General features: G+C 36.0%; 1 protein-coding gene, 1 long non-coding RNA gene and 1 other non-coding gene across 3 annotated transcripts; 1 reads left to right on the forward strand and 2 right to left on the reverse strand.

Annotated features, from left to right (window-relative positions):
- Positions 1-11613: 11613 nt before the first annotated feature.
- On the reverse strand, positions 11614-19438 carry LOC112034528 (uncharacterized). The gene is made up of 3 exons (XR_010632905.1): positions 19164-19438; positions 13623-14343; positions 11614-12661 (listed from the first exon to the last, which is right to left on the reverse strand). It is a non-coding gene; the product is annotated as an uncharacterized LOC112034528 (transcript).
- Positions 19439-32423: 12985 nt separating this feature from the next.
- On the forward strand, positions 32424-34530 carry LOC112034530 (uncharacterized). The gene is made up of 4 exons (XR_002885377.2): positions 32424-32729; positions 32932-33172; positions 33948-34203; positions 34298-34530. It is a non-coding gene; the product is annotated as an uncharacterized LOC112034530 (long non-coding RNA).
- A 2274-nt stretch (positions 34531-36804) lies between these two features.
- On the reverse strand, positions 36805-38419 carry LOC112034531 (disease resistance protein RPV1). The gene is made up of 2 exons (XM_024067345.2): positions 37909-38419; positions 36805-37525 (listed from the first exon to the last, which is right to left on the reverse strand). The coding sequence occupies exons 1-2, from the start codon at positions 38337-38339 to the stop codon at positions 37291-37293; spliced, it is 666 nt and encodes a 221-aa protein (XP_023923113.2). The 5' UTR covers positions 38340-38419; the 3' UTR covers positions 36805-37290.
- Between the last annotated feature and the right edge of the window lie 33670 nt (positions 38420-72089).

Consider the following 72089-nt stretch of genomic DNA (forward strand, 5'->3'; position numbering starts at 1 on the left):
AATTATGTAGACTTGTCATTGAATGTTTTAAATCAACCTTTTGCATGCAATAGGCATTTGGAACCATGTCTTAATGTGGTATTTGATAAGCTTGATGATGCTAAAGCATGTTATAATGTGTATGCAAGGCAAAAGGGGTTTGGCATATGAGTAAATCATACTCGAAAGACTAAAAAAGATAGAATATTGGTTGGTATTGAATATGTTTGTTCAAAGGAAGGGTTTCACGTAAAAGTGATGAAGACACAGAAAGAATAGGTCCAGAGTGTGCAGAAACAAGAGTAGGATGCAAAACAATGATAGGTTTAAAGAAATTGAAGATACATGGGTTGTGTGTAAGTTTGTGGAGAATCATAATTATGAGCTTCTTACTCCTAAAAGTACAAGCATGCTTTGTGGGCATAGAGTGATAACAAATGCCCAAAGGAATCTTATAGATACACTTAATGAGACAGGTATACCTCCAAAATTATAATGTTGGATGTATTCTGATCAATATTCAAAATTATTTAGGTAATAAAAGAAGAAAGTCGCTTCAAGATGGAGATGCTTAAGATATGTACAAATATTTTATTGAGCAGCAATGTAAATATCCAGGTTTTGTTTATGCAGTTAAAGTTGATGAAAATGGGTGCATGGGTAATTGCATTTGGGAAAATGCTAAGTCAAGAATCACATACCAATATTTTGGAGATGTCGTTATTTTTGATGCTACATACCAAACAAATACTTATAAGATGCCTTTTGTTCCTCTCACAGGGGTTAACCACCATCATCAATCTATGATGTTTGGATGTGCTTCGCTTGTGAATAAAATAGTTGAATCTTATATATGGTTGTTGAAGACTTAGCTTAATGCAATGCTTGGAAATCCTCCTTCTACAATTATCACAAATGATAAGCATGAATAAATTTTTTAAAGATTATGTTCGTTCAACTACAAAGATAAGTGACTTTGTGTATCAATATGAGAAAGTTTTGAATGCACGTTATCTTAAAAAGAAAGAACAGGATGTAAAGACAAAAAATTTAGTGCCAATTTTGAAAACATGTTACAAGATGGAAGTAGAGGCAACAAAAGTTTATACAAGAAAGATATTTATGAAATTTCAAAAAGAGTTATTTTGTAGTAAAAAATACAAGGCATCCAAATATTTTGAAGGAGTGAAGATTATATATAAGGTGATAGCTCATGGGAAAGAAAGTCCATTTTATGAAGTGTCATTGGATATTGTTGAGACAAAAACTATTTATACATGCCATATGATTGAGTTTGTTGGAATTATTTGTAGGCATATTCTTGCAGTTTTTGGAAAGAAATCTCTTGTGCACTTTTTTCCATCACATTATATTTTAGAGAGATGGACAATAAATGCCAAAAAGCACATTGTACATGAAATATCTGGAGATGACGTATAGGTTGAGCCACAAATTTCTTCTACCTTGATGAGAAATAGTTTGATACTTCAATTTTTGGAAGTTGTAGAAGCAGGGTCACAATCAGAGAAGAAATATAAGCATATTGGACAAACTTTACAAAAGGTTCATGAGGAGCTTCTAGCCATGCAAGATGTTTGTGATGTTGATGATTCAGGAAGTCCTGATAATACTACATTAAACAATCAAGTATTATCAAATCTTCCAATTACTTTGCGAGATTGTCCACATGTTCCTTCAAAGGAAGGCCTAAAGATTTGAGACAAAAGCATCCAAGAGGAAAACAATTGATGAAGAAGAGAAAGTGTAGCATTTGCAAAGAAACAGGCCATGTGAGAAGCAATTGTATGTCACATAAGCATTGCGGGTAATTATATAAACCTAGTCGCAAACCCACGCGATGCGTGGGAATATATAAATATTATGTAATAGGGTGTAATTTATAAAAAGTAACAATTACTTCAAGTATTATCTATTTGAAATAAAAAAAAAAGATTTCTACTAGTATTTTTTATCTCTACAAATATATCATAATATTATTTTTTGTATGTTTGATTAATATTTTTTTTAAGGTGAATCATATTCTTCTAACTTCTGTTGTAGTGTGTTATATTTGCCTAATATACAACTAAACTTTATAAGTTTTAAATTTATTATTTAAATTTCTCATCTCTTAAAGAATAAGGTAATTATCAATATAATAAAAACTTATCACAAAATTACAATTTATGTTAACCAATGTGGGGTCAAAGAATTTGGCAACCCCGGCCCACTTTATACTAAGCCCAAGGCCTATGCCGAGGAGGAAGAAATGTCCAAGGACGAACGAAGAAAGTTCAAATTGTCAAGAAACATCTCCGAGAACAATCCTGTTCTCGGGGAACCGAGATCATAAAAGGGAAGAGCGGCAGGCCATCAAAGGCAACTTCCCAGAACATCGCAAGGAAAAGGACAAGTACAATGGGCAGCCATGGGAGCATGGTGGAGTAGCAATTCAAGGAGGAATTGTCACCTCCGCATTAAATACCCATAACTAACGTTCTGGCCGCATTAATGAGGAAATGACCCCTAAACAGTGCTGTCTTGGATGCTGTAACTCACAGAAGGTTTGGGAAAGCGGCTGATGGGACAAGCACTCGAGTAGTGACTTGTATGATCAACAAATGGAGGGCCAAGATCAATGTAAATGGGATATATAATGTAAGAAATCCTCCAGGAGGAGGGGATGGGAGAAATGGGGATCATTTTTTGAAACCTTTGTAACCAAGCACTGAAGAAATAAGAAGAACAATAAGCTCCTCAGATGAAGGCCGATGACAGAATTTCACACTTTAGTTCATGTCCTTGTTATTCAATCCACTCATAACCATGTCTAATTGTTGTAATCCTCATTAAGGCCTAGTTCTTAAACTCATTCTCTATAAATTTATTGTATTGGGCTAGTTGAGCCTGAGTTCACTCATCTTCAGAAGAAGTGTCCAAACCCAGTCCCTACAACCAAAATTAAAATGAAATCAAAGGAATAAAAGATAGACTTTATAATAATTTATTACTCAAATAAATGGTAGGCATATTCAAATTTATAGCTATGTAGATTGTGTTTTTATATAAACTCAAATTCCTATTTCCAAAAAAATTAAGTATTAAACCCAAACCAAAATTCAACCAAACCTACAAAAGAAAGAGAGGACTTTGTGATGGGAAATTAAAAAAAACACAATACCATAATACATATTAAAAAAAAAAAAACCATCAACCTTAATCAAAATTATAAGAAAGAACAAATATATATATATATATAGAGAGAGAGAGAGACAGAGAGAGAGAGAGTACACACAGTTTTTTTGTGGGAAAAATATGGATTGAATGGGAGATATGATATTGAATTTATACAAAAATAAAATGAGGAGAAAAAGAGTAAAAATTTAAGAAAGAAAAAATGATGAAAGAAGTGTAACGGTAAAATAAAGAGTAGTGGGGAGATAAAGAAGCAAAAAGGGAGGGGAAATGTTGGAGGAAGTGTAATAGTAAATGTGAACTAACAAAGAGAATAAGAGCCTTTTTTTTTTTTTTTCAAGAATAGGGAGAATAAAAAAAAGTTAAAAAAAAAGGAGGTATAAAATAAGTTGATGTGACCACTAATATGGCTCAACAGAAGCATAGCAATAATAAATGCTACACTTCAGCTTACACACACACACACACACACACACACACATATAGGAGATTTTACTATTCAAGCTAATTGATGCAACCTAAAGAGTATTATATTATGTTGATTTTTTTCCCCATACATGGCACAATGTATGCTTAGTGAAAAATAAAATGAAGGAACTACAACAAATCTTATTTAGTTGTGTACCAGTTTGGATAAACTTGTAAAGGACAAAAGTTCATCACCAAGTAGAAAAGTTCATCACCACAAACTTAAATTATATTCTAATTACATGTTACATTTTGATAGTAGAATTGATGTCAAGATACTTCAACTTCCAAATTTATAATTTGTGGTAGACAGTCTTAAATCTTAGGTCACAAGTCGCACTAAAGATCTGCACTCCTTTACTCAAGTCAAAACATTTTGGAATAAACCCAATTAAATCATTGAGGCACTTCATACAGTTTAAGCTTGAAAGGTCTCTAGGGCATTGAACTGACCCGTGGAGTTTGTAATTGTCTCCAACATCGAAGTCTCCAGTTGAAAATATTTGTGCATTCACAGAAGCTTGCCCTGCGAGTTGGGCCAACCACTCTCCTTTATTTTGTCTAATCAATTGGTTAGTATTCATGTTTTCTGGGGTATTTGTGAAGAACAATGTGTCGCGGTCAATTTGGCCAAAGAAATCCAAATTATGATACTTCAATGTGCAGTAATAGTACCATATTATTGCACCTTTATTATTGGGACAATGTAACCGAATTTCGTTGGTTGCATTAACAATACAACTCTTGCAATCTTTCTCTAAGATATCACCACAACAAATGGCAAGCCCATAAATTGTGTCTGCGCCTTGACCCTTTGTGCCTATTGCAAAACTAGAGGAAGGAATTTCGTAGGAAAGATAAGGTAAAATCTCATTCAAATTTGTATAATAATGGTCACTGATTGTGGAATTTAGCAAACCTAAACAGTCATAAAGGTCACTAATTAATTTTTTTATTTTCTTTTAGGTGAATCATCTTCTTCTAATTTCTATTGTAGTGTTATATTTTCCTAATATGCAACTAAACTTTATAAGTTTCAAATTTATTACTCAAAAAATTATTAGGTATATTCAAACTCATAGCCATGTAGATTGTTTTTATATAAATGTAAATTCTTATTTCCAAAAAAACTAAGCATTAACCCAAACCAAAATTCAACCAAAGCTACAAAAGAGAGAGAGAAGACTTTGTGATGTAAAATTTAAAAAATACAATATCAAAACATATATTAAAAAAAAAAAAAAACCATCAACCTTAATCAGAGTTATAAGAAAGAACAAAGATCCATTGAGAGAGAGAGAGAGAGAGCACTCACAGTTATTTCGTAGGAAAAATATGGATTGAATGAGAGAAATGATATCGAATTTATACAAAAATAAAATGGGGGAGAAAAAGTGTCTAAATATAAGAAAAAAATGATGAAGTGTAACGATAAAGTAGAGAGTAGTGGGGAGATGAAGAAGCAAAAAAGGAAGGGAATGGTTGGAGGAAGTGAAAAGGTTAGGGAAAGTGTAACAGTAAATGTGGACTAATAGGAAGAAGAAAATGTGCTTTTTTAATTATTTTTTATTTTTAAGAATAGGGAGAATAAAAGTTTTAAAAGAGAAAAAAATAAATAGAAAATAAGTGAATGATGTGGCTGCTGATATGGTTCAACGAGAGCGTAGTAACAACAATTGCTACACTTCAACTTTTAGATATATATATATATATATGTTGGAAATAAAGGAGGGATAATACCTGAATTTTCCTTGGAAATTACACAATTTGATTTTACCAAAAAGAGGTGGCAGAGATGAGGCGTGGACCAAGTCACTATCTTGAGACAAATCGTGCCGTCTACGGTATATCCGATGTAGTTAGACAAATAGTTTCTGCACATTATCCCCATGATACAACAGCCCAGCCACCTTTGCTAATTACTCTTGCGAGCCTACACTGCTCATAAGATATAAGCTCTCTATAGTACTTTCTTTTCCCAGAAAATTTTGTAAAAAATAAAATATTTTTGTGAGTAGTAAGAACAATAGATGGTAAGTGTTTAAGACAAAAAATTGTTTTTGAAAAGTCTGTAGCTTTCTAAAAATAAAAATGTGTGTCTTAAACTTTTATTTCTTTTCATATATATAGAGCCAGACATGTTGCTTGTCCTTACCCAAAAAATAAAAACGTTTGCTATCTTTAAAACTTTAAATAGTCATTAAAATCATTGAAATCAATGTGTGATCAATAGCTTTCTTTATATATATATATATATAAAATATAATATAATATAAACCGGAAATCAAATATTGTCTTTGCCAAAATCTCAATCTGTACATTGGGAACAAAGAAAATGTCATAATGCTATGAAATTAATGCCCCATAGATTACGTTGCTATACATTATTACAATTTCCTTTTGAAAGTTTCTGAATATATATTACAATAAATTGCTAGCTATTTTGACCACTTCCCATTAAACCAAATAGTAAATACTTGTATATCTATGGTAACTTATTATAACATAAAATAATTCAGCAATAGCTGTACATTTAAGTGTTGAAATTCTTCCATATATGACGTTATTATGTCATATTCAAATAAGAACGTTTGAATACAAAACGTTTAGAGTGGAAAATATATATTTGTAATAAAATCAAATATGCTGGCAATTATGGTATTAATATCACGTTAATGTTCATAAGTTTCCTAATTAAAACCATTGACAAAAGCTATTCAAATTTTGAATTATATTTGAATTTCAAAATTTAGCAATCAACGTATCTGATATTAAGGGATAATTAATACATATAAATGAGTATTAAAATAAATATAAAAATTTTTATAAAAATATTCAACAATATATATTATCGATTTTTGTATTAATTTATTATTTAAATTTTTGGTTTATAAAATTTCTTCTTGTAAGGATATTGCAAATACAAGCTTGACACGACACTGGGAATCAATGCATCAACAAAGTCAAACTGAGGTTGTTTAATTATAATATATTCAATTTCACAATAATACATATCTTTAATGATATTTTCCAAAATGAACTTTTAATTTTTTGAATTAGGAATCTTCGATAGCAAGGTTGAACCCGTTAGTCATAGCAAATACGTTGTACTCTACAAGTTTTGTACAGGTATATGATGTTTTTGATTTTTTTTACTTGGTATAAAATGTTCTGTAATGGATGGTTTTCTTATTTATTCTAATTTGTATTTGTCAATCATCTTTAGGATTCTTTGCCAGTCGTGGCGTATCCTTCTACATCATAATCATCATCTACTATGCATGTACATCCTAACCAGTCATCATTTACAATATGACCACTTATTGTGTAATTAGAATATATTGAATTTTTTTTAACTATGCTCATTCTTTTTTTCTTTTTTTTTTCTTTTTTGTATTTGGTTGTCCGTTCTTTTATGTAGGATCTATTACAACAATTCCTAGAAATTTGATATGCAAACAAGTTTTGTGACCAAGAGAATGCATTAGGAAGCAAATATTTTTTGCTATATAATATTTTAATTGTGGTGAATAGAACCATCGTCTTGTAGTTTGAATTGAGACAAGTTTCATTTTAAGATTGTATCTTCAGTCTTATAATTCTCTTTTTTGTATTCTGAATCATGACATGTTTTATTTCAGGTGAATGTATTGTCAATTAGAAACTTTAAAAAAAAAAAAAAAAATTGTGACAGGTTTTATTTCAAATGTAATTGTAATCCTATGATTATCTTTTTATATTCTAAATCATGACATGTTTTATTTCAAGTGAATGTATTATCAATTAGAAACTTTTATAAAAAATTGTGACAGTTTTTATTTCAAATGTATTTGTAATTTTATGATTCTCTTTTTGTATTCTCAATCATGACAAGTTTTATTTCAGGCGAATCTATTGTCAATTAGAAACTTCTCTAAAAAACTGTGATGGGTTTTATTTTAGATGTATTTGTAATCTTATGATTCTCTTTTTGTAATTTGAATCATGACAAATTTTATTTCAGGTGAATGTATTGTCAATTAGAAACTTTTATAAAAAATTGTGATAGTTTTTATTTCAAATGTATTTGTAATTTTATGATTCTCTTTTTGTATTCTCAATCATGACAAGTTTTATTCCAGGTGAATCTATTGTCAATTAGAAACTTCTATAAAAAAAACTGTGATGGGTTTTATTTTAGATGTATTTGTAATCTTATGATTCTCTTTTTGTAATTTGAATCATGACAAATTTTATTTTAGGTGAATGTATTGTCAATTAGAAACTTAAAAAAAAAAAAAAAATTGTGACAGATTTTATTTTAGATGTATTTGTAATCTTATGATTCTCTTTTTGTATTTTAAATCATGACAAATTTTATTTTAGATGAATGTATAGTCAATTAGAAACTTAAAAACCAATTTGAAAATTTTAAAACTATTCATTTAAATTCTAAGTGATACTAATGCAAAAAAAAAAAAATTATGTTTTGCTAATTAACATTATGAACAAGAAAATTTCATAAAAGAATTTTTTTTTTTAAGTCAAATATTATAATAGCCACGTACAAAGGGGTTTTATCAAGTTTCATAATGGATGGTGGCCTTCTTGCTAAATTAGAACAAGATACTAAAACTTATGTGCAAGGAATGCTAGTGGAGCTTTAGTTGGCTAAATTATCACAATTATCTAAAATATCCAAGCTAATGTATTACTTTGATCTAGGTTGCTATTTCTATCAAGAGAAAAAAGTAGCCAGGGATTTTATATGACTGAGAATTTCTTATAGATAAAGATGATATTTGATAATCAATTATAGAAAAGATAGAAAAGAGTTTAGCAATTTTGAGTTTAACAATTTTTCTGTTGCTTATTATTCCTCTAGTGTTTAAATACAAATAATCTAATCATAAGCAATTCATTATCAAATATTTGATAATCAAATACAACTATATCTAATCATCAACAATTCAAATATGGATATACATGCAACAACTATCCTTATATGCAAAGCATCTAGTGTAATCTCCTTGGCTAATCCACTCCACCCTCCACACAAGTTGTTCACACCTTCAAACAAAGCAATATATAACAGTTTCATCTCTTGCATCTTTCATTTTGATCACTCAAGTGCTTTGTAGTACTAAAGTTTCATTTCTTGGATAGGAGTAGCATTCAATAGAAGATATAGACCAAAATCTGAGACATTATGGCACATTTGTGATATTCATCACTTCCATCTGCCAAGTAACTTTCAAGCAGCCTAATTGTGCATGTTGTGTGACACGTAAGTTGACTACTTCTAAAACGTAGGAACCAGATTGGTAGTGACACAAAAATAGTATTTTAGTATTTGAGTTTTGTATGTAGGGAAAAATATGAGTTTTAATTTATTTGTGGCTACACCTAAATATTACATTTAGGTTTTCTATGAGGAAAAAAAAAATTCCATATAGCCTTGGTGGGGTCAAGCCAATTCTTAGTTCATAAGTTAAGGTTTTGTTAATTTGTATTTAATTAAAGTCCTCAAAAAAAAAAAAAAAAAATTGTCCACTTCCAAGGACTCTCTTAATTAAATGGACATTTATGTCAAATGTTTGGTATTTGACTAAGTTTTGACTTAATTTTATTTTTGGGTGAAATAATTTATTTAAGAGAAAAATTAACGGATTCTCTAAAGTTATTAGTTTAGGAAAACTTTTTATGGAAAAAAGCAATTTTTTTTTAGTTTCTTTACATATTTTTGTATTTCTATGATATTAGTATTGAAACTTTCCTAAATTACAAAATGCCTTAAGGATACTTGTTAACAAGACCCTTTAGTTAATCTCAAGGATGAGCCAAAGACCCATATTTTTCACAAAATTTCTCTCTAAACTAGTTTGAAGAGAAATCATTCAAACTCCCCATATATCTTTATAGTGAGTGTAAATTTGATATGTATGTTAAGAACACAATCAACATGAAATTCAACAGTTAGATTTTTAAAAATTCACATACAAAAAAAGAGATATATGAGAAGTTTGAAAAATTTCTCACCAAACTAATTTGGAGAAAGACTTTGTTCCATATATATATATATATATATATTGTGAAAATTGAGCCAGAAGCTCTCTTTTTGATAAATTAAATGTCCAAGCAAATTTATTTTCATTCTTTTGCTTCTTTGTTGGAACTTTAACAAATAATAATATTTTTATTTTTAGAAATTGGAGGTTCCAAATTTAACAGAGGAATTGGAAATTCCTTTGATCTAACTTGTGGGACCCTCTTACCGATCCTAATTCTAACAACCATGCGTGGATCCCGAGCTCAAGCCCAACCTAAAAACAAAACTCATTTGGAAAACCCCATACGCCCCATAGACAACTAGACACGAGCCAGGCAAACAACCTAAAAAGTAAAACCTCAGATCCAAAGGCCACGTGCTACTAAAACAAAGCCCACAGACCCTCCTTTTATTGGGTTAAAGCTTCAACCCGATCTTATACCTATAATTACCAACCCAACTTCAAACCCAAAGTCCATTGTCCAAATCCTTCCAAATAAGATATGCCCACAACCCATCCACTATCTAAAACACATACCCACCACTCATATAAATCCAAACTTTCAACCTATGAATCCAAAACCTGAAACTTCCAATTAGTAGAAAACTACCAAAAACCTAACCCTAATGAAACCCCGATTGGGTTAGCCTTGAATTCCTTAGCTTCTAGTTTCCCTGGCCATTATAGCCTCGTTATGGGCCTAGAAAGTAAAGCGTTGGTCCAACTTCCTTGTGTTCACAAAAGTTATACTAGGTATAACTTAAGCTAACTTAAGCTTGTCTCTCTCTGGCCATTATAGCCTCGTTATGGGCCTAGAAAGTAAAGCGTTGGGCCAACTTCCTTGTGTTCACAAAAGTTATACTAGGTATAACTTAAGCCTCTCTCTCTCTCTCTCTCTCTCACATATAAAGAGGGGTTTTGCCCAAACAAAAGGAAAAAAAAAAAAAAAAAACAAATAAAAGTCTAAAAGACAGTAACATAATTTTGAGCATAATTTTTATAGTTGCATAACAATTTTCTCATAATAAGCTCAATTTCAAATTTGATGGCATAAATAGTTTTTGCAAATTGATCATAATTGTAGGATTTGAGAAAATTTAAGAATTGAATGGGCTAAACATATTGCCAACAAAAAGCAAGTCAAGTTATAATATATACATTTAATTCATCTCAAAATGGTTACATTTTGCCCGTATAGAAAAAAAGAAATCCTTTCTAAAGTTTGCTAATTTAACACCTCACATATGAAAACAAATCTCATACACAAGAAGTTGAATCCTAGGTTTCACAAATTGAAATGATAAAATAATATATATATATATATATAGAGAGAGAGAGAGAGAGAGAGAGAGAGAGAGAGAGCGTTTAGCATCGATTATTTTTGCCAACTTATTTTATTATTCAACTTATTTTTGCAACTATTCATGAATCCTACTGCAGTTTTTGGTACTATTCATGAGTTTTACTGTACTATTTTAGCTAATTTTTACCTTTTTCTACAGTACTTTCAGCAAAAAAAATTTAGTTTCAACAAAATAAGCAGATCCCAAATGAAAATGGACACATAATCTAGATCTCCTTCTTGTTGTGATAGATGCCCCAATTTGCTAATTTTGTAGAGACCTGAACTTGTTTTAAAAAGCTTTGTTTGAATGATTGATTAGAGTACCAACCACTAAGCAAGCACTCACTCCATCAACTGCATGAGCTATTTTTTCAACTTCTACTAAAGATTATAATAATGTAGCAATTAATTAATGTACAAAACGATGAAAGAAACAGAACTCTAAATAGCTTCCACATCTCCTTCCATATATATGGATCATGCAATGAGTCACGTGATAGAGATGATGATAACTATAAAATTGGTATTCCCAGTAAAGATCAAGTTAGCATATAGGAGGAAGTGTTGCATATTTTCTCAAAGGGAGGGAGGGAGGGGTGGATCCCAAAGAAGTACTTCTTAATAGCAGTAACAAAATAATAAGATGACAATTTCTCTAACCAACATATATAAATTATGCAATCATCATACTCAAACAGTGCATGTTCTTAATTTTAACAAATGTCAGACTAAAACAAACGATCCAACAAACTGTCTCTCTTGAGCTAATAAAAGAGAGTATAGATACTTGCTGTTGCATTGGATCCCCTGACTTAGAAACAATAACAATGGTCTTTCTAAAAAAAAAAAAAAAAAAGGGTTTACTGAAAGTGAGACAAATTAAGGACAGACGAAAAAACAGAGTAAGACAGAAATGTGTGAAGGAGAAGAAGAAGAAGAAGAAGAAGAAGAAATTTGGTAAATAGAACAGAAATCAAGATTCGGAAAAAGAGGATGACAATGAACAACGGCAATAAATAAAAGCAGGGAACGAAAGGAGGGAGAGGAATGAATCGACCGGACGAGAAGTTCCAGACCCGCCGCCGACCGCGAAAAGCCACCGGTCGAGTCGGATCGGGCTCGGGTGGGCGGCGGTCGGCTTTGATTTCGACCGAAATACAAAGATCAAACACTGAAGTTTGATTCCTCAAGAACAAAATCAACAGATCTACAAACCCAAAGAGAAGATCTACAAACCCAAAGAACAGATCAACGAAGAGCGAAGGTCGACGACGAAGAGCACAGATCGACGATGGAGAGGCAGAGATCGATGACGAGAAGGATCGGCGAAGAGCAGAGATCGTGAGACTGAGAGGAGAGAGTCAGAGGATGATTTTGGAAAGTGAGGACTGGAATGAGACTGCGTAATAGGATAGAGTGGACTGGAATGAGTTTCCAATTGAGTCTAATTTATAGCTTAGTTTTTTTTTTTGGAAAAAAAAAAAAGGTGGGTCCGCTCAGAAAGACCTTTTGCGGGATAATTAATGAAGAGTATTGGCCAGGAACATCGTTCTGACGCCAGGGTGGAATGGTACTGGTTGGTGATTCCACATATAGAATTTTCCAAATGGTTCCGACAATTTCTTCTATAAATTCTGGCTCTGGCCTGCAATTGCAAGAGCACCCACAATTATTTATTATTATTTTTTTTTTTATAAAAAGAATAGAAGTTAGTGATCATAAAATAAAAATAAATGAGCTACGAAAAATGGAATGAAATGCCAAAATACATTTTCTTTTTACATTAGGTAACAAATTAGTAAATTATCTATTGTCTCATTTATTATACTTTAATTGGTTTTCCCCTTTTTATTGAATATACATACACACATATATTATATATGATTTTAAAATTGATCATCAATTATAGAAATATCTTAATAAATCAAAGGCTAAAATATTCAAAATTATAATAACAACAGGGAAAAATGAACAAACGAGAGAGAGAGAGAGAGAGAGCTATAAAATGAACAGAAGCACCAACCAATAGTAAAAATCTTCTAATTGAAAAACCAAAACTAAGTATTATTGATTTATGGTCACATATTAACTAAATAGGTAAAAATGATCAATACAGGGCCAAGTACGTACTTAACAATACAAGGTAACACATTTCATAATCAATAGTAACTCCACCATCTGTTGAAATATATTTCAATCTCTGAATAAAAGGCACCAAAAGACTCCGTATTTTAAAAATTACACCTATGACAACAACTAAGTCACCATGTGATTGAAAACAAAAAATCATCATGCGATTGAATACTTCTATTGGCCATCTAGAATATGAAATATATTAAAGTTAATTTCTGTATTAATTACAATGGAATCAGCTCAGCTTTTATAATTAACAAACAAACACTTGAATATATGAGAAATCTTAGTTGACAATAACATTCAAATTCTTTTTCGAAGGACTCAAATATATGTGCCATTTAAAATTTTAAACACATTTCTAGAGATTAATCCATACACACAACACAAAGATCCTGATAACACATATCATAATCAATAGAATCAGCTTTTATAATTAACAAACAAACACCTGAATATATGAGAAATCTTACCGATATGGTTTCAAATGCAAGCCTGCTAAGTTTGCAACGTCCTTCAAAGTAGCCTTCCAAATGTTCACCTTGTCTTCAGGGCCATTCAGGATTGCTTCCGCAAGATTCCCCTTATGTTTTCGCACCTCGGATGGAGACACATCATAAAAAATGGGCAGCACTGTTTGATTTAACACCCTTTTGCATTCCATGATCTTCACCAGCTCATCCAGGCACCAATTGGAAGTAACATAGTTTTTTGAGAACACCACAACTGCAATCCTTGATGTCTTGATTGCCTTCATCAGTTCAGCCTGAATAAATTCCCCTCTATACGCATGAATCCTTTTACGTTCTAAAGCAGCAAAGAGATGGCTGGTAAATCTTGTGCGGGTATCTTCAGCATGAAAACTAATGAAGACCTCATTTTCATATGTCAATATTGGGGTTGATAAGGATGGAGCAAAGTTTTCTTGGCCCACAGAATGAGCCATGGTTGCAACACAGAGACCTAACTGAGGTAAGAGCAGTGTGCTGCCTAAACTCAAGAAGAGAAAAGGAGCAAGGACCGATAAGGGTGGAGCTAAGTAACGAGCCATGGTTGCAACACACAGTGGAGTAAAGGAGAAAGAACCAGATGTTTCTTTGGGATTTCTCTCTCTTCTTCTTTTTCTTCTTCTTCTTCTTACCCTTTTTTGTTTTTTAGCTTTCCATGTTCTCTCTCTTCCTCTTTTTTCTGTTTCTGCAAGAAATTAGTGTGAATTTAACTTTGTGTACGCTGTAGCAAATCATATAGCAATATGATTTTTATGATGAAGATACCAAGAAATTAGCATGAAACACAAAGGAGTCTAGTTTTCAAGTTTTGCACGGCCTTCTGTTTTGTTGTTCTGTACTTTTACAAAAAGCAACAAAAAGTATTCTAATCATTTATTTTGGAATGTTAAATTGAAGGATGTTGGATCTTATTTGACATAACAAGCCATGCAAATTTTAGATATTGACCAAATGTTGGTTCACCACTTGAGAGGAGTGGTAGAGAGAAGAGGATTGAGGTATTAATAGAAACTTGTGAAGGAAATTCCCCTTTTAACTGCAGTGCAGAAGCGGAAGTCAGCCTTGTAAAGAAATGTTTGCATAATATAAACTTCATTAAACATGCATTGAAGTTAGGAGACCCACTTGGTTGATTCACCAATTTTTTCAGTGTATATATATATATATAGAGAGAGAGAGAGAGAGAGAGAGAGAGAGAGTGGTCAAATGGTTAATGGTTTTCTCTATGTATACATTTGCCAAAGAAATTTATTAGAGTGAGCCTTATTGATTTGTTTTTGAGCTGATACCTAAGGACCAAGAATTAGTCCTGACTTAGAGTAATTTGGAATTTTCTAATACAAAATAAAAGTATAGAAAATGCGTGGGTTGGAATCATTTTGTACCTCCCAAAGAAATGCTTTACTAGGTTCTGACAGTAATGAAATTTAAGATTTACGTTTGTAAAATTACATCACGCAGGGTTATGTTACACTTGAATCTGTATTACTATGAAAAATATCATAGTAGCTTAAGTTATGGTTGACTCACTCTTGGTCAATTTGAAGCGCTTTCTATAACATCCTTAACAGAATGCCTTTATAGCTTACAAATTGAGCAATCTGAGTTTTCACCTTTCTGAAATCGCAATTGACAATCTGACATGTGAGTTAAAAGTGAAGCTCTTTTCTCAGTTATCTATTATGTGTTAAGAAATTTTTGTTAGATTTACTAGCTAAGAAGATTTGGTTCTGAATATTATTGCATTGTCTATGTCCTCCAAAATTAAATGTGAGGTATTAGATACTGTAGCTGAAAATACTTAGAAGTAAATCAACTAGATTATAGCTTTTTTGTTCAGATTACAGTTAATGAGTAATCCCCCAATTGAACAGATCACTGTCCTAGCTTTATCGTCCATGTCCTGATTTATGAGTATTGGGAGACCATGTGCATTCTGTATATATGATGCCTGAATACAAAACCTACAATCTTGTTATGTTGAATTCATGTAATGTCTCTGATATGCACTATTTGGAAAGCTGGCATTAACCTTCTCTAGATTAGGAATGCCAAGTGCAGCAGCAGGAAAAGAAAAAGGAGCTGCATAGAAGACATCAACAGGAAGAGGAAAAAATGAAAAGAAAGGTTGAAGAATATCGTCAGACTAGCGCACACTTGAAAGGGTATCCAGATGAAGATGTCAGAAAAGCACGGAGACTGGTTTCAACTTTCAAGCTTTCATCAGAGCAGCTGAAGAAGTGGTAGAGGTAATCAGAATGTACAATATCAAAGCCATTACCTCATAAATGGTTTAATCTGTCAAGAGATTAAGGCTTTAAATTTATGAGAATGTGTTTATTTCTAAATAGTGTTTCCTGCATACACAGTTTAATAGAAATCCTTCTGAAATTTCTTTTTTGGATGCTTTTCTTTTCATTACTAAGAAAATATTTTTGTCTTATATCTAAAACCATCCCATTTCATTGCCGTCGATTCTCATAAATCCTTTGAAGCATGTAGCATATTAGCCCTTGTGGTGAACTGAGTCAAACAGTTCAAGTAGCATAATTGTAAGTGTTGATTAATTTTCTTATATGCAGGAAATTTAGGAAGCCGCTGAGAAAGGAGGACTCAATGAACTTGTTCTAATATACATAATCACCTTGATCCAGCTAGACAGGATGTAAGTTGGTCTTTTGTTGTCTCTAAGTTTTGTGCTTTTCTTCTTATGCAATGTTGTTGTAGTGTAATGTTTTGCAAACAATTTTTTAGAATGTAAATGCTTGTAATCACTGATTACTGTGATGTTCAAATTTAATGGCTGCCGCAATAAATTTCTCTGTAGGTGTAGGAGTATTTATTGCTTTTCAGCGTCAGTTTCTCTAAGTCTCAAATATTTGTACTAAAGGCCTATACTACCACTTATTTTCAAAAACAAAACAAAACAAAAAAAACTTTTTTACACAAGACTTTGAAGAAAACATTATTTATGAATCTGGAATTTATAAGCATAAAACTCTCAACTAAATATTTCTCATGAAGCAAAAGCAAAAAAGGGAAGGAGTGCTACACAAGACAGGATAGTAATTGAGTCTTTCAAACTATAGAAGCTGGTAGGGGTAGCAATTCTGATGAGCAAGGCATCCTTATTGATTAGGGACTGTGATGACCAAAGTTAATCTCAATTGCATAATACTTTCGAATATTTTGAGAGAAAAAGAGAGTTAAAGGTTGTCTTCTAGGAGCTTTCTCTCCTTTAGAAAAAATAAGGTATCAAACAAAAAGAGAAATAAAACACTGTTGAACCTTCAATCTCAATCTAATATCCAGCATACCTGTAACTCCGGGAACTTCAAGTTCATATGGGTTAAGAATGGAAATTAAACTCTATGATATCTAGTCTCTCATTCCTCAGTAGCTTGGTGGTAGAGCAGTTGGCTGCTGGTCATAGGTTTTACTAGATATGTCTAACAAAATTTACTTAAGACCTCTTAGTTTGTAATTTAGTTTTAAAACAAGAATTGGGAGCTCCTTTGTCCTTTTCAGCACATGGCTTTCTCATGTCCTTTTATTTGTTTCTCATAAATCTTACTACTATAGCATGAGTTCAATAAAATTTGATGTAATGCATTCTCTTTATCTCTCTCTAGTGTTGATTCAGATTTTTCTATCATTTTTCCGGGATGAAAAGGATGCTGTAAGAAGTATTGATCTGTTACACAGAAGAGTTGGGGTATACACTACTGTCCATAACTTCATATATAAGTTCCTGGCTTAAAGTTGTTACTTGTTGGTTTCAATATGCATAGGGTTTGAACTTTCTAAACCGAATGGTGAGCTTTATTGAATTTTGTCTGAAATCAATCTGAAATCGTGCTGATATATCGTGGATTTCCTAATATAATTGTTCCAGCTTAGCACATCTTGCACCATAATTCCTTATATAATCATTTTAGCCTAGCACATCTTGCACCATAACTGCCAAGTGGGATACCAAATATAACTGTTGAAATACATCACTCAGTTCTATTTCCACAAATCACAGCATTTAATACATTCGGAAGGTAGAATCAGAGACTAGAATGCAGTTCGATCTCGGGAAGAATCATTCTAAAGATTCACGTGTGGTTCAACATAACTTCTGTTTCTAGATATTTACATTGATCAGCCTTCATCTTACTTCTTTTTAGGAAGGTCCTGTGCCTCGCCTAGATATGTGCTTGTTCATGTTATTGTGTATTTCGACACTTGTGGTTGCTAATATTGTTGTGGAAGAAGAATGTGAACTTATCGATGAAAGTGAACGCAGCCTTACCAATCAAAGGATAGGAAAACAGGTTCTAGGAAAGCATGGCAAGGAATCAATTACCAGCTTGCAGTATTGGGCAATTGTAATGGCTTGTTGACACCACCTCAGTTTGTTATTTCAGTAGGCTTTACTTGTTTCATGGGCTGTGTATCTGTCTTGGCGCTGGTTCTGTCCTGTCTATCTTTATTTATTTTAGTTTGTTAAAATTATAATCATTTGCAGGATCACACCAGACTGCTGTTGCCTCCAATTCCTGCAGATTACTCTTGGAATGATAGCCATTTGATCATCTATGCTCCGTTTTGAATGTCCTCGTTGGAATATTGAATGTGAATTGTGTTCAGATTTCTCCTTACAAGGCTTGGTGAGTTGCACTTTAAATCTGTCTACTGAGATATGCATGTGGAGTCAACACTAAATTAGTTATTGGAGTTGTGTTCTATAAGAGGACCATATTCTCCATGGACTTATGTGGTTAAAGGGGTGGGGTGGGACTAGGAACGGAACCAATATTCAAACCCAGGGGAGGGGGGCCAAGCTCAATGTAAGCTCGATGACTTTTATCGGTGGTATTTTTTCAAAAAAAAAATTGAGGATTTTTAGAAATTAGGACATGAACTCTAGAGGATGGCAACATTAAATCATCACCATTACCTTCAAAATTATTTGTATTTTTTCTTTTGAAAAAATCAAACATTGCAGGTGACAGGTGACTTCCCCATAATCTACAATTTTTTTTTTTTTTAAGTGTCTTTATTATTAATAACAATTCAAATAATTTCTTGACTTGTAAAGTCATGATACTTTATCCTACATAAAATTAATGTTCTAATTTTTCATTCCGTTTTTTTGTTGAGATTTCATTCCATTAATTATTTATTTAATTTTAAGATGCTTCATTATTTCCCTATCTTATAAATCTATTGTACCAAAAATTAGTTCCATACTTCCATATAATTTTTTTTTTTTATTAAACATTAAAACTTATGCTAATAATTCATTGCACAATAAGAACGTTATAATTTTTCTACTGATCGGTCAAGTGAAACATTTATTATTCAACATGAAAGCATTTATCATAATTCAATTCAAGAGAAAGAAGCGAGAGATCAGAGAAGGGAGATCTATGAAAGAAAAAAAAAAACGCCGAGCCTCTGTCACAACACATCGCAGAGAGAGATATCAGATTAGGGAAGGGGGATCTATGACCATACCTCAGCCGATATCGGATCGAGACGTGGAGAAGCCAAAGTGTTCGTGTGTAATTTGTGAAGCGGTCGGCAGCTGTGATCGAAGTCAGTGAAGCGGAGCGGTGGTCCGAAGAATCAGAGTTGGAGGTCCTGAGTTGACTGACTGAGAAATTTTGGGAAAAAATGGTCGGTGTTTTATGATTTGAGATTGTTTTGTTGGGATTAGGGTATTGCACTGGGTGCAATTCATCCACCCTTCACTCCCACTATTTTTTCACTTTTCGCTTTTTTTTACTTTAATTTTTTTAATTTTTCTAACTTTTTTCTTAATATTTTTTAATTAAACGGTTGATGTTAAAACTTGCTTTTTGCAACTATCAATCACAGTCATTCATAAACATTGCACCTGAATTTAATCCGTTTTGTTAGTAGACTTTGGTAACTTGGTATTTACGTTGAACGGATAAAAGTTGAGGTTTTATCCCAAAAAAAATAAAAAGCTTTAAACGCTGCTGTTACACCAAGTGGCTTCATCGTATTACACAAATTTTTTAAGTTTTAAAATATATATAATTTTTCTTCTCCTATAATTTATAAGTTGATAAAATATATCTTAAATTTCTTATCAAATTTTTTTTTTTGGGATAAAGTTGCAGTTTGATAAGGGGAAATCATAGCACACAGCACCATAGGCTTAGCCCGTCGGCTTCTACTCAGGCTGAAGGGTTAAGTCATGAAGGATGCTGACTTTGACGCTGACGAACAGGGACAGGCTGACGGGGAAGGAAATCCGCGAAGAGCTTAAGGGGCTGATTTCGTTCAAAGGCTGATGACCCTTCATGGCTGAAGGGAATGAGACAAGCTGACGGGTCAGAGGCCGACGGTTCTAATAAAACCATGACTTGTACTCCACGCTCAATGATAGAGTCTTATAAGGAAAGGATTCCGCAATCTACGCTCATAAGGATTCCTATATGAAAAAGACTTCTACTCCAAGAAAGAGAGGTCAACCCTCTACTACTATAAAAAGCCCCAATACTCTCACAAATCGAGGTACGCATAATTAACCCCTCTCTAGCACTCTAGAGTTGAAAGAAGTTCTAACTTGACCTTCGGAGGGTATTTGGCTGGCTCCACACCGGTGCTCTCTGTTAGGTCCTCTTTTCTTTATGCAGGTGTCGTTTCGAGGGTACGAGCATTATGCAACTCACTGTTGATATTTTCGGCATCATCAGTTGGCGTCGTCTGTGGGGAACTCATAATTAAGCCATACTATTGTTTCCCGAACCAAAGGGTTGCATGGTACTCACTCGCTCAATGGCGACTACTAATGACGTACAAGGAGAGGAACCACCCACGACTGCCCTCGAGAGACAAGTTCGGATCCTCAGTGCCGCCGTGGAGCGTCTCACCAAACAGAACCTCGACTTGGAAGAACAGCTGCGCCAGAAGGATGCAGCACTAAATGACCAACCAGAAGATCAGGAAGGGACTAGCGCTCCAAAGAGGAATCAGGAGAGACCTGAGGGCAGCCACGCCCCAAGCAGGCCGGATAGGCAGCACGTGAGCATGCCATCCCTTACGGATGCGACTCCACCACATATTGCTGACTACTAATGACGTACAAGGAGAGGAACCACCCACGACTGCCCTCGAGAGACAAGTTCGGATCCTCAGTGCCGCCGTGGAGCGTCTCACCAAACAGAACCTCGACTTGGAAGAACAGCTGCGCCAGAAGGATGCAGCACTAAATGACCAACCAGAAGATCAGGAAGGGACTAGCGCTCCAAAGAGGAATCAGGAGAGACCTGAGGGCAGCCACGCCCCAAGCAGGCCGGATAGGCAGCACGTGAGCATGCCATCCCTTACGGATGCGACTCCACCACATATTGCCGCCGAGATGCAGGCAATGAGGGAACAAATGGAGGTCATGATGAACGCCCTCAAAGGGCGAGTCTCCAATGATCTTGACGATCTAGTCAACCGTACCAACTCGCCCTTCACTGTGGCCGTGAACTCCTTCCCCCTACCCCACAAGTTTCGCATGCCGAATATAGATAACTATGATGAGGTGAAGGATCCTTTGGACCACCTGGAAACTTTCAAAACCCTGATGCATCTTCAGGGGGTGGCAGATGAGATTATGTGCAGGGCCTTCCCCACGACACTCAAAGGCCCCGCAAGGGTGTGGTTCAGCTGGCTGACGCCCAACTCTATCAGCACCTTCAAGGAGCTAAGCGCTCAATTCACTACGCACTTCATTGGGGGACATAGGTATAAGAAGTCCACGGCATGCCTGATGAGTATCAAGCAAAGAGAGGACGAGACGTTACGATCCTACATAACGCGCTTTAATAAGGAAGCGCTATCGGTTGACGAAGCCGACGACAAAATACTTGTAGCGGCCTTCACAAATGGGTTGCGAAAGGGCAAGTTTTTGTCCTCCCTATACAAAAATGACCCGAAGACCATGTCGGAAGTACTCTACAGGGCTACTAAGTATATGAATGTTGAGGACGCGTTGCAGGCCCGAGAAGAAAAGCCGAGAAAAAGGGAGAGGTAGGAAGATGCACGACCAGACCAAGGGAGAAAGAGGCCCAAAACAGAAGATCGAAGAGACGAAAGGCGTTCTAAACCTCCGGGAGGGAGATTCACAAGCTTCACCCTACTGACCGCCCCAATAGATCAAGTCCTAATGCAAATTAAGGACGAAGGGACTCTGACCTTCCCTAGAAAGCTGAAGGGAGATCCTAGCAGATGTTCCAGAGACAAGTACTGCCGCTTTCACCGAGACCACGGCCATGACATAGCCGACTGTTACGACTTGAAGCAACAAATCGAGGCCCTTATAAGGTAAGGGAAATTGCAAAAATTCGTAAGCAAGGAAAGAGCGGATCCAGCACCTCTAGAGCACCCTCCCCGGCGAGACAATGACCGTCCAAGACCTCTTGTTGGTGACATACGAATGATTGTAGGAGGGATGGCTACCAGGCCGTCCAAAAAGGCTCGAAAGACGTACCTCCGGATGGTCCAAAACGTCCAGTTGACGGGTCCAATGCAAAAGGTAGCCCGAAGGGAAAGCCCCGTTATCGAGTTCTCAGAAGAAGACGCGCGACGTCTTCACCACCCGCACGACGACGCGCTTGTTGTCAGCCTATAGGTTGGGGACTACAACATGCGTCGGGTGTTGGTCGACAATGGCAGCTCGGCAGACATCTTGTACTACCCGGCATGCCAGCAGATGAAAATCAGCAGAGAACAACTGGTTCCAACGAACACCCCACTTGTCGGTTTTGGAGGTGCAAAGGTGTTTCCGCTGGGCGCGGTCATGTTGGCTGTGACAGCAGGCGACTATCCCCAGCAAATCACAAAGGACGTAACGTTCCTCGTGGTCAACCATTCATCTGCCTATAATGCTATCCTAGAGTGACCCACCCTCAACGCATGGAAGGCGGCAACTTCAACTTATCATTTAATGATCAAGTTCCCAACAGAATACGGAGTCAGAGAACTACGTGGAAACCAGATTGCCGCCCGCGAATGCTACAGAGCCATAATGGAAATGGATGATCACCTCCAAACCATGAGCATAGAAGAGCACCGGAGCACGACGGAGCCAGTCGAGAAGCTTGAAGAAATACCCCTGGACGACTCCATACCTGACCAGACAACGAGGATTGGGACCCTTGCAAGTCCCGCAATCCGGCAAGCACTTAAAGCATTCCTCAAAGAGAATCAGGACGTATTCGCCTGGAGTCACGAGGACATGCCAGGAATAGACCCTTCCGTCATGGTGCATAGGCTGAACGTATCACCATCCTTTCCGCCCATCCGGCAGAAGAAGCGGGTCTTCGCCCCAGAACGGGATCAAGCCATAGCCGAAGAAGTCCGCAAGCTACGAGAGGCAAATTTCATTAGAGAAGTCTACTACCCCGACTGGCTAGCAAACGTAGTAATGGTCAAGAAAGCTTCCAGGAAATGGAGGATGTGTGTAGACTTCACCGATCTAAACAAGGCATGCCCTAAAGACAGCTACCCTCTCCCGAGAGTCGACACACTAGTAGACTCTACGGCTCAACACCAGCTGTTAAGCTTCATGGACGCTTTCTCTGGCTACAACCAAATCAAGATGCACGATGATGATCAAGAAAAAACTTCCTTCGTAACCAGCCAAGGCCTATTCTGCTACAAGGTAATGCCGTTTGGTCTCAAAAATGCAGGCGCAACATATCAAAGGCTTATGAACAAGATGTTCGCACGGCAGATCGGGAGAAAAGTCCAGGTGTATGTGGATGATATGCTGGTTAAAAGTCGAAGGGAAGAAAATCATTTAGAAGACCTCAGGGAAACGTTCAACACCCTTCGCTCTTACAACATGAAGCTTAATCCAAGGAAGTGTGACTTTGGGGTGACGGCAGGAAAATTCTTAGGATTCATGGTTTCCCAAAGAGGCATCGAGGCCAATCCTGACAAGATCCGGGCTATAATGGATATGGCACCACCAAAGAATGTGAAGGAAGTACAAAGCCTCAACAGCAAGATAGCAGCGCTAAACAGGTTCGTCTCCAGGGCAACAGACAAATGCTTACCCTTCTTTCGCACGCTAAAAAGGTCTTTCGAGTGGACCACTGAATGCCAACAGGCATTTGAGGAGTTGAAAGCTTACCTCTCTTCCCCACCACTACTGAGTCCCTCACAACCAGGAGAAGAACTCTTTCTCTATCTCGCTGTCTCTCCAGCCGCTGTCAGTGCCGCCTTGATCAGAGAAGAAGAGAAAGTACAGAAACCTGTGTATTACACTAGCCGGGCATTACGCAGAGCTGAAGAAAGATATCCACCTATGGAAAAACTTGCTTTCGCGCTGGTTACGGCAGCACGCAAACTGAAGCCGTACTTTTAAGCCCACACGATGATTGTCTTAACTGATAAGCCTTTGCGACGGGCAATGAGCAACCCAGAAGCTGCTGGGCGCTTGGCACTTTGGGCCATAGAATTAAGCAAGTTTGACATCCAATATCGCCCGCGGACCGCCGTTAAGGGGCAGGTCGTTGCAGATTTCATAGCAGAATTCACGAATGGTGAGGACAGGGGGGCAGAAGAATCCCCGCAATGGAGCATACATGTAGATGGATCCTCCAACAGGCAAGCTGGCGGAGCCGGCGTCGTACTACAGTCACCCGAAAGAGATACGGTAGAGTGTATGGTCCGCCTTGAATTCCCTACCACCAATAACGAGGCGGAGTACGAAGCTCTGATAGCATGGCTTGACCTCGTAAAAGCAACAAGAGCCGAAAAAGTGATCGTTTACTGTGACTCCCAAGTCGTAGTCAACCAGATAAGTGGGGAGTATGAATGCAAAGGCGAAAGAATGAAGAAGTATCTGGACCAAGCAAGAAGGAGGATGAACGAGCTGAAGGTCAAAATTATACAGATCCCCCGGGGAGAAAACGAACAAGCCGACCGCTTGGCCAAAGCCGCCTCAGCCGAACATATGGCCACTATCAGTAATACACTCTCCATCACACAGCTCTCTCCACTCATAAATGCTGTCGACGTACAGGAGCTTGGTCCCCAAAACGATTGGACCACACCGTTAACCTTTTTCTTGAAGAACAGCATATTGCCGAATGAGAAGGAAGCGGCAAGAAAACTGAAGGTTCAAGCAGCAAGGTTCGTGCTGATAAGAGATGTTTTGTATAAGAGAGGCTTCTCCCGCCCCTACCTACGATGTTTAGGTCCTGAAGAAGCAGATTACGTCATGAGAGAAGTGCACGAAGGAATCTGCGAAAACCACTCAGGATCAAGATCGCTAGTACATAAGCTAGTACGAACTGGGTACTTTTGGCCAACAATGCAGAAGGACGCCGAGGCTTATGTGAAGGCCTGCGACAAATGCCAAAGGTTCAGCAACGTCATCAGACAACCATCCAAAGAACTCACCCCGATGACGGCACCGTGGCCGTTCGCTCAGTGGGGGTTGGACATCATGGGGCCGTTCCCTACGGCAATACGACAACTGAAGTTTCTAATTGTTGGCATTGACTACTTTACGAAGTGGGTGGAAGCTGAAGCCTTGGCCACCATTACAGAAAAAAACGTACGGAGCTTTGTTTGGCGATGCATCATATGCAGGTTTGGCATTCCAAGAATCTTAGTCTCGGACAACGGGATGCAATTTGACAACGACTCCTTCAGGGACTTCTGCTCGCAGTTAGGGGTACGAAACCACTACTCCTCCCCCGCCCACCCCCAAGTCAATGGACAGGTCGAAGTTACAAACCGGTCCTTGCTAAAAATTATCAAGACCCGGCTCGAGAGGGCAAAGGGCATATGGGCTGAAGAGTTGCCAAGCATACTATGGGCCTACAGGACAACAGCAAGGACACCAACAGGAGAGACACCATTCCGACTAACGTACGGGAACGAAGCAGTCATCCCAGCCGAAGTCGGCCTTACAAGCTACATGGTGCATAACCATGACGAAAAGAGGAATGACGAGGCCATACGTCTGCAACTTGATCTAGTGGACGAAGTCAAGATGGCAGCAAAATAAAGGCTTGCACGGTACTAGGACCGCATGGCCAAGCATTACAACTCCCGGGTCAGACACAAAGACTTCCAGGTGGGAGACCTCGTTCTAAGAAAGGTTATGGGCGCAGCAAGGGACCCCACCCAAGGAAAGCTCGGCCCAAATTGGGAAGGACCTTACCGAGTTACGGCATGGCAAAGGAAGGGCACCTACCATCTAGAGACACTGGACGGACGGAAGCTACCACATCCATGGAATGCTGAACACTTACGGAAGTACTACCAGTAGGGGCGGCGACACGAAAAGCAACAACACCTTTTTTGAGCACACTAAGACTTACCGATTACCTTTTTTAAGTATTTGCTACAATAAGCCCAAAGGGCAGTTTTTTCCTACTTAAGTATTTGCTACAATAAGCCCAACAGGCAGTTTCTTCTACTCATGTTTTTGCTACAATAAGCCCAAAATGGGCAGATTTTGTTTTCAAACTACTTTTTATATAGATGCATGGCAATAAGAGGAATTTACTCAGAACTACTGAAGTTTCTACTTACAAATATGAGGTCATTAAAGACTGACAAATGGCCCATCCACAAAATGGACGGGCCAAAAAGCTGACAGTCTAAAAAATGACCGAGTCCGCAAAACGGACGAGTCAAATAACTGGCGGTCTAAGAAATGACCAAGTCCACAAAATGGACGAGCCAAAAAGCCGATGGTCTAAAAAATGAACGAGTCCGCAAAGCGGACGAGCCAAATAACCAGCAGTCTAAGAAACGACCAAGTCCACAAAATGGACGAGCCAAAAAAGCTGACGGTCTAAAAAATGACCGAGTCCGCAAAGCGGTCGAGCCAAATAACTGACGGTTTAAAAACTGTCCAAGTCCATAAAATGGACAAATCAATTAAACCGACGGTATAAAAATGACCGAGTCCACAGGATGGACAAAGCAACAAAAATTGACAGTCTAAGTAAAAGACTGACGGAGTGCGTAAACCAATACACTCAGCCACTAGACTGACGGTCTAAAAAAGGGCTGAATCTGTCAATCCACAAATGGACAAGTCTATAAGGCAGATGACCTTGTCACGAGATAATAGGACTTTGCCAAAAATTTCCACAATCATTAAAGCAAAATGATCAAAAAACTGACGGATTTATTAAGCAGACACTAGAAAGCTCAAAGTTTAAACCGACGGTTTAGTAAAACCGACGGTACACTAAACTAAAAGGGCCCACAATCCTGATTTCGTTCTTTCAAATCGAAACATACGAGTTAAACAGGCCAAGCAAAAGTAGCTACATACAAGTAATCAAGAGCGACGACGTTACAAACAAATCAAAACCCAAAAAGGCATTTAAAAAGCTGTTAAAATATTACACATTGGGGCCTAAGGGGCACTTAATAAAGCTGTTTGCTACATAAATTAAAGAGAAGGGAAAAACATGAGCTACAAAAATAAAAACCGTTACTTAAATAATTTTCTACTTAACAGAAGGGTCCTCTCCGTTAAGCAGCACCACAGGAGGAGTCGCGGCAGTTGTTGGAATGTTTGCAGCAGGTTGGGCCAAGACAACTCCACTACCTCCATGTGAGAGAGAATCAGTCAAGTCGTCAACACCAGCAGTAACGGCATCAGTAGCAGGCGTCATAGGCTGAGCGTCGTCCAGGGTAATTCCAGATAAGTCCAGTTCAGGGAAAGCTGACGCAACCTGTTTGAGACAGTCATCGAATCCCGTGCCATAATAGCCACCACAAGAATCGATGAAGGAGTCTGACGCTTTGAATTTCTCAACGGCGTCAGCCCCTGCCGTCTCTAACTGTCCACGAAGGGTCGATAGCTCTCCCTCTAGCTTGCCCTTCTGACGGCTCGCCTCTTCCAACTTCTCCTTTACCTCTTTCAGCTCGAGGTTAAGTGTGCGCACCGCCTGCTTATACTGAGCCTGCTGGTCTCGCATGTTAGCATTATGCTTGCTAACACGAGTGACGACCCCCTCCTTGGCCACGCACCGGTCTTGCAGCGCCTTCACACGAACCAAGGCCTAGAAAAAGATACAACCGTCAATTATCAAAAAAGAAAGATTAAGCACGTCAGTCAAAAAAACTGACGGCTTACCCGCGAGAGATCGAACAAAGCTGACGACCCCAGTTCTTCCGTCCCCAGCTGAGCGCAAGGATCTATATCCGTCGGTCTTATAAGGGCTTCAATTGTTTCAACGGCAAAATCCTTACGCGTCAGCAGGCTACGGGGTCCCTCCAAGACAGGACCAGAAGAGGTCATAACACCCTTCCCTACTCCATGGCCCGATTTTGGGGGTGACTTCCCAGGAGTGACGTTTGGCTTTTTCGACGGACGAATGACGACCTCGTCAGTTTTCCTCTTCTGGGAACCCTTAGTGACGGTTTGGGGGGCAGACGTAGACGTCGCCTCCCCCTTTGCCTTCCTTTCCTCCTTCTGACGGGCAGCGGCAGCCCTAATCCGTTCCTTAGCTACGTCCATTTCTGCAAAAAAACACATAAGGGAAGCTGACGACTAAAAGTACAAAGAGTGACGTAACGAATAGGTCAAGGAACTTACGGTGACGGGAAAACTCTTCCAATAGCTTCAAGCGTCGGTTCGGGACCCCCGCAGTACGCGTGAAGAGTGTCGAGGGTAATCAAGTCCCGGCACGATCGCTCTTCTATAGGTATCTCCAAAACCCGATGGATAAAATCTTCATGCTCGTCGGTTATTGATGGACGAGTGAAAGCTGAAAAAGAATAAATTGGCTACATTAGTACCTTTTCAAAAATAAATTAAAATAAGTAGCAAACTGACGAGGATAAAAGCTGACGGTTAAAACCTGACTCCCTAGCGAACCCCCAAGTATTGTCAAAACAACCAAAGGGTATCGTTTCCCACTCTTCCTGACGGCACACCCAGTCCGTCCCTTCCACAAAAAAGAACCTACTCTTCCAAGCTCTATTAGAATCTGGCATCTCAGACACCAGCCTCAACTCCTTCTCCCTGACGGCAAAATGATACATCCCCTTTGAGGAAGAAAGGTGTCGAGGTCTGTAGCAGTAGAAAAATTCATCCAAGGAAAGCTGACGGTGGCCTCTACTTAGACGACCCCACAGTACCTCAGCACTAATAAAGATTCTCCACGAGTTTGGAGCAATCTGATTGACGGATATACCAAGGAAATCAGCCAGCTGACGGTGTAAAACCGTCAGAGGCAGTCTCAACCCGGCGGCAAACATGGCATCATACATGCCAACATCTGCAGTTCTTCCCGTATAACATTTCTTACCCTCCCTAGGCAGACGGATAGGAATATGGTCGGGGATTTGGAAACGGGAGCGTAATTCGTTAAAAATTTTAAGTGTCATCTTTGGAAGGAACTTATTCACAGCCCAGTCCTTGGGAAGGATGAAGGGACGACTGCCTCCAGGACTTCCAGAAGTCCCTTCACAAGACTCCTCGTCACCTTCATCCCCGTCACTATTTCCCTCTCCTACAACTTCACCCTCCTCGCCTACTTCTTCCTCCTGGCCGCCGTTTCCCTGACTTCCTACTTCCTCGACGGGAGTATGGGCTGACGTCTCCCTCTCTGACGACCAGGAGAAACTCTCAGACTCACTACCTAAGCCTGAACCAAACACCTCGTCGTAGCCCGCTCCTTCGCGGACCGACGACTGGTCACTCGACGCGTCACTCGACATCTACCTACAAGTGACGGGTGTAAACTAAGCACCTAGGATGACGACCTCACTTTAAAGAAAATAATTGAAATAGTGTGCAAGGAAAGAAAGGAAACTTACAAGTTTTCCAAGAGTAACGGTTGAATAAGTGACGACAGAAATGTTGGCAGGGCTGACGGAATATAGGCGATGGATGTGCTCTTCAGAAATCAGTGAAAATGAAATAGGAAAAATGAGGAGAGGTGGACACTATATATAATAAGGAAAACACACGGAAAACGAAGCGACGCCCTCGTCTAGACGCGGAGCCAACCCGAGCGCGCCACGTGTCCGAGCATTTAATTTTGGCTGCTCGAGGTGTCAGCTTTTGAATATTTTCTCTCTCCTGGCCAAAGCAACAGATAGTGACGAATGAATACTCCATAACCCGTCAATTATAAATAACGGAGATATGGAGTAGGGGGCAACTGATAAGGGGAAATCATAGCACACAGCACCATAGGCTTAGCCCGTCGGCTTCTACTCAGGCTGAAGGGTTAAGCCATGAAGGATGCTGACTTTGACGCTGACGAACAGGGACAGGCTGACGGGGAAGGAAATCCGCGAAGAGCTTAAGGGGCTGATTTCGTTCAAAGGCTGATGACCCTTCATGGCTGAAGGGAATGAGACAAGCTGTCGGGTCAGAGGCCGACGGTTCTAATAAAACCATGACTTGTCCTCCACGCTCAATGATAGAGTCCTATAAGGAAAGGATTCCGCAATCTACGCTCATAAGGATTCCTATATGGAAAAGACTTCTACTCCAAGAAAGAGAGGCCAACCCTCTACTACTATAAAAGCCCCAATACTCTCACAAATCGAGGTACGCATAATTAACCCCTCTCTAGCACTCTAGAGTTGAAAGAAGTTCTAACTTGACCTTCGGAGGGTATTTGGCCGACTCCACACCGGTGCTCTCTGTTAGGTCCTCTTTTCTTTGTGCAGGTATCGTTTCGAGGGTACGAGCATTGTGCAACTCACTGTTGATATTTTCGGCATCATCACAGTTGTATATTCATATCAACTACTTTTATAATTCATGTAATTTTTTCTTTTTACTTGGAGTTATGAGAGATTTTAGAATTGGGAAAGATATAATTAAATACTTTAGATATAAAGTTGCTTCACCTGATACAAATCTTAATTGAAACAAAATTAGATTAACTTTAGACTTTTTGTCTAAGTTTGCAACGTAGTGTAATCCAAACACTTGCATCTATGGCTTGGGCTTTGAGATGTTTGTTTCCAAGAAAAACAATGAATAAGGTTTCAACTTGCAATTAAAGAGGTCTAATACATCTTAAATTGGAGCAATATTTATAATTTTTTTTTCTTATCTTCTACTTGATTAAAAAAAAAAAAAAAACAACATGATATATGATTTCTAAGAAAAGTTGAGTTGAACTAAAACTATTTAAGAATGCTAAAATCAATCAATAAAAAAAAAATACCAAATTACTACACGTAAAAAAAAAGATATAAATAAATAAATAAAAAACAAAACAGCACCGTGAGTTGAACTAAAACTCTCTAAGTTTACTCTACTCTACTATTTAAGAATGCTAAAATCAATCAATAAAAAAACCAAAATTAAGTGAAGAACTTTAGAAGGAAAGATTTTGGCTTTTTTGGTGAGAATAGCTTCTTTTTTTTTTTCTTTTTTTTCTTTTTTTTTTTCTATTATTGTAGTTCAATTATTACTTAAATTCTATATTTTTTTAAAACATTTTACATGTAATTCATCTCAATTATTAATGTATTTTTTGATTTGGTGTTCTTAATTGATTGTGTAGATTATTTCCTCACTTATGGCAATATCAAAATGGCTAGACAAGTAATTTATATGTAAACTTTTACATTTACATTGCAATACAATTTTTGTTTCTCTTTATGCATTTTTTTTTTCATTATCTATTTTTGAAATTATTTTGATTGTAGTACCCTAGAAGGTCTATATATATAATTTATAGAATTTTTATTTCAGTCAAAATTTTATCACTGAATTTCTTTGTTATGGAATTTTTATTTCAATCAAAATTTTATTACTGAATTTATTTGGGATGAAGCTCATCTACCATATGAAATTAGGAGATTTATGTGAGAAGAACTATCTTCATTTTTTTTTTTTATGAGTATCTATTTTTCTATTAACGCTGTTTAATTATTGGTTAAATTATATGATTTTTAAAAATTTTAGATAATGCAATTCATCTTGATTATTGATATTATTTTTCAATTTCATGTTCTTAATTGATTATGCAAATTATTTCCTCACTTATGGTAACATTAAAATGGCTATGACTAGTAATTTATAGGTAAATATTTACATTGCAGTCTAAATACTTACATTTTTGTAATCTATGGAATTTGTTTTTGGTCATATATACAAAAAATTTATATATCATTAGCACTTCTGCCACTATACATGTTAGCAAGTATAATGGAAAGATTTTTAAGTGCCCCACAGACACGTAAATATAATTAAATTACAATTTTACTTCTAAGAGCTTTTAGAAATTTAAGCCTTGCCATAATTTTAAAAAATATTTTATAATATCATTAAAAAATAATAAGTAAAAAACTTGCAACGTAACTTAATTTTTAAAAATATTTTTATTAGTTTATTTGTTATTAGATTTGATTATATTATCAAAAAATATATATTTAAAATTTTTTATATAATTTTTTAATTAAATTGTGCATCATACTGGCATAATACTAGTGACTTGATAAACTCCTACAAATAAATACGAGAAATGTTATGTTCACAATATTTTTATAACAAATTCTAAATAGGAGGTTGTTACTGATTGTTATTGTTACAGCAAAAAAGTAGTCTTAGATTCAAATTTGAACAAATAATAACTAACCACCTACAATTTGTTATAAAAATATTATAGACTTGTAGTTCTTCTAAATAAATAAAGGACAAAATTTCCTCCAAACAAGCTGCAGCAACTCCTACAAACAAGAACAGGTGTCATACAAATAAAGAAACACATATACAATGGTCATGCACATGACCCCTTTTAAGAGAAGAGCTGCTAACAACATTAGCCAGAACGCCTCTCTCCTCTCTCATCCTCCTCCACCTCTGTTTTTCTCAGCAACCTCCGACTGGCAAGAACATCACGGCCTCGTACTGACGGGAAGAAAATACTCTCTCTCTCTCTTTAAAACCCCATCAACGCCTCTCTCATCCTCATTCTTTGTTCTTCTCAGAAACTCCAACCACTGCCACATGCTCCGCCATTCCCATCCCCACCCACCTCTTCGCCGCCAAGGACCACCGATTCTACTACCCATCTTTTCAAGGCTCCAATTTTTTTTTTTCAGGTTTCTTACCAAATCCCTCTGTATTTGATATTATTTTGGTTTGTCTTATGTGATATATTTGGATGATTTAATTCTAGTTTTTTCTTCTGTGATAATGAGATTTCTTGTTTTTTATTTTTTTAAAATTACCATTTTGGCTAGCTTGAGTTCTTGCTGTGATATATTTGTAATTTTTTTTTTTTTTTTGGGAGTGGGTTTTAAGCAATCCAAGCTCCTCTGAAATTAACGAATGTGGCTTGGGAAAGATCCCTGAGGAGATGTTTGAAAGGACAATGGACATGTTTGAGAAGGCTGCATATACTCAACAGTGTGATTAGTTCGCATTTGAAGAAATAGAAGACCTTATGGATGGAGTTGGCCCCATGGATCTAATCAAAACCATTTATGAGCATTGGTGGCAAAAAAGGGAGAGGAAGGGAATGCCTTTAATCTGACATCTTCAGGTATCTTTTGAATCACTTTTCTATCGTTCTTGATATTACGTTTAGCACTATGATGTAAGCTACCTTAGTGGATGTAATCCCCTATGTAGAGAGTGCACTTTGAGTTATTAAAGGATTCAGCTTCTGCTGAAGCAATCTTAATTTAATTTAATTTTTACAAAGATGCTAATACGAATTTTAGATTAGTTAACAAAGCCACTATTACAAGTTTGAGAAAAAAAAATCGTAAAAGCTGAATTACCACTAAGATCAGCGGTAAACAAAGAAGGGAAATCTTTGGAATTAAAATGATATGAAGTAATATTATTCAGAGTTTTTAAACACTCTTGGAAATTGAGGGGCATGTGTTATGTGAGATGAGAGTGAAGTTTTCTGGAAGAATAAGAGAGGAATTTGGTTTGGACATCTACTGATGGAAGGAATATGTTTTCTAGATTTGAATTGATGTGCAAAATGAAAAAGAAATAATTTAACTTACTTTTTATTTCTTATTATTATATTGCCTTGTAGTCTGGTTTTCACCTATATAAATTACGTTAAATTTTACAAAATTCAGTGCTGATATATATTGTCAATTTTGGGGGAGTCATCTGCTTTTGTTAGTTCCTTTTTTTGGGACATGAAATTCATACAACTCCTGTTTATTTTGCTTGTGTGTGTGTGCATATTTATATATATTTTGATAGATATTTTGCCTGTGTATATTTAATTTGCTTGTTTGTTTGTATTTATATTTAAATGTATCTCAAGGCTCATTTTATTGTGCTTTATTCAGCCACCGCTGTGGGAAAGGTATCAACAACAAGTGAAGGAGTGGGAGCTAGCTTTGAACAAAAACAATACCAACATCCCTAATGGATGCCAGGAGAAGGCTGCACAAATTGAAAAGCTACCCATGTTTGCTTTCTGTTTGAAGCCACAAGGTTTGGAAGTTCCCAACAAGGGGTCAAAACAAAGGTCACGTAGGAAGTTTTCAGTTTCTGGGCAAAGCAATGCCATCTTGGGAGATCAGGATGGTTTCCATGCTTTTGGTATTTTTTTTACAATTCTACATATATACTATATAATTTAGACTCATTTTTCCTTGTAACCTTTTCCTTAATTTAGTTGTATCTGTTATTTCAGGAAGAAGATTGAATGGTTTTGCCTTTGCGGATGACAAGTTTGTATATCTGGGTCATAGTCATAGTTATGAATCCCATGAGTTCAGCCACTGAAAATATGTTCATGGCAACAAGGTTATAGATCCAGAAATGCTGCCTGAAGTGTATGCAAAGAAGCAAGTTGTTGCAACATTTCATATTGCACTAAATTGCATTGAACTTGATCATATAAATAAACCATCATTTTTATTTTTAGCAAGTTTTCATTTTTATTTTTTTTTAAATTGAGAAATAAGAAAATCATATAAATAAAACATCATTTTTATTGATATGATGAAATATACATTTCATTGAAAATAACTACGGCATTACATGAATTAGGCCCTAGATTAAAATCTAAGAAAAAGTTACAATCGAAATATATATTCCAATATTAAGAATTTAATATTATTTTCTTAGAATCTATATTGGGCAATTATTAGCACAGAGACAATTTCTTATGTTATGAACATAACATCTCTGATAGACAAATGCATTCTTAGAATAGAGAATTCCAGGGGCAACTATAGAGATCTCACCCGAGAAGCAGTATTGGGTTGGGTAAGGGCTGGTTGTGTGGTTGCGGTCGTACTAGGATATTTTTTTTTTTTTGGGTACTAGGCTGCTGAATGGAAGTTTCGGGTTGTGGGTTGAAAGTTCAGTTTGGTATGGGCAGTGGGATTTGGGTTAGATAGTGGATGGGTTGTGGGCTTAGGTTTATGAGATAGGATTTGGGCTATGGACTTTGGGTTTCAAGTTGTGTTGGTGCAATCGTGTTGGCCTTTTTTTACCTTGCTTACTTGTAGTTTAAAACTTAACACTTTGTCTACCTGTATTTAGCTCTGTTGGGTCTCGGTTACTCACCTTTGGGTTTTTCATTAAAAAACAACTTTTACCACCAGAACATAACATAACATGAATAAAAAGGTTAGAGTTTGAATTTTTTTCAAAAAACATAAATGAACATTACTTATAAGATTCCAAAACAATTACAAATCAAATTGTGTGAAAGAGCTTGGGCAGGGAAGTTGAATTTACCGTTTGGAAGATTTCCATGCCATAGTAGAAAACGGCATACTCGAAGATGTTGCAGAAGAAAAAAAAAGTGGGAAAGAAGGCTTAAAAAATGAAAGAAACAAAGACGGGAATGTCTTTAAAAACACTTGAAGTTACAATTCATTTGCAGGAGCAAATGACACAAAAATTTAAAGGGACTGCGGAATATTTTTTTGCTGTTTGTACGGGATACTTCTACAAATTGAAGCTCACATTACTAGTATAGTTCTATCTTGCTGCTATTTTTGTAAATTGCAACACTACTATATTTCTAGTAAACAATGGTTCAAACGAAGGGAAGGGGAGGAATAGTACATACGTTATGTTAATGTGTAGTTTTGAAAAATACGTTTTGATAGATGAAACATAAATAGATAACATGTAAACTTTGATAAATAATTGGATCTTAATGTGAAATGAGCTTGTTATTTTGAAGCTTAACACAAATAATTATGAACCTTGAATTTATCTATGAACAGGGGCATAGCCAGGTGGGGTAGGAGTTAGCAAAGTACATTTTTGGCCCTTACACTATGTTTGGTTGGAGTGAAAAGGAGAGGATGAAAACTGTCAAAAGGGCGAAGAAAAATGAAAGGAAAAGTAGGAGTTTTCCAATGTTTGGTTGAGGTGAGAATGGAATGGAAAGAAAATGGGAAGTAATTTCAGCTTAGAACTTCGTTATGCCAAATGGTCTAATGGTGAGCACCAATTGAAGAAGGTGCTCAGTTTTATCTTAAACCCATCTGATCGAATTCTTCTTCTTCTTCTTCTTCTTTTTTAATTTTTAATTTTTTTTTTTTATTTACATGCAAAATGATTGCCATCGGTCGAGTGTTGAGCACCTTGTATGGCTTACTTGTTTCATGGAAGAACATACTTATATATCTGTTTTGTTGCTTCATAATTCCCCTCCTCCCCTCCGACAGTGGGTTCTGCCTATCTTTATTTATTTTAGTCTGTTATGATTTTAATTGTTTGCCAGAGCACACCATTCTTTTTATTACCAGACTGCTATATTACCTCCAATTCCTGCAGAACACTCTAGAGCGAATGATAGCTATTTGATTATCTATGCTCCATTTTTTAATGTCCTTGTCGTAAGAATATCAAATGTGGATTGTGTTCAGATGTTCTCTTTACATGGTTTGAATGATTAATTAAGACTTAAAGAGTACCAAGCACACACTCCATCAAATGAGCTATTTTTCTAACTTTTACTAAAGATTATAATGTACTGTTAATAGCTTCCACATCTTTCACTTATTAGCGTGGAACGAGCCAATGTGATATGATAAATATAAAGCATAGACTATAGAGTAAAGAGAATAGCATATAGGCGGAAGTATTGCATAGTTTCATAAAAGGAGAGATGGGATGAATCCAAGAGTTATCTACTTCTAGATAGCAATGACAAAATAAGAAAAAATTCCTCTATTGAAACATCAATTATGCAATTATACGTTTTTTCAACAAATGGTACATATTCACGTTCAGAATTCAAATTTTCTTTAACCGTTGTAATTATTGAATTACATATATATAAAATAAAATACAAAAAAGAAAAGAAAAAAACAGCAACAACAAAAACATAAATGTAACAGCTAAAATGAGTAAAGCAGGGAAGGAGCCGAATGGGATAAATCGACTGGGGGAGGAGTAGGTTTCACTTGCAATCCTTACTTGGCAATGGAGTTGAAGGGAATATTCGGCTTGTACCTGTTGAAGACGAAGACTTCAGACTTGTGAGTTGTGACTCTTTTAAGTCTTACCGCACGCTGCGTTTGAGATTTTAAATTTTAAAAAATAAATAAATAAATAAAAAGTCTTTTAGTCAGATTCAAAAGTAACTTCAAAGGGCCCCGCTTCCGCCTAAAATAGTCTTTTGAGAGTGACTCAGGTTCTTTCTTAGAACCCAGGGGCTTAATAGGATAGCCTATATAAGGCTAACTGACACAAAAAAAAAAAAAAGAGAGAACGACTCCACTCGGCAATAACATTTTGAACAGATGAAGCATCATTTTGCGAGATGATTATTGAAGAGTCTTCACCGGCACCGGGATTATCAATCTGACGACGGGATTGAACGGTGGATGATTCCCCTTTTAGTCTTTTCCAAATGACTTCAACAATTTCCTCTATAAACTCTGGCTCTGGACTGCAATTAATTGAACCCACAAAATTATTCTTATTATTATTATTTTATAGAATTGAATTTTGTGATCATCAACTGATGTTGAATGAATAAAGAGAAACTGAGTTATCAAATAATGCCATAAACCCTACGTTGAAATTTTATTCTTTTACAGTCCATCAACGCACTACTTCAAAACTAACCAATTTGATTTTTCTTATCTAACATATTATCAAATTTAATATCCATACAACACCTAATCCTATGCTTTTAAATTTTTTGATCATCAAATTCTAGAGAAGGAACTCTTAATAATTCAAAATTATAATTTCAATAACATCATCAAAATATGGATCGATATCTACTATATACGGAACATTTTTTAAAATAAAAAATAAAAATCTTACCGATACGGTTTCAAATGCAAGCCTGCCAAGTTTGCAGCGTCCGTTAAAGCAACCTTCCAACTATTCACCTTATCTTCAGGGCCATTCAGCAACGCCTCCGACAAATTCCCCTTCTGTCTTCGCACCTCGGATGGAGACACATCATAGAAAACAGGGATCACGCTTTGATTGAACAGCCTTTTGCATTCCATGATCTTCACCAGCTCATCCAGGCACAAATGCGAAGTAGCATAGTTTTTGGAGAACACCACAACTGCAATATTTGATGTCTCAATGTCCTTCAATAACTCGGTTCCACCCTCTTCCCCTCTATACGCACGAATCTTTTTACGGTCAAAAGCGGCAAAGAGATGTCCGGCAAAGCTTGTGCGGGTATCTTCCTCACAAAAACTAACGAAGACATTGTATTCGGATTCAAAGGAACGAGCCATGGTTGCAAACACACAGACCGAATTGAGGTAATACCAAACCCGCTGCCCTAAACTCAAGAACAAAGGAGCAAGAACAGGTTCCTTAGTGAAAAGGGGAAAAATATTTCCTAAGCTCGAATAAACGGATCCATCATTTGCACGGGCCCACTGTGGACGGACCTGATGTGAATGGGCCGGACATGGACGGGGTGGATTATAGTGGGCTAGTTATCCATGGGCCTGCTGAGCCCCTAATGAGAGATATTTTGGCCCATTCTCGTAAGAGCCCAAATAGAGTCCTTGCGCTAGTAGGACTCCGGAAATCTTGTATACTTGGTAAAAAATCTTCCGCATAAGGAGGAGACTTATTCATCACGTTTAGGATTCTACAAGAAGAGTCCTATAAGGAAAAGACTTCCGCACCAAGGAAGGGATGTCAACCTCAAGCCACTATAAAAGCCCCAATACCTTCATAAGCCAAGGTACGCATAATTAACCCTCTCTAGCACTCTAGAGTTGTGAGCATACTTTCTAACTTGACCTTCGGAGGGTATTCGGCCGGCACCACACCGGTGCTCTCTGTTAGGTCCTCTTTTCTTTATGCAGGTGTCGTTTTGAGGGTACGAGCATTGTGCAACTCACTGTTGATATTTTTCGGCATCATCACTTAGGAATTTTTTTTTTTTTTTTTTTTTTTCGCTTTCCAATTTCTCTCTCTGTCTTTTTTCTCACTCTAGTGCAAATTTTCCAAAGCAGTGTGAACTCGACTTTGACTTTTTGGACGAAGGAAGATGCCAGGAAATTGCCATGAAAACGCAAGAGGATTGGGTATAGTTTTACCCTGCGTTTTCTTTTGTTTGGGTTATTAATTAGTGCCTCATTAGCATTTTTCTTTATTTATTTATGAACTACTGCCTTTTCTTTCGATGTTTCTTGCTTTTACAAAAATGAACATGCGGAAAAAGTTAGGGGTTACCTTTACTTAAAAATTAAAAATATGTGTGTAAAATACATATAAATGAAAAAGTATATAAAAATACGTATAAATAAAAAAATTTGTAAAAATACGTTTAATGTTGTTTAAAAATTGAAAATATGTTTTTGAACGGGTGTACCAAATGAGGCCTTAGTATTCTAATTATTTATTATAAATGTGAGATGAAGTTAGGTGACCGACTTGTTCATCACCAATTTTTTCTGAATTTATTAGATTACTGGGCCTTACCGATTTGTTTTTTATTTGAAACCTAAGGAACAATAGTTCTGCTAGAATTTAGTGATTTGGAATTTTCTAATACAATATAAACTATAGAGAATTTGTGGGTTGCATTCATTTTGTACCTCAGGAAGAAATGCTTTACTAGGTTCTGACAGTTATGCCATATTTGAAATTTATGTTTGTAAAATCACTCATAGGGCAAAGGAGCAAGAACAGGTTCCTTAGGTTTTTTTTTTTTTTTGGTCTTTCCAATTCTCTCTCTCTCCTTTTTTTTTTTTCCCTTCGTGTGCAAGTTTTCCAAAGTAGTGTGATTTTTGGCTTTGTGGGGGCATGCGCATCACGCGGTAGCAAGCACATGACAATTTGACTTTTTTGTTGAAGGAACACACCAGGAAATTCTCTCTCTACTCACCCTCTACTCACCAGCCCTCGAACCCAAGGCTTGGTACTTGTAATGAGTATACAAACCATTGAGCTACTATGAGAGCCGGTCAACACACCAGGAAATTGGCATAAAAACACAGAGCATTGTGTCCGACTAATTTTTTATTGTAATAGTGCTAGTTAGGGGACCGACTTGGTTGATTCACCAATTTTTTCTTTAAATATTTACACACTGAGAGAGAGTGGTCAAATGGTTGATGGTTTTCTTTATGCATGCATGCATTTTTTAAAGAAATTTTATTTGAGTGTGCCTTATTGATTTGTTTTCAAGCTGATTTGCTACAACTAGCTATTCCTTACTCATTTATGGGTTGGATTCATTTTTGTACCTCGCAAAGAAATGTTTTAATAGCTTCTGACAGTAATGACATAAATAAAATTTATGTTAGGAAAATTACATCATGCAGAGTTATGTTACAATTGAATCTCTGTTACCATGAAAAAAATCATAATAGCTTAAAACTTGAGCAATCTGAGTTTTCATGTTTCTAGAATTGCAGTTGACATGCAAGTTAAAAGATGAAGCTCTTTTCAGAGTCTCCTATACGCTATTACGGGTTTAAGAAAAAGTTCAAAAAATTTGTTATGAATATTATTGCATTGTCCATGTCCTCCAAAATTAAATTTGATGTATTAAATAGTTTAGCTGAAAATACTTAGAAGTAAATCAACTAGATTATACCTATTTTATTCAGATTATGATCAATCCCTCAAATGAATGGATTGGGTATTGGGACACCATGTCCTGATTTATGAGTATTGAGACTAGGGATGGCAATTTTTGCCCGATCCGTGGGTACCCGGCCCGGCCCGACCCTAATGGGCCGGATTTTACCCGGTCCGATTAGAAATAGGGCCGGGTATGGGTTTTTTTTTTAAAAAAAAACCCGAAACGGGTCCGGGTCGGGTCTGGGTTTTATAAAAAAACCCAAAACCCAACCCGGATATAACCCGGTAACTATAAATTACAAAAAACCCCTCCTATATATATATATAGCTATAACTAACCCTATCCCTCATTTTTTCCACAGCAGAGCTCACGCCTCCCTCAGTCTCTCCTCACCCTCACCCTCATTTCATTTCACCTTACAATCTCACTCACTCTATCTCAGCTCTCTCACTCACTGTCACTGTCTCACACAGCCGCCTCTCCCTCTTCATCTCTCAACTCTCTCACTCACACGGAGCGCACAAGCAGTCAAGCACAGGCTGTCAGGCATAGCTCTCAACTCCGTTTCGTCCTCGCCGTCGTTGATCTCACACTGAAACCCAGCCCTCTGCCCTTCTCATCTTCCTCGCCCATGGCCTCCGGTGTCGCTCCACCTCGATCTCCATTTTTTTCTTTTTTCTTTTTTCTTGGTTCAGTTCGTTTTTTCTTTTTTCTTTTTTCTTTTTTTCTGGGTTCAGTTCGTCTTAATGTGAGTTTGTGTTTGTGTTTGGTTTGTGATTTTGAAAGGGAAAATCACAGATCTAAATTTGTGTTTGGTTTGTGATTTTGAAAGGGAAAATCACAAATCTGATCGTGTTTGGTCTGTGTTTATGTTTATGTTTGTGATTTTGGGCCTAAAAATCATAAATGGAAGTTTTTGGTTCTGATTTTTGGCTTGGCTGAGCATGAGGGGACGGGGCCCGCGGGGCTCGCGGAGGCCCGACGGGGCGGGTTCGGGGTTAAGAAAAAAACCCGTTTAATAAACGGGCCGGGTCTGGGTTTCTAAGAAAGACCCGCGGGTCGGGTCCGGGCATGAAAAAACCCGGCCCGAACCCGACCCGTTGCCATTCTAATTTGGGACACCATGTACATTCTATATATGTTGCTGAATATAAATAAAATCTACAATCTTGTTGTGTTGAATTTGTGTAATATCAATGATATGCACAATTAGGAAAGCTGACAATGGGATTAACCTTCTCTAGGTTAGGAATGGCAAGTGTGGCAATGAGGAGCCGCATAGAAGACGTCAATAGTAAGAAGAAGAAGAAGAGGAAGGAAGGTTAATGAGTATCCTGAAATTGACACGCTTGAAAGGCTATCTCACAAAGAAGATGTCAAAAAAGCACAGAGACTGATTTCAAGCTTCATCAGAGCTACTGAAGAAGTGGTAGAGATAATTGGAATATATAATATCAAATCCATTACCTCATAAATGGCTTAATCATCAAGAAATTGAGGCTTTAAGATTATGAGAACTAGTTGGCATAGATTTTAAAGGATATCCATGCCATTCTATAATGCGCAACTCATTGGAAAGATAGTAAAGGCCTTGTGGAAGCTGTAGATTACCGATTTTAAGCAGTGTCATTTTTATCATCTTCGAGAAGACTTCAGCATTTAAATGTTCCTCTCTTTGATCAGATATTTTTAGCATTATGGCTTCAACTACCTCTGTTCCCTGATAATCAAGAATAAATGAAATTAGAATAGTTTACGAACATTTGAAGAATTTGTGTGTGTGCGTGTGTGATTCTCCAAGTTTAAGGTTAGATTTGTTAGCTTACAGTATTTTTCTTCAATACATGAAGGACGTCTTCATACATCCATAACCTACTACATCCACCAGGCTTTTTGGGAGATTCACGACGAACTATTTCATTGCCCGTTTCTTGTAGCAAATCATGCATCCACAATTTCCCTGATATAGCAATGGTTATGAGAGATTTTTCCACAAGGATATCAATATTGTAGTCTGGGTAGTAACCAAAACTTTCTAGTACATCTCTTATGCCATCTTTGTTCTCTCCTTTGAAGAAACATGCAATATCTAAAAATAGTTCTTTCTACATATTTGTTAACCCATCAAAATTTATTTGAAGTATATCCAAAATTTTGTTATTAAGTTTTGATTTTTGTTTATCTCGAGCTATTCTCCATGCATCAATTCTTCTACCAAATAGTGAAGAACCTAAAACTTTAAGAGCTAAAGGAAGGCCTTTAGCGTAATTCACAAAATCCATAGCTAAGTCCTTATAACTTTCTTCAAGATGGGTTTTCTTAAAAGCACCCCAACTAAAAAGCTCCAAAGCTTCATCATCATTCAACCCCTTAATTGTATATACATCATCCACTCCATTTCTTCTCAAGAAATTACTATCTCTACCTTTTAGAATAATTCTACTCCCTGGACCAAACCAATAATGCCTCCCTACTAATGCTTTTAGTTGTTCATCTCTATCCACATCATCAAGATCAATAGAAACGTTTTTATTATGTAGTGTATTTCCTATAACATTGATTCCCTCATGAAAATTCCATATATCTATTTCACTTTCAATAAGGATCTTAGATAGAAGCTGTTTTTGTAAAGAAAGTAGACCTTGATTTTTAGTTTCTTCTTTAACATTAGCAATAAAGTTGCAAGCTTCAAAATTGCTAGAAATTCTTTTAAAAATTTCTTGTGCAAGAGTTGTTTAGCCTATTCCACCCATCCCGCAAATCCCAACAAAGCAAACCTCAAACAGCCCTTCACCAAAATATAAATCTAACACTTCACAGGGGATTCTATTCCAACAAGGTCCTTGGTAATGGTACTTTGGAATACTAGATTCAATTTGCTAAATATCCTTTTAAGGATTTCTTGGATAGCTATTGATTCATGCCTACAAAGAAGATAGTAGAACAATAATTTTGTTAACTATACGATCATATCATATATAATATTTTAAAGTGGAAGCACAATCAAGAATCCAAATTAGATTCTAATTACACTATAATTTCATGTCCTATTATTTGATGCCAAGTGTGTTTAGAATGCAATCCAATTTTATGTCAAGTGACCTTACAATTATACTCTAACTGTGTGTCAATTATATTTACATGCAAATTCCAATACCTAAACTTAGAAAATATAAAAAGATTTAATTCAAATTTATTATACTTCTATGTAATACCATGAATTTGTTCAATGATACAATCTATTATATACATACATACGTACATATGTACATAACGTATGAATGGTATAGTATGTTACTTCTTAGAAAGGAATGTTGTGTGTGTGTGTGTGTGTATGTATGTGTGTATATATATATATAATTGTGATTGTGATGGTTCTTGATTGTACTTGTGCACATGCATGGATCATAAGCCAATATATAATAAATACAAGAGAGTGAGACACAAAACTTCGTTCAATAGCAAGCTTATGACATAGCAACGTAACTTAGATTTCATTCGTTTGGAACAACATGAGAACTTAAAAAAAAGGCTTGGTACATTATCTAGACTAAGTGAGAACCATGTGTTTCCATGTGACTATCTTAATCTAATGAGTTGATGCCTAGCTTTTGTTGTTGATAATTTTTTATAGCTGAAGGAAGGGAGATTTGAAGCCTAAATATTTTCTTTGGAAACAATAGGAAGTGTTAGTTGAGTTATAAAGCTCTCGGCTAGTGTGCCTAATTTTATTAAGTCACTAGCCGCGAACCTGCGCGTTGCGTGATAATTATTTTTATGGTAGTTTTATTATTATTATTATTATTATTTTATAATTTAAACTAATCTAATAATGAGTAATGTATTTCATAATTATATTTTTATTTATTATTGGAACAATCATAAATGTAATATAGGAACAATCCAAAACACCAAAAAAATGTAAACTAAAAAAATTAATAAAACTTAACAATGATTAATTGAACCAATATTAGGATAAAATTTTGTTTTTGATAATCTATTAAGGTTATTTTCTTTGTAGAAATTATAATTTCAGCCACCCAAAACATATTATCAAATAAAAAATTATTAGCAAAATCTAAGAATTAAATTTCTATAAATGCATTGTTATAAAATAATAATAATTAAAATAAAATTGCAAAAGTTAAAATTTGTCACCTATCCGATTATTTTTTTTTTTTGGTTAACCTTTACTTTTCTTTAAATGAATAGCATTATAGAGTACTTCTAATACAACTATTAAGAGTACTTTGTCAACCACAAAGGATTAGAAAATAAACAAAAATTTAGTAAAGTCTCATAGTTTAACATCTAAATTAAGCACTATAAAAAATCATGATATGTAACAGAATAAATAACAAATTATCCAAATCATGCTATGTAATAGAATAATATTATATTTTTATATGCTATATTTAATTCTTTAGAACACAATAAGATAACATTTAACAATCAAAGAGAATAAAAAAAATTAAAAAAAAAAAAAACAATAATAACAATTTAAAAACAAAACTAAATCGAATTAACCCAAAATAGAATTTTAAAGAATACAAAATAGAATTTTAAAGAATATAAAAATTATCAACCTAAAGTAGAGATGCAAGAAAAAAAAAAAATCTACCAAAAAATTTAGAGAGAGTGAGAGGGAGAGAGAAACTACCATTTTTTTTTTTTTTTTTTGGTGAGGGAAAACTATGCATAGAATAGAAGAGATAGTGACAATTTATAGTAAGAGGGTGTGAATAAGAAGAGACAAAAATAAAGGAAGATGAAGGAAATATGAAGAATGATATTAATGTAGAGGGTAATAGGGAGATGAAAATGTAAGGGAGGGAAACCCTAAAGCTTGAAAGGCTTCAATGTTGTTGTTGTTTTGTTTTTGTTAAAAGGCTCACACAAAATCCTAAAGCTGAACTGAAAATGCTTTGGATTGGGCTTGATAGTGGAACTAAATAAATAAGAGATGGGCTGGATTAATTATACAAATTTATTATAAGGTGATAGTGGAAGTAAATAAATAAGTAGTGGGCTGCATTTATAGGGTTAAAAATTGTAAAAACCATTTTAAAATTGTAGGATCAATTATATTTTTTTTTTATAAAAATGACATGGTAGCTGATATGACGTAACGTGAGAGCACTAGCATTAAACATTATGTTTCAACTTTTAATAATACTAGCCGCAGACCCACGCGATGCGTGGGAATATAAATATTACGTAATGATGTGTAATATATAAAAAGTAACAATTACTTCAAGTATTGTCTATCCCAAGCTAAATACTTGAATTGAATAGACCCATATAAGACCCACAACACAAAAGAGGTAGTAATAAAAGAGGGGAAAAAACCCAACAATCAAAAGAAACAATACTATTAATCTAATCCTTACATTGAATTATAAGTAATAGACATCAGTTGTGAATTTAAATTTGTGCCAAGAACTGCATAAATCAATAAAGACACATTCCACAAGTGCAAGTTATTAACAGTTTTGTACCAAGGAACTGCATAAATCAAATTCTTTGCATCAAGGGGCTTGTTGATTTTCTGTGTGTGTTTTTTTTCTAGCAACAAATTCCGAACCCGAAGAAGTACATTCTTGAAAGTGGGAAACTTTTACACTCACCTAATTAGGAGAGAATTGCAAAAGCCGAAAGGTCCATGGGACAATCGAGTGACATCCTAAAAAATCCACATACAATAACTATGAGACATGGTGGGAAATAGAAAACCCCCACCTTTGCCCAAACATGTCTTCAAAATTTCAATGATACACACAATATGTTCCTAAACCCAGGTATATGGACTATATGACACAGTGAAAAGATAAAACTTGCATCTTTTCTCAAAACATGTCTGAAAAAAATACAAAATTAATTGAATCACCCAAAACAGGAATTCAATCATATAAAGAGAGAAATAGGTACATAGCTAGCTGTATTCATATATGTTAATTATGTAGGAAAAAACTCACAAACTTCATACGGAGATGCAATAACAGATGATAGCAAATATAAGGCCCCCAACTATGTGCACAATACCTGTCAAGGGACACATCATAAGTAGACTTAGTATCACGTTTTCTGCCCATCCCATAACCGATTTTAATAGCATCTTCCAAGACAATTTGTCTACTTACAAATATTGGGGCCTACACAAAGCAAATTTTAAACTGATTATAGAAGCTTTAAAGAAACATTCATACATAACCAAGGAATGTTATTAGATCTGTTGAAGTCTCAAAGGACATCAAGAAGGATAAGGGGGTGGCATTGTTGTGCAGTCCCTGTCAGATTTCATGACACACACACACACACTATAATCTACACACACACACACACACACACACACACACACACTCAAACAATAGCCTATTAATTTTTTTTTTTAAAAAAACCCACCAATTGGAAACTCCATTCACATCAAGGTAACTTCAACTGTCTTGAACTCGAAAGTCTGAATTTTATTATTGTGCAAAATTGACTTGTACCAAATGCAATGCTAATCTGTGGAAAATATATACCTTGCATCTATTTGCCACATTTATTGCATTTGAGGGACGTGCATCCACACTTAGAATGTCATTTTTCCCAGACTGCAGATAACAAATGCCTTGATGTAACATAAAACTGAATTGAACATAATCAAGACATACTAATCGTAAATTTCTAACCACCTTGCTAAAATATAGTTTGGCAAAGTAAAGTATTAATGATTCTTTTTGTAATTCTCACCATAGTAACATGAAACCAAAGGGGAAAAGATGAAAGAGAAAACTTTAAAATAATTGAATAGATTTATACCCCAGTTTTCATATAAAAAAGGACTTAATAAAATAGATGTGCAGTAATATTAAGCCATAAATTGAGAGACATACACCCAGTCATATTCACACCTTGGACCTCATAAGTTCTTTTTCGATCAGCAAACTGACTGAAGTTTGCAATATTTGTTCTATTATCAAGATCCAGTGTTACATCGTGGAGCATATCAGCACTCCATCTTAACTGCCGAGGATGTCTGTTTCTATGAAATCTGCCCCCTCTTCAATAGCTCTCACCTAGTGTTGCGTTCAAGTTTTAAAGGCCTGAAGTGAATCATCAAATATACCGTTTTAGAAAGCCAAAGGTCTGAAGTTTTGAAACTATCAATGGAAGAGAGAGAGGTTGGCGTTAGCTAGCTGAAGGGCTGAAGTTTCGAAACCGTGGAACACAGGTAGAGCAAAGGAGGGGATACAGAAAGGGTTGGTGTTATAGAGTAAAGGCTATTAAGAATGGGTTTGGGCGTTACGATGGATAGCATTTTGGTAGTCCTTTGTTAGAATGTGGGGAAGGGAAAGGAACACGGTTTGTGTGAGAAATCTGCCATTAGAAGGTGGGGAAGGGGAAGGAACACGTTTTGCGTGAGAAACAAAAGGCAAGGAAATTCAAGAAGTTGTAACCGTGATTTTCAAAGGGTTTTCGGTTGAGAAGGCTTGGGTTTGGACTTTTATGTTAGAAATAAATTTAGAAGAAGTGGGCTGGTGAATTAGATTATAGGAAGTGGGCTTTACGGTAGAGATAGCCTGGAAATAATTTTAGTTTTATTAGTATTTTAAAATTGATAAAAACAATTTTAAAATTGTAGGATAAATTTAGGAAAGATGATGGAAATGACATGGCTGCTGACGTGGCTCAACGTGAGCGTAGCAATATTAAATACTACGTTTCAGCTTTTAGTAATATATAGATATAGATAGATGTGTTCATTTCTAAAAGAGTGTTTTCTGTGGACACGGGTTGATAGAAATCCTTCTAAAAAGTAAAAGCCCTCTCCTTTTTCTTTTTTGGCTGCTTTTTCATTTTATTAATAAGAAAATATTTTTGTCCTATATCTAAGGACATCCATTTCATTGCTGTCCATTCTCATAAATCTTTTGCAGCATGTAGGATGTCCCTTTTGGTGAATTGAGCCAAATTGTTCAAGTAGCTAATTTTAAGTGTTGATTAAGTTTCTTATATGCAGGAAATTTAGGAAGCTGCTGAGAAAGGAGAACTCAATGAACTTGTTCTAATGGTCAAATAGAATCACCTTGATCTCGCTAGACGTGATGTAAGTTGTTCTTTTGTTGTCTCTAAATTTAGTACTTCTTATCTTATGCAATGTTGTTATAGTGTAATGCTTTGGAAACATTTTTTTAGTGTGCCAATATAAATGCTTGCAATCACTGATTACTGTAATGTTTAAATTTGATGGCTGCCATTATAAAATTATCTGTAGGTGTAGGAGTGTTTGCTGCTTTTTTAGAATCAGTTTTGTAAGTCTCAAATATTTGTACTAAATACCTATACTACCACTTCTTCTTTTTTAAGTTCAAGTTTGTTTTACGCAAGAATTTGAAGAAACCAATATGTATGAATCTAGAATTTATAAGCATGAAATTCTCAACTAAATATTTATTATTTCTCATAAAGGAAAAGAGGACAGTAAAGAAGTGCTACAGAAGACAGAATAGTAATCAGTATTTTAGACTATAGAAGCTGGTAGGATTAGCTACTTCTAATGAGCAAGGCAGCCTCATTGATCAGGGACTGTGATGACCAAAGTTACTCTTAATTGCATAGTACTTATTATTATTTTGAGAAAGAGAGAGTCAATGGTCTTCTTCTAGGAAAGCATGCCAAGGAATTAGTTACCAGCTTGCAGTTATTGGGCGATTATGAGGGCTTGTTGACGCCACCTCAGTCTGTTATTTCAGTAGCCCAAAATATTGTATGGCTTACTTGTTACATGGAAGAACAAACTTATATATCTGTTTTGTTGCTTCATAATTCCCTCCCCCCCTCCACAATGGGTTCTGCCTATCTTTACTTATTTTAGTTTGTTATGATTTTAATTGTTTGCCAGAGCACACCATTCTTTTTATTACCAGACTACTATATTACCTCCAATTCCTGCAGAATACTCTGGAGTGAATGATAGCTATTTGATTATCCAGCGCATAATCCACTAGCATCGCAACCATACGTCCAGATTCTCCACCTTCCTGCCTTAATCCATGGACTGATAGAAACCAAGAAGGAAGAGTTTCTTTGATAAAAGATTGAACCAAACTTGATCCATCAGATATCCAAACTAATGATGCCCCAAGTGAAGCTGGAAGTTTGACATTTCTCCACTTTATCTTTAGGCAACCCACTTGCAATATCTCTAACAGCGAGAATTAGAATAGAGACACTTTCTTCTATCATGAACATAACATCTCTGATAGAGCGATACACTCAGAGATTAAAGTAGAGATTTCCAAGGGCAACTGGAGAGATCCCACCTAAGAAGTGGGAGCCAAAGCCAAAGCCATGGCCAAGGAGGTCACCTACGCCACCATTGCTATAAATATGGGAGGAACTTAGCTGGACCAAAACATCAATGTTATGGTGGAAAACAGTACTAAAAGATGAGAACACAAGGAAATCGCCGCAACGCTTTACCTTCTGGCCCATAACAAGGTTATGATAGCCATGTATGGCCTGGGGCAACGAGAAGCTAGAGAATTCAAGGCTACCCCAATAACAAGAGGGTCTGTGGACTTTGTGTTAGCAGCATGACCCAAGACAGGGGCCTTTGGATTCTAGGTCTTACTTTTTGGGTTGTTTTTCTGGCCCATGTCTGGTTGGCTGTGGGGCATATGGGGTTTCCAAATGAGTTTCGTTTTCAGGTTGGGCTTGACCCTGGGATCCATGCATGGTTGTTAGGATTGGTGAGAGGGTCTACAGATCAGATCAAAGGAATTTCCAAATAAACATGGTTCTTGACTCTTCCTAAAGATTAAATAAATTATCTCACCCAATATAAAATTAAGTCAAAACTTAGTCAAATACCAAGTATTAGACTTAAGTCCATCATTTGATTAAGAGAAAATCGTTAGGAGTAGGGAAAAAAAATTGAGGACTTAATTAAATCCAAATTAACAAAACCTTAACTGGGTTTTTTTTTTTTTTTTTTTTTAAAGAAAGAACAAAACCTTAAAATTAAGAATTAAGAATTGGTTTGATCCCAGGTTGGTTGATATTAATCTATTGTTAAACTTGATTAGCCATCCTAATCAAAAGTTATGTTAAAGTCATGGATTCAATCAATGATGAGTCAATTTTGGATGTAAAAAAACCGTACATATTTTCTTATTATTGGGTTAAGGGAAGATCAATTATTATGAACAAAATCTTGACTGTTTTTTTTTTCAACGGGGGCTGAACAAAATTTTCAAAAATTGTTTTGACATAATCATGATAGGAGTTTATATAGCTGTAACCAATGAGGCAATACCCCAGCCGCCATGGTTGACATTAATTGTATTGCCGACAAACAATTAACAATTTTTTATTCAATTATTATTATTATTTTATGAAATTCTTTATCAAGCCAAATGAGAAGCTCAATGAAAAATTCTTTCTGGAACTGAAAGAGCAAATATAGTATCAAATCCAATACATGACAGGCCCAATCACAGAATTTATGGGTTTGGTTTCAAGAAAAAAAAAAGGTTAGGTTCAAGTTTTATTTATTGTATAGCATAATTTTTTTTATCAAAGAGTATATTGTCAAGAGTAATTTTTAGATACTCTGCATAATGGTGCTCCTTCCTTTTGCATTTATTGTGAGGTCGGTCTATAAAAACTCTTGGTGAAATCTACGATAAGTATGAGTAGAGAGAGTATCATTTTTCCATTTTTCGGCCCTTCCAAGATTACCTAAAATGTTCATTGTAAATTAAGGATCCAAGTCTCTAACTATATTGCCTTGTACTCTTGTTATATTATTATTGCTTGCAAAATATCAAAAAATAATTAGAGACCAATAATTATCTTCTCATCTCATCATTGAATATTTTTAACTGTATGCAAAACATATTGAAAGTTCAAAATGGGTATGAAATACTCTTGAACGTTTAGACCCCAAATTACAAAAAAACCAATTCAAGCTTTATATCAAACAATTAATGTGCGGAACATGATAACAAGCTTATAACAGAATTGATAAACAATATAGGCCAAATATAAACACATCCACAGCAGTAAATATAAGGCAAAGATAAAGGGAAGGAAGATGTAAATATACGGACAACACACGATGTGTTATCGAAGAGGAAACCGAAGTTCTCGGCGTAAAACCTCTCCGCCGCCCTCCAAGCGGTCAATAATCCACTAGAAAATGTAGTTGGGATACATGAACAGTAATAGACCCTCCAAGCCTAATCTACCCAGGTACCTAAGCCCTCCAAGCTTCTTGCTCCAACGAGGTTGGGCCGAACATTTTTCTTCTCTAACTTACCGGATTCCGCTATAGCCCATAGCATCAACCAATATGAATTGGTCCCTTCCTAACTGCTTCCCAAAGCACCAAATAAACCTTCTCACAGATATGGATATGGTGAGAAAAGGATTTGGTCAATAGCCTCTAAAGGATTTATCAATGGAGAGGAAGAGAGTAGAGGAATTTGTAGAGACTCTAAGGTAAAGATTGGGGATGAGGCAATCTTGTTTTTCTCTAGGGTTTCGCTCACAAAAATTCTCTCTGGAAGCTCTCTCAATATGATGGGTATTAGGGTGTATATATAGTAGGGTGAGAAGGGAATGCAAAACGTCAGTTTTTGCCAAACAGGACAAGTTGGTGACTTGGTCTCGCGGCTTGTCCAAGTCGCGAGTTCAAGTCGCGACGTAACGGCCTGGCCAGACTGGAACTTTTGTCCTATAGCGTGACAGCTAGCGCGACCCTTCAGCTTCCCAGTGTGCCTCTCACGTGCCAGCCTTTGACGGCTTGCCAGTCGCGATCCACCCGCAAGCCCTAGCCGCGAGCCTCTGTTTTTCTTGCACACTCTTGAGCTTTTCTTCACATCTTCTTACATACTACCCTTACAATTTTTCCACCTAAATACAAGATTGCTAAGTGCTAAATTACAAGCAAATTAGTCGTGGAATAAAGCCAATTAAATGGTTGATTAAATTCAACCTTACACATATATACAAAAAATTTGATGTGAATAAAAAAACAAAGAAAATATATAATTACTGCTAAACTTTTCTCTCTTCATCTGGAGAGCACTACTGCGAAACCTTCTTGCCACAACTAGGTGGTGCAATCATTTCCCTCAACGAAGCTGCCTCTCTATTTTCAATTGTAACCCTTCTACCAATTCCTCAACAACGTTGTGTGACTAATTTTGCCTTTCCTTTTTAATATACCCTTCCTTTTCAATTTCCCCTTTTTGCTCAACCTAGGGTTTATAAACCTTAAGATTCTTAAAACATTTATTCCTCAAAATTAATTTCCTACGATCGGAGTAACTCAATTGATCGTTCATGCTCTGATTACATATCGTTACCTTTTGCAATCTATCTGGCAGTCTCTTATTCCCCTATTCCCTTTTTTAAAAAATCCCTAATTTCAAACTAAGTTCATTATCTTCGTTCTACAAATAGTCTAGAATCAAAGTTCACTTCTTCTATCTTCTGATCATTACCTTTCGCTTATAATTAATTTCCACCACTCTAGAATTCTCTCATGACATCACTTGTTCCCATTATCAAGCTTTAAACCGATCCCCTTCTTTGCCCTCCACTCTCATATTTTTTTTGCCTTTTGTTTTGATTTGCCAGAGCTTCTTTCCCCCATTAACCCAAAAAATTGAGTACTTTGAAACTGCAACCTGCTATTCCTTCAGGCTTCCCACGCAAGTATTCGTGGGGATCTGCACCATGCAAATCACTTTGTATAACTGGTAAATTTCATTTTCCATCTTCACCGTTTGTAGCTACCAATTAGAGGTAAAATGCAATCATTCCACTCCTTAGTTTATAAAGAGATAGGACGGGATAGTTCCTCTCAATATCATATGCCTCCATTTCCCATTCAGAACCCACCTCAATTTCTAGCTATACAAGACCACGGAAAAGCCTCCAAACCCAGCATCAAACCCATTCCCTTTAACACTATGGAACCTAGCCAAAATAATAGAGAAATTGGATGGAGTGATAGTAGTGATTCAGAGGCTTGGATAGATAATGAGGAAATGGGAGTTCATAATGTTCATGAAAACAATGTCATTTGTAGAAGGGGTCCAGTTATCCAACTGGATAGAGAGTCCTTGGAGCACAACAGAGTATTTTGGAGACAATGCATTGTGGGTTACCTACTTGACAGAAGGTGTTTCTCTGTACGAAGAATGCAATCTATACTAGCATCTGCCTAGAGACTTAGAGGAGGAATCAGAATAGTGGGCAGGCAAGGTAATTTTTATATAATACATTGTGAATTTCCATCTGATCAAAAGTATATTCTTCAAGAGGGACCCTGGTCTGTTGATGGAGCTTTACTAGTTGTGGAGAGATGGACACCTAACCTCACACTTAGCCAAACACATCTAACCTCTGCCACTCTGTGGGTACAGATACACAACCTTCCACTAGAGTATCATGATATTGATCTTGCACATTTTATTGGAAACTTGTTGGGAGAATTTGTGTCTATTGACTGACAGCCAAACTTTCCACACGAAACATTCGATTTATGCGAATTTGGGTTAAGCTTGACCCATGGTTTCCACTGATAGCTTGCTTCATTCTTAAAAGGGATGATGGGCAATATACTTGGGTGGAATGTAGATATAAAAGGGTCTTCAAGATTTACAAAAGATGTGGAATCATTGGTCATGCTCGCTCACAATGCCATATGGATATGTTTGATATTGAAGAACTTCTAAGAGATCAAGCTTATCGCATCCGAGTTCAATACCCTTTGGAATTTGCTCTTGATCTTATGGAAGTAATGTACACTAATGATATCAGAGCATTTCGTAGACATCCAAGCCATAGGATCACAAGGGTTAGGTATAATGCTGATTCTAATCCTAGTCCTAGAGGATGGACTAATGCAGATATTATTAGTATGGATTGGGAACCAGATGCACAATGCAACATGGATTATGATGATTATCAAAATTTCTGTGTAAAGCTACTTTAGTAGACAACCCAGAGGCCTATGAGGATTCAAGTGAGCCAAGGTGGCATGGACATTCCCATTTTCATGTGGGAGAGAGCAGCGGAACAGCAAATGATCTGAATGACATCCAAATCACAACTGGTATTCTTACTAGAAGGGAACAAGCTGGTCCACAGAAGAATACTTGGAATCAAGAGATTCCTAACTGGCAAACTACACATACCAGAATGCAGCATTTGGAATCAAAAGTTAGCAGGAGCATTGACAACCCATTTTTAATGGGAATAGAAATGATAGTATATCTATCTAATTCACAATCCCCTGGCTATATTCTTAATTTGGTTCAACTGCTTTCTCAGAACACTGTCCAATCAATGGGCCTTTTCTTTCAACAATTGGTCCCTAAGTAGCTGTACGACATCCATTCTACTCAACATTACCACGGCTTAAATCCTATGACAAACCCACTGCTTGGAAATCAAACAAGATTTGCAATTGAAGACACTACTCCAAGTAGGACTACATTAATGGAAGGATTCGTTCCTTTAGCTACACAAGCTGATATTAGTTCCAAACCTACCTCACCTAAGAGACAGTGTGATGAGGACGATGGAGAAACAAGGAGAGTTAATAGGAGAAGATTAAATCAAGAGCAGGGGATCTTATCCAACAATAATCATAACCTCAATGGAGAAGCTGATCCAATAACCACTTCACTACATAACATAAAGTTTGAGAATAATGAGTTTATTCTTAGACTTAGGATCACAGGTCAATCAGATCAGGTTCAAGAGACTGAAGTTATCTGGGGCAGACAGAATGCAGAAATTGAACATCAGCAGAATATAATTACTAATCTAATACAACTTTTGGCAAACATAAGGCTTTCAAAGGCTGCCTAACAAAGGCCTTAGTAGCAATCATGAAGACACTAGTATGGAACTACAGGGGTCTCGGCAATACCTCTGCAGTTCAGCTCATCTCAATAATTGTTGAAACTACTAACCCTTTCATCCTATTTCTAATGGAGACAAAGCAGAAGAAAGGAAGGGGAAAGTATTGGACCCCTAAATGGAATTTTGAAAACTTTTGTAAAGTAGAAAGAGTAGGATTATCTAGGGGGGCTTTTGTTGTGCTGGAAAAATATTAATTTGAATGTATTAGATGCTACAAAAAATTTCATCCATACTAGAATGAAACATCCTACTTTTGGTTTGCGTTATTTTACTTTTGTATATGGCCATCCAAAAACCAACAAAAGAAAGGAAGTATGGGACCAACTTGCTTCTTTCCAGGAAACTATAAATGGACCTTGGATATGGATTGGTGATTTTAACTAAGTGTTATCCAATGCAGACAAACAATCCTCAACCTCTCAAAATTGTCCAGGAGCTTCACATTTACATAATTGTCTACGAGACATAGAAATGATACGAGACAATCGACGGGAATCAAATACACATGGAAAAATAAAAGAGAAGGGGATGCTCTAGTCCTAGAAAAATTAGACAGAGCATTTATTAACGATGTATGGTTACATACTTTTGAATGTTGCACTCTTGAAGCCTGGCCTATCACGGTATCTGATCATGCACCACTAGCTCTAGACATCAACAACATCCTCATATACAGAAGAAGGCCGTTCAGATTCGAAGCTATGTGGTTATTGCACCCATAATGTAAACAAGTAATCCAAAAGGAATGGCAGAAAAAAATCTCGGGTTCCCCTGCTTAAATCCTTAAATCCAAACTATACAATGTCAAGTAGGCTCACATCAGTTGGAATAGAAATGAATTTGGAAATTTGCACCAGAAACTTTCCAAAATAAAGGACGAGCTTACATATATACAAAACAATAGTGATATTCCAAGAATTGCCCAGCAAGAACAACGAAAACAAAAAGAACTCCAACAACTTCTGAATATGGAGGAAGTGTTTTGGGCACAAAAAGCAAGGAAGGATTGGACAAAAAAGGATGACAGAAATACTAGATACTTCCATGCTATTGTTCGTAAGAGAAGAGCAACTAATCGCATCACAAGACTTAAGAACCACTCAGATCAATGGATAGATGAGGATCAAAAGTTAAGGGATCATATACAACAACATTTTCAAAGTATCTTCCAATCGGAATCAAGGGCAAGTACTACAACTATTATGGAGGTTTTGAATGCATACACACTACCAGGACTCTCACACCTACATTAACAAATATTGGATAGGGAGTTTAAAATAGAGGAGATTAAAAAGGCTACTTTCCAATTGGGGTCGTGGAAAGCTCCAGGCCCTGATGGTATTCCAACAATGCTTTTCCAAAAATGTTGGGATACAATGGGACAAACAGTAATACAGGCTACATTAAGCTTTCTTAGAACAGGCTACATTCTCAAGGAACTAAACAACACGTTTATCACTTTGGTTCCAAAAAGTCTCAATCCGGAGAAAATTAGTGAGTACAGACCTATCAGCTTATGCAATGTGGCATACAAAATTGCTGCCAAAGTTTTAGCAAATAGACTAAAACTAATTATTGACGAGCTTATCACTCCTCATCAAAATGCATTTATTAAGGGTAGATTGATCACTGATAATATCATCTTGACTCATGAATTACTCCACACAATTAAGAGGAAAAAAAGAAGAAGAAGAGTTCAATTCGCTGCACTAAAGTTGGATTTGAGTAAGGCTAATGATAGACTAAATTGGAATTTTATTGAAGCCACACTCCAGAAGTTCAGACTATTAGCCTCTGCCATTCTTCTCTCTCTTTCACTTTGCCTCACTCTCTCTTTTTTCTTCACTTCTCACTCCCACGCTTCCCACCTCCACCACCTCGTAAGTCTCCCTTCTCTCTCTCTCTCTCTCTTTAGATCTCAATTTTTTTCTCGAGAAACAATCAGATTTCTATGTATTTGAGTTTGCACAAGCTTACAAGTTAAAGCATAGATATGGCATCAAGTTGTCAAAAAATAAGCAATCTAGGGTGAGATATAAATTTGTTAAAAGTTGTCCTTGGAAGGTGTCTACAGGTATTGATAAGGATGCAAACTTCCAGATTAGTGCATTATATGATACTTATACATGTAGTAGGTCTTTCTATAGTAGACAGGTTTCTACAAATTGGGTGGCAGAAAAGTATGTTGACCAATTTGGGCTAATATTGATTACCAAGCTAAAGATTCGGTAGCTACAGTGGTGAGAGATGCACAAGTATAGCTTGCCTTGTCAAAAGCATATAGAGCTAGAGAAATTGCTTAAGCCATGGCAAGAGGGGATTTCGATAAGAAATACACCACGGTAACACGCTACAGTGCAAAGTTGATGAGGTTTATCCTAGGTACCACAACTAAAGTCACAGTTGCTATTCCTAGTCATAATTTTAAAAGGATCTATATGTGCTTAGCTACGTGTAAAGAGGGGTTTTTTTGGTGATTTTAGACCATTGATAAGCTTGGATTCTTGTCATTTGAAGAATACAATTGCTAGCTAACTTCTAGCAGCTGTGGGTATAAATGGAAATGATGGTATATACCCAATTACTTATGTTGTTACTAAGGCAAAGAATAAGAAGACTTGGACGTGGTTTTTGGAAAATTTAATAAGTGATATAAGGCCTATAGGAATCCATGGATGGTGCTTTATTTCAAACCAACAGAAAGGGTTACTTCCTACTTTAGCTAACGTGGTGCCAGACGCATACCATAGATTCTGTGTGAGGCATTTGTTCACTTACTTCAAGGAGAACCATCAAGGAAAAGAGTTAAAGGACTTGATGTGGGGGGTAGCTAAGTCATCAACAAGACCAGCATTCGAAAGTTTTATGAAGCAAATGGAAATAGTGAGCAAGGATGCACATGATGAGCTAAGGAGTAAGTCAGCCCACTAGTGGGCTAGGCATGCTTTTCCCTATGATCCAAGATGTGATATGCTATTAAATAACTTTTATGAGATTTTTAATTCTAAGATCTTGGGTGCAAGAAAAAATCCGTTGGACACTATGCTTGAAACCATTAGAAGATATCTCATGATTAGCATCTAAATGAATAGGAATTCAATGACTAAGTATTTAGGCCATATTTGTTAAAAGATCCAACAAAAATTAGAGAAATATAAAGAGGCCAGCATTGATTGCACATCTATTTGGTCAGATGGGGCAAAGTGGGAGGTGAATACTTGTGGGAAGCAATTTGTGATTGATATGGAGAAATATTCATGTGCTTGCAACAGGTGGGATTTGACTAGGATCCCTTGTAAGCATGTTGTGAGCATAATAGCTTTCAGGAAAGAACGGGCTGAGGATTATGTTCATGACTTCTAAAAGACGGATACATATATTGCTTTATATTCACATCACATTCAACCATGCAAAATTCAACCATGGAAGCCTAAGATTAATAGAAGAAGAAAGGATAAAGATGAAGTACATAACCCTTATAGGATGAAGAGGAATCAAACAAGTTTAAGATGTGTACATTGTCATCAATTGGGCCATAAAAGAAGGACTTGCAAGAGCAATTAAAAACCACCAATAGTGCCAACTGATAAGGGCAAAGGCAAGGCAACAAATGACAAGGGCAAAGGCAACTCAACAACTAGTGGCAGAAAGAAGGGACTTGAATTCATTTCAATTAGATCATTAATTCAGTAAATTGTGTACAGTGCTAATGTTCTTTACATGCAAGCCTCCAACTCTAGGGAGCACTTCATGGGATTCAAAGTGCAAGTAAACAGTGCATTTAGCAGCCAACAAAGCAATGTATGTGTGTTATATATAATATATTTATTACTTATACAAACTTGTTTTTTGGAAAGAAAATCTAATGGCCAAGTAATTTTTCACATTCAGGCTATCAACATTGAGGGGAACTTGAAGAGATATAGAGCAGGAGCTAATGGTAGTCAACAAAGTAGCAGAATTTTTAATAGTCAACAAAGTAGTAGCAACATAACTTTAGAGATGTTTTTATGACTCTGTTTATAATGGTTTCTGAACTATTGCCAATTACTTAGGCATGTAGTTTGTTATGTAATTGCCCAAACTCGTAAGGCAACTATTATGTTGTGATATTATTGTCAATTACTTATGCATGTATTTTATTATTTTGTTGCCCAAACTATTTAGGCAACAAAATTTTTTGAGGTATTATTAAACAATGACATATGTAATTGCCCAAGCTGTTAAGGCAACAAATCTTTTGAAGGAAGTTAAATTACTAGGCAGGTATTTTGAGGGAAGTTGACTAGTCACTTTATTTTGTGATGTTACAGTCAATTACTAGGCAGGTTTTTTGAAGGAAGTTGAATTTTATTGCACTATATATCCGACATGTCCTTAGGAAAATTACATTGCAATTGAATGGGTATAAAAACCGAGTGTAATTGGTTACTACAATAATTGTACTGATTTTGTATATGCATGTAATCTTTTGGTTGTTTATTTTCTATTAATTGGACACTGCAATAATTATACTAATAAATGTGGCCTCTGCTATACACAAGCTTTTATTTAAAAGAACTAAAATTGCATTGTATAGGTAGAAATCAAATTACACCATTACATGTCTTTACACATTTCTTCGTAACCAAAAGAAAAAATGTCATTACATATTATAAAATTATGACAATACATTATTTTGTCTGTCCTAATTTGCATATCTGCATTAATTACGAAGATTGAAATAACAAATATGCTCATAGCACTATATGGCACCATATATTTTCCTTTCCCTTTTACCAACCACAAAAAAGGCTTTTCTTTTTTTTTTCTTCCTTCCTTGTTTCATTTTTTTCTTTTTTTTCATTTACAAAGCAAACGAAGGCTTTTCTTTTTTCACTCCCTTGGATATTTGTTGCTCGACAATTATATACGAGATTGCAAGAGATTCAGAGAGAAGAACCGAAGAAATGATAAAAACAAAAAATCAATTTTTTAAAGCAGAACTGAAACATATATTTCGCCTGGAACGTTGGTACAGGCTAGCACAGACCGAAATTTTGAACAATATGGAACAAGGTGGTTTGTTGTACCGGTCTACACACCCAAACGAAAAATTTTGGTCATTCCAGCTAGATTGGAATGAAATTCAAAACATTTATAAGAAATGTTTTCTTTTCTTTTCTTTCTTTTTTTTTTTTTTCTCCTCCTTTTCCCTTACTCATTTCTTTTCCTTTCTCTTTCCTCAAGTCCAACCAAACAAAGGGTAAGAGTCAAAGGTTGAAATTATGTTTCTTTATGTGCCATTCGCATTGATTTCTAACGATTTTACTCCACGGGGAATTACTGGGAAGTTTGTTCTACATTGTACGTTACGGCAAACTTTTTTTTTTTTTTTTTTTCAACGGGGGCTGAACAAAATTTTCAAAAATTGTTGACATAATCATGATAGAGTATATATAGCTGTAACCAATAAGGCAATAACACAGCCGCTATGGTTGACATTAATTGTATTGCCGACAAACAATTAACAATTTTTTTTCAATTGTTATTATTATTATTTTATGAAATTCTTTATCAAGCCAAATGAGAAGCTCAATGAAAAATTCTTTCTGGAACTGAAAGAGCAAATGTAGTATCAAATCCAATACATGACAGGCCCAATTACAGAATTTATGGGTTTGGTTTCAAGAAAAAAAAAAAGGTTAGGTTCAAGTTATATTTATTGTATAGCATAATTTTTTTTATCAAAGAGTATATTATCAAGAGTAATTTTTAGATACTCTACATAATGGTGTTCCTTCCTTTTGCATTAATTGTGAGGTCGGTCTATAAAAACTCTGGGTGAAATCTACAATAAATATGCGTGGAGAGAGCATCATTTTTCCATTTTTCGGCCATTTCAGGATTACCTAAAATTTTCATTGTAAATTAAGGATCCAAATAATTAGAGACCAATAATTATCTTCTCATCTCATCATTGAATATTGTTAACTGTATGCAAACCATATATACAAAAAATTTGATGTGAATAAAAAACCAAAGAAAATATATAATTATTGCAAAACTTTTCTCTCTTCATCTGGAGAGCGCTACTGCGAAACCTTCTCGCCACAACTAGGTGGTGCAATCATTTCCCTCAACGAAGCTGCCTCTCTATTTTCAATTGTAACCCTTCTACCAATTCCTCAACAACGTTGTGTGACTAATTTTGCCTTTCCTTTTCAATATACCCTTCCTTTTCAATTTCCACTTTTTGCTCAACCTAGGGTTTATAAACCTTAAGATTCTTAAAACATTTATTCCTCAAAATTAATTTCCTAAGATCGGAGTAACTCAATTGATCGTTCATGCTCTGATTACATATCGTTACCTTTTGCAATCTATCTGGCAGTCTCTTATTCCCCTATTCCCTTTTTAAAAAAAATCCCTAATTTCAAACTAAGTTCACTATCTTCGTTCTACAGATAGTCTGGAATCAAAGTTCACTTCTTCTGTCTTCTGATCATTACCTTTCGCTTATAATTAATTTCCACCGCACTAGAATTCTCTCATGACATCACTTGTTCCCATTATCAAGCTTTAAACCAATCCCCTTCTTTGCCCTCCACTCTCATATTTTTTTTGCCTTTTGTTTTGATTTGCCGGAGCTTCTTTCCCCATTAACCCAAAAAATTGAGTACTTTGAAACTGCAACCTGCTATTCCTTCACGCTTCCCACGCAAGTGTTCGTGGGGATCTGCACCACGCAAATCACTTCGTATAACCAGCAAATTTCATTGTCCATCTTCACCGTTTGTAGTTACCAATTAGAGGTAAAATGCAATCATTCCACTCCTCAGTTTATAAAGAGATAGGACGGGATAGTTCCTCTCAATATCATATACCTCCATTTCCCATTCAGAACCCACCTCAATTTCTAGCTATACAAGACCACGAAAAAACCTCCAAACCCAGCATCAAACCCATTCCCTTTAACACTATGGAACCTAGCCAAAATAATAGAGAAATTGGATGGAGTGATAGTGGTGATTTAGAGGCTTGGATAGATAATGAGGAAATGGGAGTTCATTATGTTCATGAAAACAATGTCATTCATAGGAGGGGTCCAGTTATCCAACTGGATAGAGAGTCCTTGGAGCACAACAGAGTATTTTGGAGACAATGCATTGTGGGTTACCTACTTGACAGAAGGTGTTTCTCTGTACGAAGAATGCAATCTATACTAGCATCTGCCTAGAGACTTAGAGGAGGAATCAGAATAGTGGGCAGGCAAGGTAATTTTTATATAATACATTGTGAATTTCCATCTGATCAAGAGTATATTCTTCAAGAGGGACCCTGGTCTGTTGATGGAGCTTTACTAGTTGTGGAGAGGTGGACACCTAACCTCACACTTAGCCAAACACATCTAACCTCTGCCACTCTGTGGGTACAGATACACAACCTTCCACTAGAGTATCATGATATTGATCTTGCACATTTTATTGGAAACTTGTTGGGAGAATTTGTGTCTATTGACTGGCAGCCAAACTTTCCACACGAAACATTCGATTTATGCGAATTTGGGTTAAGCTTGACCCATGGTTTCCACTGATAGCTGGCTTCATTCTTAAAAGGGATGATGGGCAATATACTTGGGTGGAATGTAGATATGAAAGGGTCTTCAAGATTTACAAAAGATGTGGAATCATTGGTCATGCTCGCTCACAATGCCATATGGATATGTTTGATATTGAAGAACTTCTAAGAGATCAAGCTTATTGCATCCGAGTTCAATATCCTTTGGAATTTGCTCTTGATCTTATGGAAGTAATGTACACTAATGATATCAGAGCATTTCGTAGACATCCAAGCCATAGGATTACAAGGGTCAGGTATAATGCTGATTCTAATCCTAGTCCTAGAGGATGGACTAATGCAGATATTATTAGTATGGATTGGGAACCAAATGCACAATGCAACATGGATTGTGATGATTATCAAAATTTTTGTGTAGAGCTATTTTTAGTAGACAACCCAGAGGCCTATGAGGATTCAAGTGAGTGAAGGTGGCATGGACATTCCCATTTTCATGTGGGAGAGAGCAGCGGAACAGCAAATGATTCGAATGACATCCAAATCACAACTAGTATTCTTACTAGGAGGGATCAAGCTGGTCCACAGGAGAATACTTGGAATCAAGAGATTCCTAACTAGCAAACTACACATACCAGAATGCAGCATTTGGAATCAGAAGTTAGCAGAAGCATTGACAACCCATTTTTAATGGGAATAGAAATGATGGTATATCTATCTAATTCACAATCCCCTGGCTATATTCTTAATTTGGTTCAACTGCTTTCTCAGAACACTGTCCAATCAATGGGCCTTTTCTTTCAACAACTGGTCCCTAAGTGGCTGTACGACATCCATTCTACTCAACATTACCACGGCTTAAATCCTATGACAAACCCACTGCTTGGAAATCAAACAAGATTTGCAATTGAAGACACTACTCCAAGTAGGACTACATTAATGGAAGGATTGGTTCCTTTAGCTACACAAGCTGATATTAGTTCCAAACCTACCTCACCTAAGAGACAATGTGATGAGGACAATGGAGAAACAAGCAGAGTTAATAGGAGAAGATTAAATCAGGAGCAAGGGATCTTATCCAACAGTAATCATAACCTCAATGGAGAAGCTGATCCAATAACCACTTCACTACATAACATAAAGTTTGAGAATAATGAGTTTATTCTTAGACTTAGGATCACAGGTCAATCAGATCAGGTTCAAGAGACTGAAGTTATCTGGAGCAAACAAAATGCAGAAATTGAACATCAGCAGAATATAATTACTAATCTAATACAACTTTTGGCAAACATAAGGCTTTCAGAGGCTGCCTAACAAAGGCCTTAGTAGCAATCATGAAGACACTGGTATGGAACTACAGGGGTCTCGGCAATACCTCTGCAGTTTAGCTCATCTTAAAAATTGTTGAAACTACTAACCCTTTCATCCTATTTCTAATGGAGACAAAGCAGAAGAAAGGAAGGGGAAAGTATTGGACCCCTAAATGGAATTTTGAAAACTTTTGTAAAGTAGAAAGAGTAGGATTATCTGGGGGGCTTTTGCTGTGCTGGAAAAATATCAATTTGAATGTATTAGATGCTACAAAAAATTTCATCCATACTAGAATGAAACATCCTACTTTTGGTTTGCGTTATTTTACTTTTGTATATGGCCATCCAAAAACCAACAAAAGAAAGGAAGTATGGGACCAACTTGCTTCTTTCCAGGAAACTATAAATGGACCTTGGATAGGGATTGGTGATTTTAACTAGGTGTTATCCAATGCAGACAAACAATCCTCAACCTCTCAAAATTGTCCAGGAGCTTCACATTTACATAATTGTCTACGAGACATAGAAATGATACCATTACAATCAACGGGAGTCAAATACACATGGAAAAATAAAAGAGATGGGGATGCTCTAGTCCTAGAAAAATTAGAAAGAGCATTTATTAACAATGTATGGTTACGTACTTTTGAATGTTGCACTCTTGAAGCCTGACCTATCACGATATCTGATCATGCACCACTAGCTCTAGACATCAACAACATCCTCATATACAGAAGAAGGCCGTTCAGATTCGAAGCTATGTGGTTATTGCACCCATAATGTAAACAAGTAATCCAAAAGGAATGGCAGAAAAAAATCTCAGGTTTCCCTGCTTATATCCTTAAATCCAAACTATACAATGTCAAGTAGGCTTGCATCAGTTGGAATAGAAATGAATTTGGAAATTTGCACCAGAAACTTTCCAAAATAAAGGACGAGCTTACATATATACAAAACAATAGTAATATTCCAAGAATTGTCCAGCAAAAACAATGAAAACAAAAGGAACTCCAACAACTTCTGAATATGGAGGAAGTGTTTTGGGCACAAAAAGCAAGGAATGATTGGACAAAAAAGGGTGATAGAAATACTAGATACTTCCATGCTATTGTTCGCAAGAGAAGAGCAACTAATCGCATCACAAGACTTAAGAACATCTCAGATCAATGGATAGATGAGGATCAAAAGCTAAGGGATCATATACAACAACATTTTCAAAGTATCTTCCAATCGGAATCAAGGGCAAGTACTACAACTATTATGGAGGTTTTGAATGCATACGCACTACCAGGACTCTCACACCTACATTGACAAATATTGGATAGGGAGTTTAAAATAGAGAAGATTAAAAAGGCTGCTTTCCAATTGGGGTCGTGGAAAGCTCCAGGCCCTGATGGTATTCCAACAATGCTTTTCCAGAAATGTTAGGATACAATAGGACAAACAGTAATACAGGCTACATTAAGCTTTCTTAGAATAGGCTACATTCTCAAGGAACTAAACAACACGTTTATCACTTTGGTTCCTAAAAGTCTCAATCCGGAGAAAATTAGTGAGTACAGACCTATCAGCTTATGCAATATGGCATACAAAATTGCTGCCAAAGTTTTAGCAAATAGACTAAAACTAATTATTGACGAGCTTATCACTCCTCATCAAAATGCATTTATTAAGGGTAGATTGATCACTGATAATATCATCTTGACTCATGAATTACTCCACACAATTAAGAGGAAAAAAAGAAGAAGAAGAGTTCAATTCGCTGCACTAAAGTTGGATTTGAGTAAGGCTAATGATAGACTAAATTGGAATTTTATTGAAGCCACACTCCAGAAGTTCAGACTATTAGCCTCTGCCATTCTTCTCTCTCTTTCACTTTGCCTCACTCTCTCTTTTTTCTTCACTTCTCACTCCCACGCTTCCCACCTCCACCACCTCGTAAGTCTCCCTTCTCTCTCTCTCTCTCTCTTTAGATCTCAATTTTTTTCTCGAGAAACAATCAGATTTCTATGTATTTGAGTTTGCACAAGCTTACAAGTTAAAGCATAGATATGGCATCAAGTTGTCAAAAAATAAGCAATCTAGGGTGAGATATAAATTTGTTAAAAGTTGTCCTTGGAAGGTGTCTACAGGTATTGATAAGGATGCAAACTTCCAGATTAGTGCATTATATGATACTTATACATGTAGTAGGTCTTTCTATAGTAGACAGGTTTCTACAAATTGGGTGGCAGAAAAGTATGTTGACCAATTTGGGCTAATATTGATTACCAAGCTAAAGATTCGGTAGCTACAGTGGTGAGAGATGCACAAGTATAGCTTGCCTTGTCAAAAGCATATAGAGCTAGAGAAATTGCTTAAGCCATGGCAAGAGGGGATTTCGATAAGAAATACACCACGGTAACACGCTACAGTGCAAAGTTGATGAGGTTTATCCTAGGTACCACAACTAAAGTCACAGTTGCTATTCCTAGTCATAATTTTAAAAGGATCTATATGTGCTTAGCTACGTGTAAAGAGGGGTTTTTTTGGTGATTTTAGACCATTGATAAGCTTGGATTCTTGTCATTTGAAGAATACAATTGCTAGCTAACTTCTAGCAGCTGTGGGTATAAATGGAAATGATGGTATATACCCAATTACTTATGTTGTTACTAAGGCAAAGAATAAGAAGACTTGGACGTGGTTTTTGGAAAATTTAATAAGTGATATAAGGCCTATAGGAATCCATGGATGGTGCTTTATTTCAAACCAACAGAAAGGGTTACTTCCTACTTTAGCTAACGTGGTGCCAGACGCATACCATAGATTCTGTGTGAGGCATTTGTTCACTTACTTCAAGGAGAACCATCAAGGAAAAGAGTTAAAGGACTTGATGTGGGGGGTAGCTAAGTCATCAACAAGACCAGCATTCGAAAGTTTTATGAAGCAAATGGAAATAGTGAGCAAGGATGCACATGATGAGCTAAGGAGTAAGTCAGCCCACTAGTGGGCTAGGCATGCTTTTCCCTATGATCCAAGATGTGATATGCTATTAAATAACTTTTATGAGATTTTTAATTCTAAGATCTTGGGTGCAAGAAAAAATCCGTTGGACACTATGCTTGAAACCATTAGAAGATATCTCATGATTAGCATCTAAATGAATAGGAATTCAATGACTAAGTATTTAGGCCATATTTGTTAAAAGATCCAACAAAAATTAGAGAAATATAAAGAGGCCAGCATTGATTGCACATCTATTTGGTCAGATGGGGCAAAGTGGGAGGTGAATACTTGTGGGAAGCAATTTGTGATTGATATGGAGAAATATTCATGTGCTTGCAACAGGTGGGATTTGACTAGGATCCCTTGTAAGCATGTTGTGAGCATAATAGCTTTCAGGAAAGAACGGGCTGAGGATTATGTTCATGACTTCTAAAAGACGGATACATATATTGCTTTATATTCACATCACATTCAACCATGCAAAATTCAACCATGGAAGCCTAAGATTAATAGAAGAAGAAAGGATAAAGATGAAGTACATAACCCTTATAGGATGAAGAGGAATCAAACAAGTTTAAGATGTGTACATTGTCATCAATTGGGCCATAAAAGAAGGACTTGCAAGAGCAATTAAAAACCACCAATAGTGCCAACTGATAAGGGCAAAGGCAAGGCAACAAATGACAAGGGCAAAGGCAACTCAACAACTAGTGGCAGAAAGAAGGGACTTGAATTCATTTCAATTAGATCATTAATTCAGTAAATTGTGTACAGTGCTAATGTTCTTTACATGCAAGCCTCCAACTCTAGGGAGCACTTCATGGGATTCAAAGTGCAAGTAAACAGTGCATTTAGCAGCCAACAAAGCAATGTATGTGTGTTATATATAATATATTTATTACTTATACAAACTTGTTTTTTGGAAAGAAAATCTAATGGCCAAGTAATTTTTCACATTCAGGCTATCAACATTGAGGGGAACTTGAAGAGATATAGAGCAGGAGCTAATGGTAGTCAACAAAGTAGCAGAATTTTTAATAGTCAACAAAGTAGTAGCAACATAACTTTAGAGATGTTTTTATGACTCTGTTTATAATGGTTTCTGAACTATTGCCAATTACTTAGGCATGTAGTTTGTTATGTAATTGCCCAAACTCGTAAGGCAACTATTATGTTGTGATATTATTGTCAATTACTTATGCATGTATTTTATTATTTTGTTGCCCAAACTATTTAGGCAACAAAATTTTTTGAGGTATTATTAAACAATGACATATGTAATTGCCCAAGCTGTTAAGGCAACAAATCTTTTGAAGGAAGTTAAATTACTAGGCAGGTATTTTGAGGGAAGTTGACTAGTCACTTTATTTTGTGATGTTACAGTCAATTACTAGGCAGGTTTTTTGAAGGAAGTTGAATTTTATTGCACTATATATCCGACATGTCCTTAGGAAAATTACATTGCAATTGAATGGGTATAAAAACCGAGTGTAATTGGTTACTACAATAATTGTACTGATTTTGTATATGCATGTAATCTTTTGGTTGTTTATTTTCTATTAATTGGACACTGCAATAATTATACTAATAAATGTGGCCTCTGCTATACACAAGCTTTTATTTAAAAGAACTAAAATTGCATTGTATAGGTAGAAATCAAATTACACCATTACATGTCTTTACACATTTCTTCGTAACCAAAAGAAAAAATGTCATTACATATTATAAAATTATGACAATACATTATTTTGTCTGTCCTAATTTGCATATCTGCATTAATTACGAAGATTGAAATAACAAATATGCTCATAGCACTATATGGCACCATATATTTTCCTTTCCCTTTTACCAACCACAAAAAAGGCTTTTCTTTTTTTTTTCTTCCTTCCTTGTTTCATTTTTTTCTTTTTTTTCATTTACAAAGCAAACGAAGGCTTTTCTTTTTTCACTCCCTTGGATATTTGTTGCTCGACAATTATATACGAGATTGCAAGAGATTCAGAGAGAAGAACCGAAGAAATGATAAAAACAAAAAATCAATTTTTTAAAGCAGAACTGAAACATATATTTCGCCTGGAACGTTGGTACAGGCTAGCACAGACCGAAATTTTGAACAATATGGAACAAGGTGGTTTGTTGTACCGGTCTACACACCCAAACGAAAAATTTTGGTCATTCCAGCTAGATTGGAATGAAATTCAAAACATTTATAAGAAATGTTTTCTTTTCTTTTCTTTCTTTTTTTTTTTTTTCTCCTCCTTTTCCCTTACTCATTTCTTTTCCTTTCTCTTTCCTCAAGTCCAACCAAACAAAGGGTAAGAGTCAAAGGTTGAAATTATGTTTCTTTATGTGCCATTCGCATTGATTTCTAACGATTTTACTCCACGGGGAATTACTGGGAAGTTTGTTCTACATTGTACGTTACGGCAAACTTTTGATGGAATCATGTTGTTTTGGTATGGGAACTGTTCAAAGTCAATTCTAACTAAGAGACAAAGTCATTTCGTGCCACCAAATAAGAAATTGGTGTTCTGCATTTTAATTGCGACAAAAGATTACGGAACATGATTGATTACTTTGGGCCCTTTGGCCTTTATTACAAGGTTGATTACCTGCAATAATTAACACCAGGGCCTAGGGCCTCAAATCCAGCAAAAATTATATTATGTACCCGGCATATATGCCGGGTACACCATATACCTTCTCCAAATCCAGGGTAATAAATAATTTTATTTATTTATTTACAAACATGTGAATTGTATTTTTTTTTCCTTCTACTTTAAAAAATATTCATACTAGAAAATGCTACAAGTATTCATTTATTATCCTTACAAATTTTCATATTTAAATAATTATTTATTATCTTCTTAAAGAGCCACTAATTACATTCGTTGTCCCATTAAATTGTAAGTTTTTTATTAAAAAAATTACAAGAAAATAAATTTGTAATGATTTTAATATTTTCTCCAAAAAATTATGAATAAATAGAAATCCAACACAATCACCATTAAGTGATTTTATTTTATTTTATTTTATTTATAAATTTACTAGTTGGGGATGGAGAGATTTGAATTGTAAATGTCTCTGTTGGAAATAGGTATAAACTAGTTGAGTTATTAAGCTTTTGGCCGCCATTAAGTGAACTAGTAAGTTGCATGTGTGATGCATGGATCATTTTGCGATATTTTATGTAAAACTGTTTTGAATAATGTTGTACATAAATTATAAAGAAAATGTAAACTAAATTGGAGTAAAGAAACATATACATTTTGAGATATTAAACATTGGTTTAGTAGCTTCACAGCATATTTGTAGCCTTCTTAAAGTAAGATTATTATTTTTTTTAAATCATGAAACCAAAAATAAGTGCAAAAGAGTAATGGGACCACAAAAATAAACTAATTTGTGTTGTGTTTACATATTTCATACTATGAAATAAAAGTATACACAACTCTCTGACTGTCTTTCACTCATCGATAGTATGACATTAAGACATGGTGTGGGCAAGTGTGTATGCATGTGTCTTATAGATGATTTAAAATTAAATCATGGTACAATATGACTTTATATTGCACACCAAATATTCTCTTTACTTATATACCCAAAACAAAAACTAACTAACCAAATTACCTAAACCTAAATCATATTTAAACCCCTAATTTAAAAAGAAAAAAAGATTACCCGTAGGGGTTTTGGTGTCTTAATGGTGATGGGAGGCCAGTATAATGGAGGTGGTAACCCCTTAGATTCATCTTTCTCTCTCTTTCAAAAGTTTTGTTAGTCTCAAGTCTTTTATTTTGATAATATATAGTGAAATAGTGCATTTTATTTAACAATCCACAACATTTTTGTGTCTCTCTATCTCTCTCTAGAGTCTTATCTCGTTAGTTATCACTATTAGTCCTTACTTTTTTTATAAAAAAAAAAATACTAAAACAGTGGGTATGCTAAAAGACATGAGGATAGTGAAAGGTGTAGTGTAAGCTTAGGCAATTAATGAGATATTAATGAGATAACAGTAAAATAAGATAATGTGAATTTTTGGGTAACAAAAAAAAAAATAATAATAATGAAAGAGGTAAAAAAAAGGTTAAATGCAAAATTAGAGTGCCACTTGGTAAGACCTCATGCACTCTCGCATAAGGTCTCTAAGAGAGAGACATTTTGTAACAACTTTTATTCCACAATATTCCTCCAAAAAAACTTTTTTTACTCATTCCTTGAACTGAATAATTATAATGGTTATGTGTGTGCAATTTATAATTGTTGTTTCATTGCATATTTATAGCCTTCTCAAGGTAAGATTATTATTATTTTTTTTTTTAAATCATGAAACCAAAAATAAATGCAAAAGTGTAATGGGACCATGAAAATCAAATAATTTGTGTTGTGTTCACATATTTAATACTATGAAATAAAAGTATGTCCAAGTCTTTCACTGTCTTCCGCTCATTGATAATGCGACATTAAAACATGGTGTGGGCAAGTGTGTATGCACGTGTCTTATAGATGATTTAAAACCATGGTAGAATATGGCTTTACATTGCATATCAAATATTTTCTCTACTTATATACACAAAACAAAAACTATCCAACCAAATTACCCAAACCTAAATCATATTTAATCCCCTAATTAAAAAGAAAAAAAAATA

This window comes from Quercus suber, unplaced genomic scaffold (genome assembly GCF_002906115.3).
Source record: "Quercus suber isolate HL8 unplaced genomic scaffold, Cork oak 2.0 scaffold_328, whole genome shotgun sequence".
Taxonomy (NCBI): domain Eukaryota; kingdom Viridiplantae; phylum Streptophyta; class Magnoliopsida; order Fagales; family Fagaceae; genus Quercus; species Quercus suber.

What these genes read in the sequence shown, in the direction of transcription:
- LOC112034531 (XM_024067345.2), bottom strand. Translation starts at nt 38,339, where the DNA reads ATGGCTCGTTCCTTTGAATCCGAATACAATGTCTTCGTTAGTTTTTGT. An exon ending in TTGCATTTGAAACCGTATCG is followed by an intron (nt 37,526 to 37,908) that starts GTAAGATTTTTA and finishes AATTAATTGCAG; the next exon opens with TCCAGAGCCAGAGTTTATAG.